Source organism: Calypte anna, chromosome 6 (assembly GCF_003957555.1).
Source record: "Calypte anna isolate BGI_N300 chromosome 6, bCalAnn1_v1.p, whole genome shotgun sequence".
In the NCBI taxonomy this organism is placed as follows: Eukaryota; Metazoa; Chordata; class Aves; order Apodiformes; family Trochilidae; genus Calypte; species Calypte anna.
The window spans coordinates 20,129,160-20,201,248 of NC_044252.1; the positions used below are offsets into that span (position 1 = coordinate 20,129,160).

A 72,089-nucleotide genomic window follows, 5' to 3' on the forward strand; every position below is an offset into this window, starting at 1 on the left:
ACCACTTTGCTGATATTAAATCTTTGAGGAAGGAATATTCCAATTTAGTATTTGATAATATTATACTCCAATATAACTGGAATATTCCAATTTAGGTTGGTTTGGGGAGATTTTTTCTATTTTAATGGTCCAAAGGAGTCAGAAAGTCTGAAGAGGATAGTGTGAAGAGATGTCTAATGCAAAAGCACATTAAATAGCAAAACATGAATAAAACTGGCAGACTGTGCAGCAGAAAGATGCCTTTTACATTGTGAACAGTAATGGAGGTCTTCTGTACTTGACAGGACTACTGACTGTGAGTCTGGCCTGGCTGTGAGGTATAATTCATGTGTGAGATTCTTGGACAAAACCAATCAGGAATGGAAACTTCATTAAAATGACAGCTTTTTTAAATCAATCCCCTTCACAGCTGCCTTATTCAAAGGATACAAAAATGATAGCTGACCTTCTGGATATAAAAATGACATTTAGAAATATGAATAGAGTACAAATTAATCCAATTATAAAAGGAAAATATATAATTTCTTTGTCTTTGATATTACTGTTTTGCAGTGATAACCTGTTCTAGTTGAAATCTGTGGAAATTCACAATTGATTTTAACTCCTGTGCCATGTCCTGACTTCAGAAAGCGACTGAAGAGCTTAAGGTGTCTACTATATGATTTTGGTTTTAGAAACCATGCAGATAGAGTTCCTATTTTATTCTAAGACAAAGCTAACATATTACTGAGACAGATTTGCAGGATAGCTACAAGTAGTCTTCCCACAGTCTGGTGGCTAGGATGTGCCCTTGGGAAGTGGGTGGCATAGAACTGAACTTACACAGGAACAAAACCAGAGGTTTTATACTTTTGAACAGACTAGACTAACTGGTGAATCATTTTGTAAAGGGCATCATCAGCCAGCAAAGTTCAAAAAAAATTGAGTACCAGCTCATTAAGTGCCTGTCTTCAAAAAATTGCTCCAGTCAGTAAAGCTGGCATGCATGAAGGTCCGGAATACACCGCAGTATAGGGTGTAGATGTCTTGGGGTTTTAGGCTCATTGATATCCTAACATTGGTTGGAAATGGATACCCCCATCACCACTTATGGAAGGGTTTTTGTGGTTCCTTGTCTGTCTTAACATACTACTGAGGGGAACCCAGATACCTAACTGTGACTCCCCAGATCATCCTCTTTCAATCAGCCACCTAAGTTTTTGTTGCTGCCTGAGCTGGACATACTTTATCCTGCTCTTTTCATCCTAAATTAATAGCCTTGTTTAAGGAAGCTGCTCAGAAACTTTTTGGAGTCATTTTATCAGTGGTCTAGGACAAGAGATCCACACATTTAACCTAAAGGCCATATTGAATAGTAAGTGGCCATGGAACTGTGCAACAGAATTCTCACCTAAAATCTTTCAAAATTGATATATTCCAACTTCTGGAATATGAATTCTATATTCCAACGAAGAAAATTGTGGGAGGGGTCGATTTTTTCCGATATTCTTTAAGGTAGAGAAAAGACCATTGAGATTTTGTTTCCTTTCTTATGGTTAGACTTTTGACAGAGAAATGTGCTGTCTCAGTTATCTTAATGGAATTTTATAACTCTCCCTCATGCTGTCCTTGATAATTACAATCATCACCATCAGTTTTGTGAGCTTGTAAATGTGCAGAGATTTTTGCTGTATCTCCTCCCACCAATTGTGTCTGACAGTATCTTTAAAAAGGCATTGGAGAAAGGATGTGGTAGCAATCTCATTAAACAGATATCTGTATTTTGATAGAATATGCTTTAACAAATTTTAAAAAGCATTAACTTTTCCTCTCCTTCTTGCTTCTGTAACTGAGTCTTTTGATAAGCTGATGCTTAGTATGAAAACTGCAGTATAAATATACTGCTTAGTATAAAAGCTGCAGTATCTGTCAGAGGAAAGGGAAGTTCCTGATATTTTTAAGCACTTTGTGTTAATGACAAATACATCACTTCTTGCTACCAAAGTTTTCATTTCAGTAGTTAAATCAGCGGATAAACTATAGAAATTTATCTTTTTTTAATCTGAGTAGAATTATAAGCAATACCTATGAGCTGCTACGTTGAGAAAACAGGGGAGAAGGGCAGAATGTAAACCTACAAATCATCAAATTGTAGTTCCATCACCACCTATTTATAACAAGTTTTGGTGCAGTGAAAGCCAGCACATGCAATGGAAATTATTCCTGTGTGAAAATACTGATCATGTTTTTTTCATTTCCTCATTTCTCATCAGAATCATTCTACCAGTGCAGAATGTAATTACAACATTTTAGTGCTTAGTGTTATAACAACTTAGTATTGATTTGAGTTTCTCTGCTACCCAATCAGCCATAAGCCAGAAGTGTGTTGTAATGACAGCAGGTAAGAGCATCATTTATCCATTTTTTCTAACACTGTTTCTGCTAAAAGAAGACTCATTTATGAAGACAGCAAAAGATTCACTCATTTTTGCCAGTTCCCCTGTGTTGCTGAATTTGCATTTTTTAAACCCCTTACTGACAAAACCTCTGGAGCATCATTTAAGACTAGGTCAAATTTCAGAAAAAACTTTTACCTTTTTCCTGATTTAGGATTTCATTTTTTTTTTCTGATAAAGTGCAAGAGATAATTAGAGAATCATACATGTAGTGAGTACTGACTATAGGTTGCTAAATTTCTTAATAAAGTTTACTTCACTGTGAGGCATTTGCAAATCAAATGCAGATCATTTAAACTATTCTAGGTCTAGCTTTACATTTAAAAAAAAATAAAAAAAAAGGAGCAATGAAGTAGTTTATACTCAAAATGTGGCTTGCCAGAGAACTAGCATTATAGTTTTGGATTCCTAATACTTTCCCTCTTCAAAATCTACCTATTCACTGCAATGAAACAATTGACCCTATATATGTATATATATATATATATATATATGTATGTATATATAGTTAAAATTTATATATATATGTATATATTAACATATTATTTTATATATATAAATGTTTCATTTTGTTAGCTTGATGTTTTTCAAATTAACAAAGCCTTGCTCTGTACACATAATTTTTCTACACAGTCCCCATTTTGCATAACTGCATAGTAATTATTGCCCTATAACCAAACCATGGCAGTTATCTTCATTGCATCAGAGATGACAGAGTTGTGTTGCTGTGTTTGGCCTTTTAGCTTAAAAATAGTTAATGGAATTTCATTTTTCACCCTGGTATTTAAGCTATGATAAATTTCCCCATTAATGATCCCTGACATTCTTGCATGGGAGTAGATTGAACCGAGTGACATAAGCCTCTGCCCTCTTGTGGCAGATCAGGTTGGTGAAGTAAGCTAAGATGGAGAATATTTTCTTGAACTTCAACAGTGTTTCTACAAAGTGATAAAATATTTAAGGGTTCAGTTCTGCAGGCACTGAAATCTTCGCCCAGCTCTCACACTTTCCTAATGGAGCAAAGCCCATGGGGAAAAAATGACTGGCCTTTCTGATTCAGCTCTGCCATTCAAACTCTGCTTTGAACACAGGTATTTTTAAATAAAATAGAAAAAAAACCCCTATGTCCTTGTGCTACAGTAATGGGTAAAGTTCTGCTTGCAAAATGTTGCTCAGACATTTTGCAACTTGTTTACTGAACTATGCAAGCTGGTTTGTCAATATTAAATATCCTGGCATACTCAGGATACAGTAGATAAATCATTGAATACAGGAATAAGCTGTAACAGTTCAGTTCCATCTTCTAGAGTTACCAGAGATTTAACTGAAGGAATATTTAATTGTGTTGTACTTAAATAATAAAAATTATACCGGAGAAAACTGGTGCAGTAATTTACTCATATTACAAGGAGCCTGAGTGTAAGTTGCACATTTGAGCAAGGATGAAACTTCTTCCTCCTTAGTTGCCCTAGAAGAAATGTATTTTTCAATATTTTTCAAGGCATTTGCTGGTTCAGCAATTCTATTTCTTATTTTGAGCTTCTTACATAGTTTGTGGGTAGTTAACCATGAAACCAAAAGTTACAATAATAGAAAGAGGGGAGAAGCCCAACTGTGAACAGAAGTAAAGGGTTGTGAGAAATTTGTGGAGACAAGCTAAGAAGCTCTGGGTATATCAAACACCACAGGGTGTTACAATAAATGAGTGATAATGTTAAAATGTAGAAATACAGAAAAATGTAGCTATGGATGTCATGTTTTGCTTGTCTGTGCAGAGCTGCTCCCCTAATTGACTCTTGGAATCAGATCAGAAGGGTCTTTTTAGCTCAAATTCAGTGTTACAAAAGGCCGAGAGAGTTTTTGAGGGAAAAGAGATGGATAAGGAATCATCTATAAAAGAAAATAAAAAACAATCTAAAAAGCCACTCCAGGTTCAACAAGTAGAAAAATAAGCTCAGGCTAAGTATAATGTTGTAGTAATATATTTATTACCTTAAAACTTTGTGATATAAATTAATAGTATATTCAAATATAGCAATTAGTTCTGTTTCAATCTTGTGTTATAGGCTTCAAAATCAGGAATCTCATTAATTTAATTTCATTACAAAAATGTGACACTCATTTAGCAGTTGATTTTTTTTGCTGGTAAAATGTACAGGTGTAAGGGTCTGTCTGGTACCTAGGTTTTGAGCTTGGCAGTGCAGACATCTCTCCCTCAGATGCCTTAATGACAAAGTACTATGATATGCTATGTATTTTAATACTAGCAAACCACCATAAATATTCAGATGTCAGATTGTCAAAGAAAAAGGGCTGTAAACAAGATAGCACAAAGAAATCTAGAAGAATAAAAAGTAAAAACCACAATTTCTTAAAATTTGCAAGGACATTACTAACAATGTAAAAACATATCTGTCCCTTTGTAATGTGCAGTGTCTGCTGAATGTCCTAGCCAGTAAATACCAGGGAATATTTTAGGAATCAATCAAGAGTATGCTGTTGATTTGGGGACATATCAAGAAAAACAACAAAAGACATAAGAGTGGACAATGAAGCTTTTGCCACATGCTTGGCAGAATCGCAGCTTTAGTATTTCTGCAGTTGTGTCTAATGAATGGTACCACTAATGCCTTGCTGCTCTGTCTTATAAAGTTTAAAATATCTTGACACCAAAATTGTTATCTCCCAAACAAATAATATCAGAAAGAGAAAATAAATTTTAAAAAAAGAAAAAAAAAGAGGGTGTGTGCAAAAAGTGTGAAAATACAGAAACCTTTAGCTGCCAGAAGATGGGATCTGAATAGTGTTGGGATTGACTGGGCCTTGCACAGGCATGAGAGAGCAGGTAGGAAAGCCAAAGACAGAACTGAGTGGGAGAACAGAGGAAAGCTAGGAATTACTTGTGTTTGCAGTAAAATTTGCCTTACAAAAATATTAGGATTATTGCTGCCTTGTACATTTAATTGAACATAAAAAACCCACTGTGGATTAGCATCCATGTAGTTGTGAGCATATTTATTATTAAATCTTGCTTTTTCATGTCCTTTGTGTACCATGAGCAGACATGCTCTTTGTTTACGGTAGCACATATTTAACATTTAAGCACTTTCAGCAACTCTTTGAAACAATTAGCTCATAATGAGCAGCTTCCATCCTAGCAAATTGTACTAAAATGACTACTAAATTCTTTAAAATGTCAAGACTGTGATTTTAACCAGAAAAATGCTACACAATCATCAGCTCATTCTTTGGAAGTCTTTTTGAGGTGTTGTTTCTACAAAGCAGAAAATAATTTCTGCAAGGAAGTTCTCCCTCACTGAAAGCTTGTCTGAAGGCACACCAAAGCCTACAGAGGCTGAGTGCTCTGTGACAGATTCCTGAATTATCATGTGAGCAGAGCTTTGACATGACACATCTTAAAAGTTATTTGGGATTTTCTTGGGCTTCTTTGTGAACCTTTATCTCACTTCCTGCATCATCATCAAGGCCAAGATGCTACCTTGCCAACCTAACCGTAAAAACTAGAGTATGACAAGATACTCAAGCCAGGAAAAAAGGAAAGACAGTTAAATCCTTTCCTGACACCAGCTGCTCCAGAGAAGGAGGCTGACAAGGAGGTCTTGCTAGGGGAGTAGATCATCTAAAATAAGGATTTGGCTTTTAAGTAGGGCTTCCCTTGTGTTTCTTGTGGTCAATATTTTAGAACTTTGACTTCTTCCATCTATCCTTGAAGAATCATTTAGGTTTCTTTGTGGAGATCCCTCCCAATGATACCAAGAGTCTTAAAAAAACCCAAACAAACAAACAAAAAACAAAAACAACCCCAAATAACAGCCATAAACAAAACAGAAAAATTTTATTAAAGTTCAGACTTGAATTGGTGATTTAGTTAAGTGGTTTAGTTAGGTGAACCACAAAGACAGAACTTAAAATAAAGAGATTTTTAAATGACTCCTTTTCCCTAAATTTTAGGATTACTTTTGCCTTGAGATGTAAACTCTTCTCATCTAAATGAACATAATATGTAGTTCGTAACTTCTGGTCACTTTACAATCTGGAAAAAGGCCTGAAAGGGATTCATCACAGTTCATTGCAACTATCCTATCAGAGGTATTGTTTCACATCAAATATGCATAAGAGGGAGTTATTTTAAGGTTATTACAAATTTAGAAAGCAGCAATGCTATGAAAACCATATGGAGTACACGTGCATAACTATTTAAAGCCTACATTTTAATTTTTTTTTCAATCCAAATATCTGCATGCTTAAACCAGAATGTAAATTTTCAGGACCTCAGTGTCTGGGAGGCCTGTCTAACACTGCTTTGGTTGTGCTAGAAATCGTGCAATTGCATAGTACTGGATGTTGCATGCCATGAAGAGCTGATACTTCAGGTAAACAAGATCGATGAAGAAAACACAGTTTGGGGATTATGGATGAAGAAGTTAGGGCCTGATAGCAGTAATTTTCTTTTGTAAGGCCACATGGTTTTCTAGACAAAATAAGAAATAAACCTTGTTCAGATTTGTTAACTTCTATAAATGCTGAGTCACTTCAGTTGCTTACTCAATTAAAATCACTTAAAGACTTAACAACAGGTATGAAGTGTCCCTATTCTTTAGCAGAATGTACAATTTGGTCCTTGTACCCAGTGCTTCCTGGTATAGTCAAGGGGAGTTTTATCATTATCTGAAATGAGAATAGTATTTCACCCACTGCAAGGGTTAGTAGTGTGTTAATCTTTGAAAAGAAATGGAAGGTTTTCCAGCACAAAACTTTGATAGTAGTTCAGGGTTTGAGATACATCCCTGTTAGTTATGTATCTCCTCTAATACCTTTGATCCAAACATCTCCATGCCCACACAGAAATTCTGCCCAGAATCAGATCCTGTTTTCTTGGAAATTCAAGCAGCTATATAATATAGTATAATACAATACAGCTGCTAATAGGATATGGAAAATCAAAAACATTAATCTATTCTTGATAGGCTACTTGGTCCAGAAGTAGCCACTGTGCCCTCAGTAACAAGAAGCAATTTTTGTCATGACTTCAGTAGTTGTGTGCATGTAGCTGAATTGCTGCACTCAAGAGTTCTTGGTTCCCTGTGTCTTATGTGAGTTGCGGTTTCATGGCTCACATTCTGTGCTGTTGAAAGATACTGCACTTATGAGCAAAAAGTGAAAACTTAGACTCATTCATTTAGAAAAAAGACCTGGAGTCCAGATATTTGAAGGTAGCTCTCTTTTTCCTTCATGCTCAAACACATTTGAAATTCTACTATAAAACACGCAGTGAGAATCTCAGTGATAAAATGGTTTTTTGCATCTTCTATACAAAAAAGAGTTCTTGCAAATTATGCAGATTTTAAAGACATAAATCAAATAAACAGTGCATTTTCAGTATACCTTGTTCTCTGTGATTATCTGTGATTATTCAAGTTCAAGATGCAAAAGCGTAGGTTTAGACTGGGCATTAGGAAAAAAATTGCACAGAAAGTGTGGTCAGACATTGGAACAGGCTGCCCATGGAGATGGTTGGGTCACCATCCCATCCCTGGATGTGTTTAATGGTTGTTTAGATGTTGTGCTGGGGGATATGGTTTAGGGGAGAATGTTGTAGAGTAGGGATGATGGTTGGACTTGATGATCCCAAGGGTCTTTTCCAACCTGAAATATTCTATGATTTACATAATTACCGTAATTGCCCACTGTATCCAATGTATTTTAGTAGTATTTTAATTGCTATTATGTTCCTGAAAATGTGATATTTCTAGTCACTGCCAACTGTCAACAGATGGCACATGTGCTTGGCATCATAAATTATATATCGTATCAAAGAAAAATATCACTTTATATCTTGCTAAGTTGGCTAATTTGAGGGATAAGTTTCATCCACTTCTAAAAAATGTATATTTTAAGTATCTAAGTATTGTATTAGATCATGGTTTTGCATATATAGTGAAATTACCATCTGTCAATAAACTGAGAAAAATTACCCAAATTAGAACCTGACCAAAATACTGTGTGAATATATTTACTTTCAACTTTGAATGCCTGCTTCCACAGCAGGTAGAAAAACAGGGTAGGTAATAATAATTTAAAAAAACATAATAATAAAAATAAACTTTAGCCATTTTCAACAAAAATTCTGAGGTTAGCTCTTCTTCCACTGGTAGATATATATATAAAGTGCTTTTAAATGCAAAAGTTATTTCTGCCTGCCCACTCTCTGAAGCAACATGAGCCAGTTGTCACTACATGTGAGCCATCCAGCAGCAACACAGCTTCACTAGCACAACACTAAGCATTGCTACAACACCCCATATCACATCAATCCATGGATTATCTCCTCTACTACGCTCAAAATGTAGGCAGGTTAAAGTTACATCTGGTGGTAAAATACAGTGCAGATACATCCTCTATTAACATTATTAGTTTTAGCATGTCATTCACTAGTCCAGGTCTCAGTCTTTTAGTTAGTTCTAATCAGAAGACTTCTACTTCCCTAACTGGACATTTTTCATATGCTCTGGACAAACCTGCTTATCCAATATTCTCAGTAATCCAGAGACAAAAAAATCCACCTAAAATTCACTTTAATTCTTATATTTGTGTTTTTAAAGTCTGTTTAATATAGTTAAAACATCTATATTAAAAATAGTTAACAAATTATGTCCACGCAAAGCTATCATTGCCATCAGTAGCAGATCTGATGGATAAATGATACAGTGCAGAATACTTGAAGATTTTCATTGGCTTGCTTTGAAATTATTTTAGAACTGTTACTATTTAAAAGAATGCCATGACATAAGCATGCACTAAAGTTACAGAGAATGTCCCACCATTCTGCTCCTCACATCAGCTTTGATCCCCAGGGGCAATCTTGGATGCCCAGTGACAACAGACTGTACTTACATTTTGGAACATTCAGAATGCTTTCTATGCTTTCTTTTCTGAGCAGGAGTATGGAACCCATTTCTTCTTGTGCTTGTTATATCTTCCTTGTATAGTGGCACCACAAGAGCCAGATAATGTAAAGAGAGTTCACGAAAAGAGGTTTGGTACACCAACCAATATTTTGGAAATATATCTCTGATTTCGATGTCTCAAATACTGGATACTAAGTATAAGAATGTTATATTTAGTTGCTGTATTTATAGTTAGGCTATACTCATATCTAGTCTAAGACTGGTTTTAGGTGCTGAGTACATACAACAGCATAATCATGGGATTTGAAAGCACAAACCACTCTGAAAAATTTGGCCCTAGTTTTGCATGGGTCGAATTTAGATTTGCAAAATCGAAGACATATTTTTAGATCTTTGTAATTATCTCCACCTGTAGAGTTAATAAGCAATTGAGTCTATATACAAGAAATTCTGAGACAAACCGATCCATTACTTTATGTGCAAACCTGAATTGTAGCCTTTTCCTATGAAGCTGTATGTCTTAATAGACATAAAGTTTTTCATACCTAAACACAAAGGTCTTATTTCACTCATATGACTTTTGGTTTGTTTTTAGACCATTATGTAGTACCTAAAACCCAAGAATACAATTTTTGTTTGTTTCTTTAGGAAGGAGGTCTAATTAAGCATGTTTCCACTGTTACAGGCACAGCTGTGAAAGAATTATGACATGAGTTATGTATCTGAAACTGAGGGCAAGGGTTTTCAATAGAAGATTAAAACAATAAAACACAACAAAAGAGGTAAGTAACATTAGAATACAGATACCATTATTTCCTGGGTTTAGGCAATTTTGTTATTTAACAAGTATGGCAAGCTGTTCATTGAATGTCAACCTGTTCTTCTAAAGACAAAAATCATTACTAAATAAGCTTCTTTGATGGGTTAGAGTCCAAGAGAAGTGGTGGATTCTTTTTTAGTTAAATATCCCAGAGTTCTCTAATGTATTAAAATGACTAATGTATATATTTAACAAGAAAAAAATCTGATATCCAAAAACTATCACAAAGAGACCAAATATCAAAATCTAAATTTAGTCAAGGGCCACTCTTTTTTGATTTAATTACTCTTGTTTCTTCCATTCCCCACCATAGAAAGTGTGAGTTTCCTTGTTCACCTCTTCTCTGATACTTTGTAGTTAAACTCCTTCAGGCAAGGACAGCTCAAAGAAATTTCAGTCTTGATTTTGTGATGAAAATCTTGAACTCTTCAAATGTTTTCAGCTTCCTCTGTCATGAATCAGTGGCAAAGTTCAATGGACTTCTACAAATGTAGGTACAGATATGAGAGGTCCATTTCATCGTATGTGTGTAAAAACTGAAAATATTTTCAATGGCAAAGCAAGCCTTCAAGGAGCTGAGAACTCTTAACTTTAAAATATGCAATGTATTAAGGAACTTGTAGCAGATTCAGTGCCCAGGCTGCTATAAAATGGAGTGAGCTGAATAAAGTTTAACCAGCTCACTTAGAAGTATTACAAGTTTGGGTTTTCTTCATAGCTTTATGCTTGTAACATTCCACATTTCCTCACATTCATTTAACCCAGAATGATAATAGCCAAATATGTGAAAATAAAGGCCAAAGGATATTTTTTGATGTTGAATTTGGTAATTAGCATTTTAGATATATTTCTCTATTTTTTCCCCTTGAGACTTATCTGCTACCAAGTCTCTTGTCTTTTTTTTTTTTTTTTTTCAGCCGAGGACTTCAATGTTTGAGGCCCTGTATCAAAACTGCTGATTTTTTAAAATTTAATGAAATAACTGTCAACCCAGACATATGTGTTTGGGAATTTTGAATGATCGAAACATTACAGGCATGAGGAAACAAGCAGAAGGAAATACATAAGAGATGTAGTGAAAAAAATAAAGATATGAGGTAAGATTATTGCTTACATACTCATCTGTTAGTCTCTGTTTCACCTGGTTGATTGTTAAGACTTCACATTTTCCTTTGAAAATTGTGGATTTACCCTGTTCTTTTCTGTATCTTTTACTGTGATCACTGAAAATAATGAGTTTTTATCCTGATTAGAAGATAACGACCATTCTGTAATGTCTGGATTAATAAAATCCTTACCTAATATTTTCTGAGCACATCCATGAACAAAGCTAAGTTTAAAAGCAAATTTCAGGAAAACAAAAAAACTGGTAAGGAATTTCTTAACAGACTACTTTGTTCTCATTTTCCTGCTTATGAAAAAGAGACACAATCATTTGCCAAAAAGAGCCTAAGCTGAAATTCTGCTCTCTTCAGTTAAGTTGCAAAGTTCATCTTACAGTCCTTATAAAGAGCCAAGAACGGTCCTTCAGCCATGATCCTGTAAGTTCATGGTTCATCCATCACCATTCCCTGCAATCTGAGCTTCTGACCCAGGCAGATACACGAGTAGCTATGAGCTTGTATCTTCTGATATGCCACTCAAAAAACTACCTGATTAATGGTGTTGATTCCCCATTGTAAAAGTGTGTGCATCTGCCATGGGTTCTTTAGGAGCACTGAGAAGACATTTCCTTTCCTTCAAGGAAATAATGTCACACAGTGCTTACAAAATGGGCTGCTGATGTGAAGGCAAAGGTTTCCCTGGAACTTATTTTGACATGGATATACTTTGTACTTGCTGTAAGAAACTTTACCTGAATTATATTCTGGAACAATAGTGGCAAGGATAGTAACTTTCTAGCATTTTATCTGAAGATTTTTCAGAAAAGATCTAAGAGTAAATGACAAAATTGTAAGAGTCTAATGATTTATCTATATGATTATTATCAGTTTGGGCAAAAAAACCCAGAAAAACTAAAAATTCTATCAGAGACAGATTTAATGAGCTGGCTAAGGCTATGCAGCGTCACCACAGCAATCAGACTGACTGTGTATAAAATACTTTTCCATGAATATTTTTTCAGCCTGAAGAATAATCAGTTATGCATCAATGTAGACTGACTAACCATTCCATTGATCTTGCATTACAGACTAAAAATATTGTTTTAAATCCTTACCTTTGAAATTATTATTGCATCTGGAGTTCACCAGTGCAGTAGATTACAACAAATCCCAGGAATCAGGGGGGTGAAACTTTATACCAGTTGCTTCAAAATACAGGAATTTAATATATGATGAATGGTTTTGGTTTGTATAATACCAGCTGTGTGAATAGCAATTTATGCCATAAAAACTGAGGGGTTTCTATCTTGATTTTACAGTCTAGTGCTGAAAACAGTAGTGAGAGTCAGTTTCCTTCTTGACTTCACAGTATTTGTAGAATTACTGCAGAATGATGAACCACAATGAAATAAGATGAAATAAATACAGTGAGGAATTGTGTTGACACACTGTAGTACATTAGTGTAAATCTATTGATGCAGAGTAAAAGATATATTTCCCTGAAGTGAACAGGAATTTTGCTCCTGGGTTTCATTTGCAAGTATTTCACTGTCACTACACAGCTTGCCTATTTTTACCTTGAATTAAAGTACAGTTCATCTGATTTCCTATCCCTCCCTATTAATTTTCTCCTCTTCCTCCTCTCCCTCCTTACCTCTCTTTGGTTCTGATCTGTATCTGCTCATATGTCAGGCAGTTAAATTTTAAAATAGCTTTTCCGTTTGAAGTGCTAATGCCAGCACTGCTATTTCTATAGCAAGTAACTTTACTGACTGCTGTGGTTTGCTTTCACACTTTGTTTTATATATGTGCATATGCAAGGTGTTATGTGATTTTAACATTGAAGAGCTGGAAAAAAATGGAAATAAATAATAAAAATCCATAACCGAGCTTTATAAAATAAAAGTTAAACCCTAGCTGCTCTACCTCAGCCTGTGATTTTGTCATATCTCACAAGCTAAGCAGGCCAGACTTGGTGAGTAAATTAGATAGGAGAGCTCTGAGGAAAACCCAGGGTGCTGTATATGACAGCACTAAAGATTCAGTAGCTGCTGCTGTTGCTTTTCAGTAACTGTTAAATTATTACTTATGTTGTTCTTTCTTCATTCAGTCCATCAATGGCTATTAAACATGACAAATCTGTATGGAACTTCTGCTTCAGAAAATATTTACACTTTTTTTTTTTGTTGCTACAAAACAGGTGTATGTTCTTCTGAAAGGACTGCTTTGTACACACACTCTTTTTATAGTCTTTAACCATCTGCTAGTGGCCAAGGAAAGGAAAGCAGATGAGCTATACATTGGAGATGGATCACCAGACCTTTGATCAGTTCCAGCATGGATTTCATGCTTTTTAATAGCCAGAATTTTCTTGTGTATTGAGCACTAGAGAAATAACTGTTGTCTTCTTCAAGATGGTTCTTTATGCTGTTGAATAGAATATGTGTGTGTTTATTGTAAACATCTAAACTTACCTTATTTACAGTAATGACCAACTGACCTAATGTGACCACTATAGAACATGCAGCACATGTATGTAGAAAAGTTTTAGAAAAAACTTGGGTGTTAGCCTTCAAAAGGGAGCCTTACTGATACTGTGAGATTTAGAAAGCTCAGAAGGGTCTATTTTAAATATTTATTTGTTCTTTCACATTGGAAATGTTTCATTCATTATTGTCTCGCATCTTCCATGTGTGTCATTTATTTACAGGTATGGAAAAAAAACACTGATTAGTTATGGAGTCCATGTGACATGCACTAAGAAAATCATTTGCACTCCCAGGATTATCCTCAAGTTTTGGGAAAGATAATTTGAGACAACTGTTTCCTGACCTGTGTTAAATCAGGAATGTACTCATACTTCAGTGAGTTGAACACTGGGTCAAAGCTTAAAGGGTTCTTATACAACCTCCTGTATGGCTGTTTATTTGAGGTGATGCTATTTGTTTACAAGAAAGTAAAAAAATCCTATTCCCCTGAACAGGTTGATGGAGTATTCTTTCACTGCTTGCACCAAGCTATTGTCAGCCCACTGTATGCCAACAGCTCTCTCTTTTTCTAAGCTTTTTCTCAAACCCTGAGGGAGAATTCAAAAAATATCTGCCCACATTTTTTTCTTATTTTTTTCTTAGACTTGCTGGAAAGTGGATGTAAGTGTGTTGGAGAGGTTACAGACACTTGTCTTCTTGATTTAGTAGGTCTTTGGGGTGTTTGTGATACCTAGATAAACTAGTTTCAGCTCTCAAAGCATAAATAATCCTTATGAGCACCTTAAAGAAAGGTATACCTCTGAAAATGTGAGGTGGGAATTCTGTAAAATAACAGTGTGTATATTTATATCTGAGATTTATCACTTTAATAACAGTATGTATATTTACATCTTAGACTTACTGCTGTCACATAGCTTTGTTATTGTGCCCAATGGCAGGTCAGAATTTAGGGGTTTGTAGACTATTCCGACTAGGAGGTACTATTAATAGAGATTGATCCTTTTCAGCACAGACCCATTTCTAAAAGGCAACATTAAAAAAATATTGTTTCCTTAGGCATAGCAAAAATTATAAGTATTGAAAAAGCTTTTTTCATGGATTCAGACCATGCCAGTCTGTGCCAGCAGTCCTAAACCTGTCTATGTTTTCTCTCTGGTACCTGCTCTTTGGCAGTAATTCAACATAAGCTCCTTCAACACATTAGCTGTTCCTGCCTGTTTACATATTTCCTACATACATAGTCCCTGTTTTACTTCCTGCTTAAAACATTTTGCAAAACCACTCCACTCAATTCATTCACATTCTGAGCTGGCTCTTTCAAGCTTTTGTTTTGTAAAGAGACATGTAATGGTGTTTGGGGTTTAGAGACTACAGCCATTCTAGTGCAAAAGCACATAATGGCTTCTTACACCCATCTTAAATGAAGAGGGACAGCTATACCCAAGAGCTGCAATGAGGGTTACCTGACCTATAATTTTATAGCATTATAAACCACATTTCTGCTGAAACTTCAGAGCTAGCAAAGCAAGAAAGGTCATGGTTCAGCACTGTGGTGTAGTGAGCTTTCCTTCAAGTGATCTCATGTCTGTTCCTCCAGAAGCAGAAAATGCATTGAGGTTCGGAAGGGCAAGTCTGCACCACCCTTTATTTCATGCTAATTGCACAGCTTGAGGAGGATGTTTAGAGGTGGTGTACTGTATACAACAGCCCTGTCTGCATCTTGCCCATAGTGCATATAGATAATTTTGGACTGTTTTCAGGGTAAGTAGAATACAAAAGCAATTTTAGTTTTAGCTACAGTTCACTCCGTGTCTGCAGAAGGTACAACTCAGCTGGGCTAGCAATTTGGAGTAATGTCATCTCATTCCTTGCTGTGACTGTTCACTCACCCTTCCTGTTTTCTCTTCTTTCCTCACTTCACTGCCTCTGGTGACACAATTTAGAGCAGTGCGATGGACATACGAGTAATATTTAAAATCAAGGGTAATTATAAAAATTGGAGATAGAGTATGTGGCCAAGTGTTTCAGCTTCAAATTTTTTCTACACTTGTTTGGAATGTCTTCAATCATCCTTCAGGAATGACAGAATTGCCCCACTTTCAGAAAATAAACATCTTTCAACACCACTGATGTCCTTTCAGTGTCTTGTATCTATTGCTTTGCTGTTTATAAGAATTTCTAACAGTCTTTATAGTGAGAATAAGTCATTTAATGATAATTAAGATGTCAAGATTTACAATACTCGATTACTAAATAAACATGAGAGAAGATTAATTTCTGTGGAGTATTTCAAAGGTTGGTACCATATTGAATACCAGATACTGCCTATGTCAAGCCCTGAAAGAAAGGAAGGCCAATCCCATCTTTATCAATGTTTAAATAAGAGATAAGAGACAATTCTATTATGCTTGTTATTAGGAGTTTACCGGACTGCTATGTATAAAACTGTCCATCAGTGTTTAAGAGAGACTGAAACTGTAAAAATGTCATAGATGACATCAGGTAAATACAGAACAAAGGTGAAGAAAATACAAATATTTTGAAAGAGAGAGCATTTGAGATTTTTCTCAGAAGAATGCAAATATTATTTTAAAAAGAAAAATTAGCTGTAGTTCTTAAAAGTTATTATGACAAATGTGTAGTGTAAATGCGAGCACTCAAGTAGAGTGCACATAGAGATTTTAGTCCTTCTGTAAGTGTAAACTCAGCTGTGGAGTTACAAGTAATTACTCTTTTGTATACAACTAGCAAAATCTACAACATATTGGGAAAGGAAAAATAATGGTAATGTGTCATGTAGATGAAATTTTCATACAAAGCAGTCTACCTTTTCATTTTAGTTTCTTCTTGCCCACCTTTAATCTTCATTGTCTATGATTATCTAACTAAGGTGAAAATTTGTGAAAATTCAGGGGGTTTCTTTTGTAAAGCTTATGAATCCTATTTCTTACTTGGTAATCTTTAGCTGTGTCAGTCTGAAAATTCTTTGCTAATCTAAAATTCACAAGAGGTGACAGGAGAAATTTTTGTTCCTGGTAGATAATCAATAAAGAATTGCTAAACCTTGAAAAAGTCCCATTCAAATACATGCTTCAAATAAATGTTTCCCTTGAGGCATGCTGACGCTACCAAGTAAGCAGACCTGGTTTTATGGATTGAGGTGAGGAGGTAATGAATAGGTGATAAATCTGTTCTACACATCACCTGTTGAGGGAGCTACCTAAGAAGAGGGACGTAAGAGCAACTGTTCTTGGTGTTGAAGACTTCACCTAGGGGAAAGTGCTGGAGGGGAATGCTGGAGTTGCAGGACTTCTACTTGTATTCAGAGTGGAACATAAAGGCTGAGAAATACAAAACGACTCCTGCCTTTAACAGCTGGTCTGAAACCATTAAAACCTTAGCAGCTGATTAGCCCTGCTGTGAAGAAGCCTTAAGTCCAGAATGCTGCAAATTTATACAAATGGTATTTGAAGAAATCAGCGCAGGCCGTCGGAAGAGAAGGCAGTAAAGGCCCCGTGCCAAGACAGGAGCTGCAGGGCTGAGGAAGCAAGTCGGAGGTGCTGCTTCAGCAGGGGAAAGCCCGCTGCCGTGCCCCCCCGCGCTGTGTTGCATGGAAAAACCTGGCTCTAGAAACTGGCAAGTGACCGGACAGTTTTGTTTTTTTACCAAGGCCGAGAAGGGGTTGGATGTTTTTGTGAAATGAGCCCTGTCCTTCTAATGCGCCAACAGCCCCACGGATGCTCAGTGGCCTTTCTGCCAGCAGAGCTTCTTGCACGCCGCGCTTGGCAGCGGGCAACTCCGGGGCTCCTTCTTCACGGACAAGTCACCTGGCGGGCCGCTGGCCGCGAGAATACAAACGCGGAGTGCTCCTCTTGACCGAGGACAATGTCCCCACGTTAAGCATAGTGATGACTGAAACCCGCTTCGTGGCGTGGAGCCCTTGCAGCCCTCTCGGGTCCCCGAGGCCTTTCCCGCCCGGCTCTCGGGCGAGGTATCCGCCGCCGCCAGGGGGGCTGTGGGCGCGCGTGCCGCGCCCGTTGAGCTCGAACGGTTCCCCACGCGGGACGCGCGTGGGGAGGCTCGCGCCGGGCGAGAAGCCAGGGACGCCGGTGAGGGTGGGGAGATCGCGCGGGCATCTGCCCAGCGGGTGCCTCCTCCCTCCCTCAGACCTGGCGCGACCTCCCCCGCCTTCCCTCCGCCCCGACGGAGCCCTGCGCCGAGGGGATGAGCTCCAGCGAGGGGGGCGCTCCCGTGCGCCTTGTCTCCCCGCAGCCCCAGCTCCCCATCGCGTGCCTCCTCCTCTGGTCACCGGGAGTGATGAATTCATCATGATGTGGCTGCTGTTAATGCATTTATGTGGAGCGGGCTGTGCCACCGGCCCGAGGTGTAATTCGGCGGGGTGAAGGGCTGAGGAGAACGCTGGCCCCGTCGCTCCTCTCCGCTTCGGCGCGGAGCCGTCGCCTCCGGCAACGCCGAGATGGGGCCGCGGGCGCACCGCACCGCTCTCCATGACTCCGGAGGAGGTAAGGAGAGTCGGGACTGCCCTTTCCCCGGCAGCCAGGGAAGGGGACAGGGCTGGGGGTGGGAGAGCACTGTGTCAGGGCAGTTTTAACTTGGCGAGTGGGGGGGGAGTGAAGTGCTAATGCTGTCGACCAGGGTGGGTGTGTAGGGAGGGTCCCCGAGGTTCTTCCAAATTCCTGTCCGTGGTTTAAGAATTGCTCTCTTAAAATAACTGTGCGGGAACTGGGCTCACTTTTATCACCACTGAGACTGTCAAAATAGCTGTGGCTTCAGCAGTAACACCAGCGAGCCCCCTCCCTCCGCCCGGCTGCCGGGTCACCCCTCCGCGGGAGAAACTAAACGCTGGTAATTCATTAGCTTCATCTTCCCCCTTACGCGAGAGTGATGAGGACTTGCTTAATTAATTTACATACGAGGGAATAATCTCGGAAGGAAGGAAAAAATATCCCGTTGCACCTGCTCCGCCGAGACTTGTCATCTGAATCTGGAGCAGAGCTATAAATCATGTGAAGTGTTCGCGGTGGAGTCGGCTTTCAAGAGCTTGTAGGATTATGTATCCAAATGCTGAATTTATATTTCCCACTAGGAAAAGACTGAAACCCAGGTCAGATATAAACTACATCATTTCACTTTAAACTGTTGGTTTTTATTGGAATTCTAGAGGGGATTTTTGCTCTCTCCTGATTAAATAGAAAGTACTATTAAGAGTGTGTAGTAGTGATTTACACATTATAGCCTGAAATCTCTTGCAGAGTTGGTATCGATGACAGTATAAGGATGGTGCCTTTGGACATATGTCCTATCATTTTTGCTACACATAGGAAGTCTGAGAATAGCCAGGCTGTTAAAATTTACTTTCAGTTTTTATTCTGTACAAAACCATATTTTCTGAGATACATATTGGAGAAAACTTGAACTCAGGAGATCACAGCTACAGTGCCTAAAAACTGTGTGCTGTCTGCTTTGTTTGTTTTCATCTGTTGAAAAAAAAAAAAGCTTTAAAAATGTGGTAAGCTACTTTGAAGAATTTCGCTTACTGCCTCTAAGGCAACACTGCAATAGTTCTTGACACTTGCCTTTTAAATGAACTGAACTCAGGAGAACTCCTGTTGAGTTAGATGTTTGTGTACAGGGATATTTATTCCTGTGGCATGTATTGCTTCATAAAGTAGAAAAGGAGAGTTATAAGGTCATGTTTTTGTACTGTAGAAATTATTACTAATTTAGTTGTACTGAATTTTCTTATATTTGACTAAAGTGTTTTTTGCCACCAGCTGGCAAAACTAGACTGAGGCTTTCGCCTTTCAGATGGAACTGAGTTAGACTGGGGTTAATTGCTTTAATAGCCTAATGTATTTGATAATACTGTAAATGGTAAATATTGTTAAGTTCTCTCATTCCTGTTACATAAAAAATCCACTTTCTTATTAAAAAGATGAATTTTATCAATGTATCCTGTACACTGTATTAAGTCAAGTCATTTGTGTTCTTCAGCAGCACAAGTTATTTGGAAGTCTCAGAAGTTATGAGCTTATTGTAAAAGTTTGTGTATATGTGTGGCAAAAGAGGACTATATTAGTTAAAAAACTGCTAGTAAGAAAACCTAATAATAACCCAGAAATCTGTGAGGTCAGCAAGAACATATGAGCTAGGCTAACCACTCAATATGCTTACTTTAAAAGCAAGGCATGTATGTACCAGTTTTTATATTACTGTTTTACAGCAACAAAATTAGGAAGCCAAAAATAAGCACAAGCTGGAAATAAAAAGGCAAGCATTTATAAGGAGACTAGCAGAGAGAAAGAAATCTTTAAATTGTCTTTTTGTTGAATCAAACACTGCATGTCATTGTTGAACAAAATCATGCTCTCGTATACAGCAGTTAATGACAGTTAAGGTGGAAGTCCTGGCCTATAGTCCAGAGTATATATTCTATAACAAAACAATTAAAAGAGCTGTTGTTGTTGACAATTTGGTTTATCACAGAAAAAGAGATGGTAAAAGTCAAATGACAGTCAATAAAGGTGGAATTCAAACTTTAACTTGGAACAGGAGAGCGATTTGTTTTCTTCTCTCATTCTTCTGTCTCCAAACGGAAATGCTGTCATAAACAACAGGCCCCAGGGTGCCTGAAGTATACTGTGGTGAACATTTTTATGTCTGAGACAGCACTATAATAGAAATACTTCTTCTGTGTAACTGGCATTGTTCTGGATAGTGCTTTGGCTAAGTATCTCATATACAAGTAATACAAAAGTTCTGAAAAATTAGAGGTTTGAACAGTTTCTTTCACTGCTTAGGTTTTTGTCCAGTGTAATTTTTAAGTGAAATTTATGTTTGAGTGCCTAAGTGTCAATCAACTTAGACTGTAAAAACATTTTCAATCCAAAATGAAAAACAAAGCATTTGTCAGCCAGAGGGGTGCAGGGAAATGTGTTTACAGTCACCAGACCTTGTTGTGTATATAATAACTTAACTGTGTTTGATACTGTAGACGTAGGCTTGGTGACTTCAGTGAGTGATGGACCCACCTGGATTGTCAACATTTGCAAAATGATGAGAATGTCTTTTGTATCATGTAACCATAGTGCTGAATGTTTCTTGGTGGATATAGCTTTGAAAGAAGCTGAATGGAGATGAGTTAGCTGCCTGCAAATTTGCTTAATGTTCTTCTAATGGTATACAAATAGCTATGTGGTGCCCAAATCTGTAGTCACATGAACATTCCTTATTTTCTGTGGCTGGTTTTGAGTTACACACTGCCATAGGGAAACTTTTGAACAGGTTGTTCATCGACGAACAAGAACATAGTATGTTATGAGGGGTGTCAGGTAGCTATATGTCCTACCAGAAGCTTATGTGAAGTTTTTGGGTAGCCACATCAACATTGAAAAGTACAGTGCTAGCATTTGAGATGTATAAGCAGAAAGCACAACCACATTCCTTTTTGGGGTGTTTATATAGTAAGTAGTTATCCCTTAAACTGGCAAGGAGGACAAATATTTAATGAAGACCTACAGAGGCAATATAATAGCTGTATGTTTGCAATGCATTGCTCTTTTTAGTTGCTGATTAAATCTTTCAGTCTCAAGGAGAGCTTCCAGTTATCTGTTTTGATGCAATATTTTATAGATAGAGGGGTAGAGGTTTAAGACTGTTTTCAAGTTAAAAAATTGCATGTTGTCATCTCATAGCCCCAGTTGAATTTTGGTGGGAATTTTGGGAACAAAAAGACTAGAAAGGAGGGGAGAGAAAACGGAGCAGTTCTTCACCAAAGTTATTCAGCACTGAAGAAAAGGCCTTTCTGATTTAGGCAACAAATCCTGCCTAATCCCAGTCATAAAGTCACCATAGTCTACTTTAAAGCCAGTTAAGTACTTTGCCCTGTTGCTCTTTCTGGAAAGATGTTTCAAAACCGCTTTCCTAATGCTTAGAACTTCTTTGGAATTTGCAGCCTAAATATATTCTTATTTTTAATATCTCAGTATCATTATATAAAAAACAACTCCTTCCTTAGTGTGTACCCCTTGGTAAATTATAAACCTTGATTATGCACCTTCCTCAGCTTTTATGTGCTAGGATCAACACAAACAAGTAGAGCACATGCCTCCCAGTCTGTCCAGTAAAACAATAAATAGGAAGATACAGAGCCTAGTAACATGATTCTGAATGAAACACTTTGTACCTGAAGTTTTTCCTCAAGGTCTTGAATAATGGTGCCAGTGCTCCACGTGGTCTACTGAACATACTTTATCACATATTTGTGAAAATCAAGTTTGTTTTACAGGTATGCCAGTTGGCTTAATCTTCATGTTGTAAAGTAGAGGCAGGTGTGCAATTTCTTTTTCCCGTTGCTCTCAAGTTACAACACACCATGTAATCACAGAAATGCTGTGGTGATTTGAATCAAATGGTGTTTTCTTGAGTCTTAACAAAAAAGACAAGGTAGATGTGGAATACAGTGGGATTTTTAAGGATGACATGGAAAACAGTTGAAAATTGCATCATTGAATTACTACTGAAAAGAAAATATTGAAGTGAAAAGTAGCAATTGTGACTGCATAATTTAAAAATTGCTTAGGTTATTCTATTAAATAACAGGCTGACCTATGTTTCTGATGAGTAAATTTGTTGAAATGAGTGAAAGTTATTGTAATTCTCTACATGCTACTTCAGGACAACAGCTAATTCATATGGGTTCACAGAAGAAAATTATTCTTACTCCTGAAGTTTACGTCCAAGTTTCCTTGTACTCAAAAGACAAGAATCTCTCCTGGATTGTGTTCTTTTGCTGGGAATGTGTTTCTTTCTTTTGTAGACCTTTCTTATCTGATAAAGCAGCTGTGTATTTTCAATCCAGTCCTTATTTCTACTGGTATCTGTGAAACAGGCGACAGCTACCAGAGCTGTATCAGTCTTACTGCTTCCTACAGTTTTGAATAGAAACTGTGGAACTGACCAGAATCTTCTGCCAATGTTGCTGCAGGACTGCACCTCCACCTGTATCCTTAAAAAGTCATTACCTTTTCATGCATATTTAGAAGTTTAGCTTTTCTCACGATTAATATGTAGTAGTCATTCTGTTCAAATATTGAAGACATTTGTACAGAGGAAAAAAATGCACTTACATCCCCTTGGCTAAAACTAACAAATAGTCTAGGAAGTTTTTAAGGCTAAGAAGAAAGTTTTTTAAGGCTTTTAAGAAGAAAGTTAACCTCTCCATATTAAACAAACAGATGTTTCTAACTGAAATGTAAAGCAGAAAAGATAGTAAAGGAACTTATGTGCTGCAATGGTTTGAATTACTTGAGTGAGCTGTAATACAAATATGGATAGATTTCATTAATTATGTTAAAGGGTAGTCTTAAAGCAACTATTTTTTAAATGTTTCATTTGAAAAAATATAAATAGTATTTGCATGAGTCTTACTTTTCTTGCATTCTGACCTTGCAACTGTGTTTTTAAACCCTTTACTAGTGTTGATTTTGCTTAATGCCCAAAGTGTAACAGGATTTTAATGGAAATGCATGTAGTATTACTCTAACTTCATACTTAATATTTTTAATTGTAGATAAGAAAGCAGAGTGTGTCATGTAATTTATACATTTAAAAGTCAGGATAGGACATTAGCATTATTGTGCTAAATAGCAATGGCCTGCCTTTATGTATGTAATGAAGCTGGTTACACAAAAAATCAACTGGATATGTAACAAACAGAATAACAGAACCGAAGAAGATGGAGTGGACCTCTGGAGATCATCCAGTTCAATCTTCCTGTTCAAAACTAGATTATGTAGAGTATGTTGCCAAGGGCTATCTCCAGTTGGGTTTTGAGTATCTCCAAGGATTGATGCTTCACAGCCTCAACAGGCAAGCTGTTTCAGTATTGGACAGTCCTCACATGAAAAAATGTTTTTTCTTGTGTTCAAATGGAATTTCTTTTGTTTCTGTTTATGACGTCTGCCTCTAATACTTTCACTGGCTGCTACTGAGAAGAATCTGTTTGTCTTCTGTTCTCCCTCCCATCAGGTATTTATTGGTAAGATCCCTGAGCCTTCTGCAGGCTTTTAAACAACCCCAGTTCTCCCAGCCTCTCTTTGTATGACAGGTACTCCAGTGCCCATTCATCTGTGTCCATTTAAGGGATGCACACTGCCATGTTCATGTCCTTCATAAGAAAAAGCTTTTTCAATGTGAGGGTGACAAAAAACTGGAACAGGCTGCCAAGTGAGGTTGTGAAGTCTCCTCTGGAGATGCTCAAAACTCACCTGGACATCTTCCTGTGGGCCCTACACAGGGTGGTCCTACCTAGGTGGTCCTGCTCTGGCAGAGTGGTTGTACTCCATGATCTCTCAAGGTGCCTTCCAACTCCTAACACTCCATGATTTGTGATTTTATCTATTGGGGAGTGCAGGACTGGACTCACTACACCATGTGTGTCCTTGCTGTTGCTGAGGAGAAGGATCATCTCTCTAAGCCTGCTGGCACTGTGTTTCCTAGTGCAGCTCAGGAGGATGTCAGCCTTCATTACCACAAAGGCACATTGCTGGTCCATGTTCAACTTCTTGTCCTCCAGAAGTGCCTCCTTTCCTTGCTCCTCTCCCATCCTTTTCTGCCTGTTTGCTTACTTAGAGTGTTTGCAGTCTCATTATTCGAGTTATTAATGAAGATGTTAATTAGCATTGCCCCCATATCAACCCTCTGGGGCACACCATTAGTAACTGGCCATCTAGATGAATTTTGTGGCACTGATCACAATCCTCTGAGCGCACAGTTTCACCAGTTTTCATTTTACCTCACTTACATACTTAATCAGTAATAATTTAGACTACTAGTGCCCTGGCCAGTCTAATTAACAGAAAAAAATGTCTTTTCAACATCCTTCCTTGTCCTGATTTAATAGCCACTGGCACATGGGTACACACACACTAACTGACAATTGTCCTTTCGTTTATATCTTAGAGTATGAGTGCGAATTGCCCCATACCATGTGTTTGACACAGTGAAGATAATATCTTGATAATTCAAGATAATATCTTGAATATCACAGAGCACTGTGTGGGGTTTTTGCATTAAATTTATTTCCTCCTCATTTTTAAAGGAGAAGGACCCTCTGGGCTTAGGTATAGTTATAAAAATTTTGAAATGTGTAATCTTGAAATTGATTGTGAAATGGGGGTGAATTAATCAGGCTAATTAATCAGCTGAATCAATTGTGTATCTTATGTTAGAAAAATTAAAGGACTTTAAATATATCCTTCCCTCAGATGGCAAAAAAACCCTTGAAGAATTGTATCTGTATTCCTCATTTTCTTTTTCTATTCCACACTAATCTGCTTTCCCAGCTTAAGGCAACAGAAGAGACACTGGACTATCCTCACTGTAAGCACAGGTTCTAGTGTGATGCTCAGTGCTCTATTTAAGCTTGGTCTAGGATTAAGGTATTTTGTCTGAGAAAAATTTATTCAATATTGCTTGAATAGAAGGAGTTTTTGGTGGGCTTGTCAAGCCATTGATCCTTTTTTTTTTTTTTTTTTTTTTTGTGGGGAAACTTTTCATCAAATGAAGATTTTCCATTGCCAGAGGCAGTACTTAAAAATACTGAAACTGCTGACTCTCTTTTTTTCTCCTCCTTAAAATGAAGATAATGTCCCAGGGATACAGTTATGAGCTAACTATACTTTCAACTTAATACTTTGACACTGATTTTGAGAAGAAATCTAGTCTTTGCAGTTTGACTCTGAATTATTGTCTTGAAGAAACTCCATTAGGAAAACTGAAGGATTTTATTTCTCTGTGATGCTGAAGCATCTCTGGATGGCTTCAGAATTGGAAAGAAATGGCTCTTGGCATCTAAGCTGCAGTGAGCAGGTGGGAATCAAAAAAGTGCTAATGGGGACCTGTGCAAGTATGCAGCTCTAGCCTTTACCTTTATTTTCAAAATCAATATAGGTGCATCATCTGAATTTCAGAATAATAATTGCTTTTGGATTTTCTTCTTTTTGTTATTGTCTAAAAATTCCCGTTAATGCTGTATGTTTGTTTAACTTTGAAAGGCAAAGCAAATCCTTTTCAACTGGTGCCATAAAAGGTGCAGATATAGTTATTAGGTAAAATGTTACACATTACCTGCAGAACAATGGAGAAAATTATTTATTTTTTTGCCGTACTATATTTCTTCAGAGTGCTAATCAGCCATTTTGTGTATTACATTTAAGTCTCTGCAGGTCTTGCCTTTTTGTTGTCTAAAAATGGTTTAAAGGGAAAAAAAAATGCCTAATTAAACTTTGTATAAGCTGCAAACAAGAGAGGTTTTTTTTTTCCCAAGGATCAACCATAGCAAATGTGTTCTAAAGTCCTTATTTGTAATGTTAGCTTGATTGATAAAAAACATTGATAAATGTTTTCATTGATAAAAAACAATGAAAGCCCAAGAGCAAGATAATAAAGAGATAGTTTGTACTTATAAATGGAAAAATTTCAGTCAGTAGAAATACTGTTTTATAGACATGAATGAATAAAGTAATCCAGTGTAACTTCTTAGTTTCTGAATAAATAGACTGAGCTACTTCTGTCCTTGTCATAATTTAGTATTTATATAGTGCTTACGTGGTAGAAACCTCTTGATAGATACTAATAATCTTCATTACACCCTCTGAAGCAGGTAAGTAAGCTGCTACAAATGAACAGTATAGGGTCCATGTATTTTAGACCTAGAAATTGGATAGGATTTTTAATTTTGATTTAAATTTGTTTGAAATATATAATGGGCAGACCATATCCTTCAATATCTAAAATCATCTCTTGCAAGGAATAATTTCATTTTTAAGGAACAAAGATACATGATTTCATTCTGAACATTTGAATAACATTATGTCTCTTTGCTAACAGCCTAGTCAGATGTAAGTTTTCCTGAATTAATATGTTGGGTAGCATACAGAACAATTTTTTAAAAGGTTGATACAGAATAGAGCTTTAATTTGCAAAGATTGTCAGATTTATCTTTTTTTTTTCTTTTTTTTTTTTCCATGGAAGTTTGGTAACACATGGCAAGAGGGAGATTGTCTTTCCTGTCTCCACCATCCTTGGTTGACAGACTTTCCCTCCAGCAATCTGTTGACAGCAATCAGTTTGAGGATTATTTCTGGCAGGAAAAGGTTTACAGCTTTACTTCAACAGTAAGATTAAAAAGAAAGTAGTTGTCATCTGTTTTCTTGGCTTAACTAGTCAAAATCATACACCTAAAAATACTGTATTACTCAACTAAGCTATTCTGTGCATTTTATACAGTAAGCAGATCTTAGGAAATTAAAGTCGGGAAAGCCCTGCAAATAGCTGTTTAGACACAAAAAAAAATTACTAGAACTTCAGAGTTTGTTATTTATTGTTTCTAGATAATTTAATTTTTTTAAATAGTTTACAGATATTGTAAGGAAATATTGTATCTTGTGACCTCTTCATATATGAAGTAAACACTTCAGGATAAAAAAGTTCTTATCTTATAACATCCAGATTCTTGAGCATCCTTATGGCTTGCTTCACTTTAATTCCCACACATCTGCATTTCCCATTGTACAATTTATAAAGGAAAGCACTGTCAAGTTTAAGATGGAAAATCATTTGCAGTTGTCAAGTTTAACACTTTCTAGAGGTAGATTCCTGAGATTAACTATGAAAATAAACATTTACAGTATTTTTTCTAGGTTGCAAGAGGTGAGCTTCTTTTAGGCATAATCTCCATGCATTAAATTCTGATAGTTTCAGAAGGCTCTGACTGTTTCCTTTGTACCACATGTGACCTTGAGATTATTCTGTGAATAGCTCAATTTAGTTAAATTTTTTTGGTCTAGTTGTGTGGGGTTTTTTTTTAATCTGTTTGCTTAACTTACAGAATTTATTATGTTATTAATTAGTTAATAAGTTAATTAATAATTTAATTAATTATTAAGTGTGGAGTCTTCCAGCAGTTTTAGTAACCTGTGCACTGCTGATTTTATGGCTATGATATTTTTCTCTCCCCTCCTGTAGTAGAATAAAGAAATATCCTTACAATGTGTAGACTTTTTTGTGCTGCTAGGGTTTTCTGACATGTGCACTGAAGAATGAAGAAAAAGAAAAGGCTTGTTATTTTCATACTCTATTGCATTCTTACATTAGCTCTAACTTTCTGGATCCTAAAGTAAGATCCATGCTTGTTTGCTGCAAAAAATCCTGAGAGATTAAGCCTTTAGCAGGTTAGAGGGCTGAATTTTTTTTCACCCTTTATTTTAACCTTCTTGGAGCAAAATTATGGAAGTTTAGGACTTTAATTTAAACATTTTATGGCTGCCTCTTTATGCTTGCACTTTGTCTACAGTATTCTGATAGCATAAATAGTGCCAGTGATAGAAAACAAGAATTTTAAAACTAAATCTGTGTTGAAAAGGGTACTCTTGTGATAACTACGTATGGAATTTTAGAAAATGGAAATATTATAAATCTTCACTAAGAAGTCAGTCCCCAAAGTCACATATTCAGGTATTTAGAAAAGAGCATTGTATAGCTTTTGTTTTGAATCCCTATGTGTTCATATGCACTGAATATTGTGCTTTAATGCTCCAAGGAATTGTTTGACTTGGCTTCTATAATGAAGCATTTTCCTTTATTCAAACAGAAGCCAATAGAAATATACAGCATTGAACATAGCTCTATATTGCCCAGTGGGGGATATTTAAATTTGTACTAGCTTGCACTAGAAGGAAATGCTGTTAAAGCATTTTGTTTTGTTATGTATTGTTTCTTTGAATATTCTAATATTGAGCGTGTAAAATTTCTATTAAAAAAATACCATATAAACTAATTAAGGCAATTAACTTTTCAGCCAATTGTAGAATAACATTATACATGTTTTAGTATGTTAGTCCTGTTCAAGCTGATTATATTACTTTACATAAAGAAATATGGGCTGCACTGCTGTTTCTAATTTGCTTTTTGTGATCCTAGGGTATTCTCATTTATTAGATGGAAATTATCACTGGTATATACAAGTGTGAAGCAGGAAAAAACTGTGTCTCAGATTGCAAGTATTAGTTTTGACAGAGATGATTTTCCATTAATCTCTTAAAGGTTCCTTGAAAAATAGAATCACAGATTTTTTCAGGTTGGAAAAGACCTGTAAGGTCATCCAGTCCAACCTCTCACGTAGCTCTACTAATCTAGCTCTACCAGCCCACTGTTAGCAATGTCCCTAGGCACTATATCTGTATGATTTTTAAACACATTCACTGTTGGTGGTTCAACCACTTCCCTGGACAGCCCATTCCAGTGTTTAATAACCCTTTACATAAAGAAGTTTTTTCCTAATGTCCAACCTAAACTTTAAAGCCGTTTCCCCTTGTTATATTGCTTGTTACTAGCAAGAAAATAGCCCTTGCTACCACCTCCTTTCAGGTAGTTGTAGAGAGCAATAATGTCTACCCTCAGCCTTTTCTTCAGGCTTAACAACCCCAGTTCCCTCATTTGCTCCTTAAAAGACTTGTGCTCCAGACCCTTCACCAGCCCCATTGTTCTTCTCTGCACACACTCCAGCAGCTCCATGGCTTTCCTGTAGTGAAGGGCCCAAAACTGAACACAGTACTCAAGGTGTGGCCTCACCAGTGCTGAGTACAGGAGGACCAGAGCTGAGTACAGTGGGAAAAGTACTTGCTAGAGTTCTTGTTGAAAAGGTTTAGATAAAGAAGTTTAGGATTTTGAGTAATTTTTTAAAATTGTGAATCTGAAAATACCAATTGCCTCTGCATGCAGCTTATTATATGTGCATTTGTCTCTGCCTTGTACAGTCCTGTGCTGTTGGTCCTGGTCCCATGAAATGTGAATATTGTTTACTGTTAAAAATAGCAACAGCTACTTTATAAACTTTTCATGTATAGATTTTAATGATGATAAAATTATGTTTATTTGTGCAGTCTTATTATGGTTTTATTTTAACAGATGACGCAACCAAAGCATACACAATGAGTAGCTATATAGGAAGATTTGGGTAAGACTCAGAATTAAATTTAAGTTTTATAGCTATTGAAGGAGAAATATTCAACATGGGTCCTCATGGAATAACATGCCTCATGTACAGTGGTTTAAGTCTACTGCAGTGTGTAATTGAAATGAGCTTGTTTTTACCAGTTAAAAATGTACTTGCATAAGGTTTAAAGGAATTCCAGGTATCAGTTTAGAGCTGGACAGAAACTTTTGGAGGGAATCTCTCTGTTGAGAGATTACTTCAGCTTAGTATTTAATGAGAAAACATTATTCTGAATAATAGAATTACTGTCTTTCCTACTCCTAATTGACTTGAAGGGAACTACAGGTCCCAGGAATCCCAGCTCTAAGGCAGATCTTACCATTCTGACATGTGTAGGAAATGTGTATAGCTAGAGGAGTTTGTTTCACCCAGCTTAATGGAAACAAAAAAATGGGGAAATCTTCTTGCCCCTTCTCCAAATTATCTAAGAACTTTTGCTTCTTAAGTGGAAAAAATTTGTTGTGCTTCGGAAGCTTCATAATTTTTCAGAACATTAATTCTACCTTCCAGTTACCTAAGTATACAAGTATAAAATATCTTCATCTTGACTTCTTAATGTCTAACTTACTCAATTACTTAATTTTCATGTTGGGTAAATGCCTACTTAGCTTTAATACGTACCTGTATAATGTGAAATAGCTCTGAAAAGTGAGTATTACATATTGCATTCTAATTTGTAAAATCATAAGGAAAACATTTTGCTTATTTGAAGTTTTATAAATTGGTCACTTTTTATTTGATACTAAGCGAATGAATTTAGGATTCACAGAACTGTCATGGTTGGAAAGGATCTCTAAGATCACAGAGTCCAACTGTCAACAGCTCCTCCCCAATAAAATATACATCAATATCTGTATCAGCCACTACAGCATGTCCTGAAGTGCTTCATCTCCATGGTTTTTAAATACTCAGGGATGGTGATTCCACCACTTCCCTGGGCAGCCCATTCCAACACCTAACTACTCTCTCTATAAAGAAATTCTTCCTCATCTCTAGTCTAGACCTCCCCTGGTGCAACTCCTTTCAGGTAGTTGTAGAGAGCAACAAGGTCTCCTCTGAGCCTTCTCTAAAGTAAATATTCCCAGTTCCCACAGCCCCTCCTCACAGGGCTTGTTCTCCAGACCCTCCACCAGCTTGGTCACCCTTCTCTGAACTCACTCCAGCAGCTCAGTGTCCTTCTTGTAGTGAGGGGCCCAGAACTGAACACAGGACTCAAGGTGTGGCCTCACCAGTGGCAAGTACAGGGGCACAATCACTTCTCTTCTCCTGCTGGCCAAATTATTCCTGATACAAGCCAGGATGCTGTTGGCAAACCTGACACACTGCTGGCTTATATTCAGCCAGCTGTCCCAGCTCTTTTTCTGCCTGGCAGCTTTTCCAGCCATTCCTCCCCAAATCTCTTGCTTTGCATAGGCTGGGTGTCAACAAAGTGTACATAAGGAAGACTGAATGAGATAGGAAGGGCAATGATTAGTTTTCCCTCAAAATAAGTAGATAATCCTTTCTAAGTCCCATTCAGTGTTATTCAGACATACACTGCAGAAGAAGGTCCCACTCTTCTCTTTACTGGTAATAATGTTTTTCTTCCTTAATTTAATATATAATGCAACTACTATTTTTTTTAGGCAATTATTTATTGCTGAAAAGAAAAGAACATAAAGTGTAATTTTAGTAATGTTTCCTTTTTAGTTACAGTTTTCAATTTCTTATGAGTTCTCATTTCTTGTTCATTTGTCTGTTTCCTGTTGTCTGTTGTTAAGTGTAATCAATATCTAGTGCAGACTTCTTTTTATGTTGTCTGTTTTTTCATATCTTTTTCCTTTAAGTGTGTGGTTCCCTTGACACATATTTATGCTTTGTATTTCTAGCTTTTGTGAATTTTTTTGTGATGTGGTTTTAGTTTAGACTTTTTTGTGGCTTGTTTGGGTTTTTTTATTTTACTTATTTTCCTCACACTTGCTTTCCAGTTCTGTTTTTATTCTCTTATTGCCATTCTTTACCATCTTTAAGTCTCCCAGATCTGGTTTTATGAGTTCTGAAGTGAAACCTCAAATGCAGTTGAAGTGCAAGTTTTGATTAGCGATTGTGATGGAATTTTGTACTGAAATGTTTCTCAGTAGGTGATACCAGTTTGTCACAGCTCTTACCTGTTCCCCTCTATTTTGACAAAATCAGTAATTCAGTGGCTTGGTTGCTCCAAAGCTGGTGTTGATTGCAGTATATTGGGCAGAATCAGGGCTTTGCTTGCCACATTTAATTTATAAGTTGCACTAGGTAAATTTATTTATTTGTTTATTTTTTCATTGAATGCTGGGAAACTTGTCTTGATTATGATGCAGAGAAACTGTTTGGAGAGTATAGTACAGTATTTCTTGGTGAGCTCATCTTTGGCTGATCAGCTTTAGATGCAAATGAACTCTGGAGCAGGGAAATTTTGTTGCACCTTAAAGTAAAAAATTTTGGAAATAACTGGATGCCAAAACTGTGGATGCCTGTAGACCATTTTTTTTCTGAAGGGATCTTCAGAAATCATCCACTTCTGTGTAGTAGCTACTGGCTATGGCAGTGAGTATATAATTTAGTACCACAGCATACGTGAACATAAGACTCATTCAGATAGATTTACTGATAGAAGTAACGAAGCAGAGATTTAAACGTCAAATAGTGCTACAACCAGCATAGTCTCAGAAGTGGCTGGAGAGTCTGAGTTCTCTTAACTTTGTTACCAAATGGTATATTTTTAAAAAAATGTTTACAGAGAACTCATTTAATGTTTATAAAAGTTAGAATGATCTTAAAGGAGTTGATTTTTCAAATCCTGTCTTCATGCTTTATTATATATTAATTCTTATTGCTAATTTGGTCCTATATATTAATGTATTTTAATATAAAGCTATGCTTTTTCATAGGCTTGCTTACAAGAAAATAGAAGGAGCTACTCTTCTTGAATGATGTTTTTCTCATGGTTTTTACTGAGGGCAGGTTATAGACCTTTGCATTAGTAATTGAAACACAGTGCTTTTAATTGTCAGATTTCACCAGACACTTTAAGATGAGGACTTGCAAATATAACATTAGTTCTGCTGAAATCTGTAGAGGTTGATGCGACTGAAATTACAGTTGCTTAAATTGAGCTTGCGTTTAGTTATTTTGAGAGGTCTTTTTGTCAATATTGGAATATATTCTGTATATTCAGTTAATAATTATACAAGTCAAATAATTTTTTTTAAAAGCCCATGGCATATCCAGTTTTGAAAAGGACCTCAACAGAAGAAAAGCAATATATTGAAATGAATTTTTTTTCCAGATGAGGGAATTTTTAAGGAGCTGGCATAGGGAAAACTTTTAATTACATATCTTGTATAGATGAACTTGGATTAGTTAAGTATTCAGGCTAATATCAGATGTAGTTGATTGCAGATATATAATATTATTCTGAGGCAAGATTAAAATGCAGGGTATCTACTGAATGAGAAAGTCTTGGAGTGTGCTGACGAGCTGAGAGAATGCCCTGTTTGAAGAATGCCTGGTGTATCTCAGTACAGCTATACTGCAGCTGGGGGGAAAAAAAATTAAATTGTATTAAGTCATTAGATAAATAACATTTCATCCTTGTCTCTGAATGGCCATTTAATTTCTTAAGAAATACGTGTACACACAGATCAATACATTTTAGATTCAATTTGGCTTAATATTCCTGAATTTTCTTGTACTGATGTGACCTCAGATCCTATCTGGCAAATTAAGGTGTTCTGTTTGCCTTTGTCTGGGAGTAGTTACCTCATATGCTTGAGTCACAGATTCACACTATCTCCCAGTGAAAACACAGGTTAAAATCATTGTTGTACCTTCTTGCCAAATAGCAGGCTTAACCTGCTGCACGTGAAACTAATATTTTGAAGATGAGAGTAAAGATTAGATAGAATACAATTAAAAAATTTATCTACTGTTATTCCAGGGGGGAACAAGGTTTATGAAATACATTGAACAATAGGGTGGAAAGATAGATGTCCATGTTTTAATGGAGTCCAGACAAAAAGGAATGTCTGGGATTAACCTGGTAATAAATTAGCTTCTATCCTATTCTCATAGTCTGTGCTCATTGGACTGGTTATTGTGTGGTAATCCAGTTTCTCCAAAAGACACTAGTATGAAAGAGGACTGTCTTTGTTTGCACAGTCCAGTCCAGTCTTCCCAGTCCAAAATGTAACCGTACATCGTGCTTAATTTCTAAGTATGGCATATTTTTTGCCCTTCACCAAATTCTGCCTTTGGCACAGAAAATGCAAGAACTGAAAGCCTGGTTTGCATCTACTAGGCTTGACTGTACTGATGAATCAAAAAGATAGGGCTCAGATTAGCTGTCAGTGAAAATGCTGAGCTTTCTGCTGTGAATAATCAACAACTGGCCAGCAAATGTGTGTGGAAGGGCTCAACTGTAGAGCCTTGCTGTGGAAAGCTGACATTATATTGTCCATATAATTGGTGTCTGAGATCCATCTGCAGCCATGTGTCAACAGATAGCTGAGGTTAGAAATTAAGTCTCTAGCAGTGATAGCCAATTCCTGGAGAAAAAACAGAAGATGCTGTAAAAAAACTGATAATGCTATAGTGCTGATGTTGAACCAGTATTAGAAGTCAGGGGAAGGACAGAACTTAAACCAAAGTTTTAGTTCCAGAACTAAATGTAGTTAGTTTAGTTCCAGCTTTAATATATGCTGTCTGCTTACCCTGTCTCTCTTACTTTGAGAATGGTGTAAGATGAAGAAATTCTAAGATGTCTGTTGTACAAAGGTGCAATTCTAATTCTGGCATTATAGAATCTGAGACACTCAAAATAAACCTTGTGAAATTGATATTGCATGCTCCCCACACTCAGTTTTTTTAAAAGTAGGGGGTTTGGGCTGCCACAGGTGATGCACTCTTTCCTTGCTCTTCATGGTCACCTTAAACGAATTTGGTGTCGTCATTTCTGAGGCTACTGAAAAGAAATGACATGTGCTCAGCTTGAAATTCTTGCTATTTGCTTTTAAGTGAAGTAGGCATTTCTTTTTTATCTCTTTCTCTTTTTGTTTTTTGGGTGTTTTGAGGTTTTGGTTTGTTGTTTGAGGTTGGTTTGGTTTTTTGCTTTCACAAGCCTGGTGAATGTGTTTTTGAAGAAGACAGTCTGCATACCCTGAACATTACCCTGCCACTCTAATTCTAAAACTGAAACCTTTATCTTTAGGTTTTTATACATCATCTCATCATATATACTGGTTTTGTCTGCTATTTGTCAGAAAGAGTAAACTGTTAGCATAGCACAACACAGGATTATATTAGCTAGTTCTTGTCTCTCTAGAAAGGAACTCTATTCCTTTTTTTGTATTTCTTCGATTTTGTTGACAGTAAGAGAAGAATCCTATTAAAGGAAAAAAAAATCTCTTCGGAAAGCTAACAAAGGAAAAATTCCATGTGGCAGAAGTCTCACAGAAGAGTGGTCATAGTTTTCATTGCTTGCACCTTTAGAGTAAAAAGCAGACACAGATCCAGTCACTTAGTGTGATTCTTGGATACAGTAACAGTAGTTGACAGTAATTGTGTAAGTGGAAAAAGAGGGCTATAGTAAAAGCACTTTAGTATTTAAGAGTATATACTATGTGAATTCTCCCTGAAGAAGCATGGGGTCACTATTTTTCACACTTAGGTAGGATGTCAGAATAATTTAAACTCCATTTGTAATGATGTTAACTGAGGCTGGTGAGCCACTGGTTTTTATTTAAGCAGTATCAAAACAAATATAGCCACTCACTAAATAACAGTATGTGTAGCTGAAGTGTTTTGCTTAATAATTCTTAGGCGAAATGAGGAAATGACACAAAGGTGCAAATGAGCCAAATGCTCATGTTTAAGTGCCTACTTGAAATGTGAATTCAGACACAGCTTTGTGAGAGCTCTTTAGGTGGTATGGTAGATGAAAATGAGTAGCAAGGAAGAGAAAACAATTGTCTGCTTGTGTTTTGTTGTGCTAAGAAAAGTGGAACTTAAACACTCTCTTCAAAACAAGCAAGACTGCATCAGACACAAAGTTCCAAAATCTGTTTCCTTCTCTAATCAGAAGGAACCTTGAGAACATTGTAATTTTGTGTAGCTGTTTAGGTCAGAGGTAGTCAAGCTGATCCCACCTTTAGCAAGAACCAAATCCACCTGCTAAAATAATCAATATAAGAACAGAAAAAAACAAGTTCATCATGCTTTGAAGTATTCCATGTCTGATCTGAGTAATTGTCCCAAGGTATCTCCAGAACACTTCAGTTTTTCTCATTTATTTTTTTAGAACGCCAGGAGTACTTTGGGGAAGCAGTTAATAAATCTGCACAGTGCACTCTAAGTCACTTCTAAAAGACTTGCACCTGCTTCCATGGAAATGTCAGAGAAGCTGGAGTAGGTATTGGATGAGGAAAGGACTTAACATGCTTCTGGCATCTGACTTATTACACAGGTGCTCAGTAAAAAGAACTCTTACTGTTCAAAAAAGCCCTCATCATTTTGAAACTGGGAAGAGATTAATTATTCCATAATGGGATGTTGGGGTTTGTGTTTTACAGTTATCTGTGAATGCAGTAGGTCTAATTGCTTCAGTAATGTTATCTATTACTGTAAAGCTTGTGGGTTACTTCTCCAATCAGTTTCTATTTTTCAATAGGAAAATGGTAAAGTATTCTGAGTAACCAGAAGTTATTCTTGGCTTTTTTATTATTGTCCTGGTTTGAGTAGACCAGGATAAAAATTGCTTTTGGCTATACTGACCTGGGATGTTGGTGGTGGTGCTGCTGCTCTGCTGCTATGGGGATGCAGTGGGGAAGCAGCTATGCCTGGGTGAGGAGAGGATGGATCAGGTGTCCCCAGTGAACCAATCACAGTGCTCCTGCCCATGGTGCTCAGCATAAAAACGGCTCCCAAGAGAGCCCTTTTCTGCCCTTTCTGGCTGCTGTACTGGTTGGGCTGTTCCTGTTTGTCATTGCTCCCTCTGCTGCTGCATGATGTTTTCTTGGTAGGAAAGAATGTCATTCATTGGTACAGGTTGCTTTCTCCTGCCTCTCTGAATAGGGCTGTCTTGGCTGCTCCAAGGCTTTTCTGGACTTGGACTTTTCTGGTCCTGGTCACCACGACCCTGAACTCAGGCACCCCCATCTGCTACTGAGTTCAGCTGGGGAGTTCTCTGGTTGGAATGCAATTATCAAAGGAAGGCTCTGGGTTCCATATTTACACATATTTGTAATTTACCATCACTTTAATTGTTACTACTTTGAGTTTTTTCCCAACCTTCAAGTGTCTCTCCATTATTCCCCTTTTTATCTTCCTCTGAGAGAGTAGTGGGAAGGTAACGGTGAGCTAGTTTTTAGCTAAAACTGTGGCAATTATGTATCTCAGATTTTATAAAGCCAGTAAGCCAAATACAAGTTTATTATGTTAGATTCACAGACCAAAACAGGGCCCTTATAATTATTCAATTTGAAAATGCAGAGCTTTTAGAAGTGTTTTTAAGGTTTGTGGCTTGGAACTAAAGGTATTCAGAATGATAGATTAATCTTAATTGCAAAAATTGTGTATATTGAAGTATTAAAAAACATTTCTAAGATGATACTTAAGTTCTTTATTTCCAGAAAAGCAAGTAGCTGTTAGACTAATGCACAACGCAAAGCATGATATGTAAAATAAGTCAGCTACAGTGTAAAAGTAAGGATCAGAATTGCAGCTTTTGATGACAAGGAAGATGTTTGTAGTGTTTTGCTGTATATGAAAGCAGTAGGTGCCAGCAGAGGGCAAAGTGTACAGAATTTAGTCTTTTTTCCAAAAAAAGTTATTTCTACTGAATCTGATGATTTTAGTTGTTTCTTGGTTCAGTTTATTATCAGAATGAATTGTGGACATCTTACAGAAATTGAATCAACTTTGTACCTGTCTCCTCTCTACAAAGGAACTGTCCGGCTTCACAGAACCTGGAAGGGGATGCAGTTTTCAACAGATTGTGCTTCTGGTTTGTTGTGGAGTTTATTAATGTAATTTTTTTTCCCCTCAGAGACTTGAAGACAGGTTAAGTGGTTCTGCCTCTTATAGTAGATAGAACTTCTGAGTATGAAACTGAAATTTTTTCAACCCTCTGCCACCAAGAGAGGTCATCTTAGCTATTATCATCTAACAAGTCTAAAACATTTAAACTGGCCAAAATGGAAAGAGAGAATCAGTGTGAATACACTTTTTTTTTCCCCCTTTTTTTCCCCCCCACCTGCAGCCATTTTATGTTACTATTATCTGGCTACTTGGTATATTTAAAAATATATGTTACACTGCATGTCATGAGTGATGTGTCCTAAGGCAGAGCTCTGTGTAAGAAATACTCATAGACAAGCCTTTCTCTGCCTGGAGTTCACTTTCCCACCTGTGCAGTAATCCTACAGAAATTTTTAAAATTACTATAAATGCAGAGACAGCAGAGAGAAAACCTTACACTGAGATTTTCCTTTCATAAGGAAAATTGCCTGCTATGCTATGAAAGTCTCCACACAAAGATTGTCAATCTTCTGCTTTTAAATTAGGAAATAATTTCCAGTGGATTGGGTAGTGGGGTTTTAGAAGGACTTTATTTTGTGGGAACAGTGAAAACTAGTAACAAAAACCTTCTGTCACAAGCTAACCCGCTAATCCTCGATTACTTGGCTAGAAAAGTGATAGTTAATCCACTGGTACCATTAAGAATCATATCTCTCTTCTGGTTTTCATTTTCTTCTTGGGTAACAAAACCCAAATAATTTAATATGCTTGTCATATATCCTTCCCCTGCCCAAGTAGTAATGTTAAAACAGTTCCCATGGGAGTAGTCTGGTTTTGCCAGATCTTTTACATATAAACAAGATCTCTGTAACCATAGTATTCTTTTTGTATGGTTTGTTTGGGGGTTTTTTGAGGTCAGCTTTTGTTTGTTTTGCATTCAAGGATATCTGGGTGGGCATCATATTGTCTCAGTTTTTTTTTCCTTTTTTAAGCCAACTGCTTAGAGAAAATAAAATAATATTTTCAGGTTTTTTTCAGTTTTATTTGAATTTCTGAAAATGAGATAACAGCCTAGATGATATTCCAGGTATGAAAATCATGGTTATAAGAGTCGAATTTTGAGGAACTGGTGACTTAAAGAAGAATCAGTATTGGTAGTGGAGTGATTCGATGCTGTTTAAAGCAGACTTTTTACATTACTGTTTTAGTTTGTCCCCTTCTTCCTCCGATTCCTTTTGGGATACTGGATATGACTTCAGACAGCACCTTTTTCGCATTTGCTAATTGGGAATACAGCAATGAAAATGAACGTGCATTTCTTAAAATGGAAGCCAGGAAAGACAGCATAGGACACAGACACAAAATATTGCAGCATTATTGTGCACCTGTGAGTTGCTGATGTTTATGTGCTTAAGCAGTTTGTGGTACTTAAAACTGACGTGACATTGAGATTCATCAGTCTGATAGGAAGGAGTGCCGGGGTCCATGCTGTGGGCGACCAGCAACACTGGTGAAGTCTAATCAGGAATGAAGTGCTGTGGCTGTAATTGTGATGGACAGTGATGGTCACCAGTTCTGCAAGTAAATAAGTACATGAACTTCCTGTCATGCACCTTTTAACGCCCTGAAGGTAATGATATTGGGGTCGTTTTTTCCTTGACTGATAGCATAGTTTTAAATTTTTATCTATGTTTTTGAAATTTTGCTTTTTCTTTCTTAGTCTGTTCTTCAGAGACATGAGCAGCACTGACGGTGTTACAAGCACATCAGAGCAATCCGGGCTGCTTCTGTTTCGAAACATGGTACATACACAAAGGCAACAGTGTACAGCTTTATTGATTTTGTATAGAAACTTTACTGCTAAAGAGATACAGAAGTATCAGCATTGGTAAAGAACAGTGCTATTGTTTCAATGAACAATGCTATTCTCTAGATACTCCACAATACTTTTAAATTCATGTTTATATATAGACCTTCACTTACCAACTTTAAAATTTAAAATATAGTTGATGAATCTCAATGCATATACCATTCTACTACAGTCTGAAATATTTTCGACGTCTCTGTGCAGAACTAGATAGAAGATTACATATTTCAGGCAGCTACAATTTGATCCACAGTTTAAGCACATTTTTCAATTCCTGTGTTTAAATTTATTTATTTATTTATTTAAGTTTTCTTCCATCTGTGTGATCTCTACAGATACTACTGTGGCACAACAGTGCTCTTAAGATTGTGTAGCTGTGGTGCATAGGGACACAGTTTTGTAGTGAACATGGCAGTGTGCTAAGTGCCAGGTAATTGGTTGAATTTCTGATTTTAAAAGTTTTTTCCAACTGAAAAAAATATATGAGTATAGATTCCATAAATTAACAGGAGCCAATGTTTTAATAGCATCCTAACTCACACTTGTAACTCTAGTTTGGAGTTTTGAAGCCCTCAAAATGTGCCATGGAATCAATTAGGTATTATAGTAATTGTTATTTGGAGTTATCCATATTGCACATTGTTAGAATTATAGATTACTCGAACAGTCAGATGTAAAGGTTTTACAAGAGCTCTGCAAAACTTAGGATGTTTTTACCATCTCTCGTAACTTTGTTCTCTGATTAGAATAAGATAACATTAAAAGCTGTTTTCTGAAATGTTTGCTGCTTTGTAATTGCTCCTAAGAGCATCAAAGACTAGAATGCAATTGATATTCTTAAAACTCAATTAAAATGGTGTTTTAATGTAAATACTAAGCACAACCTTCATGATCAGACTGTGCATATGAAACAACTCCTTATTAAGTTGAAAAAAAGAATTTATGCACATTTAATTACAAATAAAATATTCTTAACTTCATACTTGAATTTACCACTTGTTTCTCAAACTTATCTGTTTGCTCAAGTGTTTTGGCATTTGATGACTTTTCCATGATATATTCACAAATGGATCATTTTTCATGAGAAATATTCACAGTAGACAGACAGGGAAAGTAATACCTCCTCCTGAAATAGCACTTTCTGAAAGCCATATGAAAACACCTCTTGAATAACTGAAAGTGAACACTTTAGTATTTAAAAAATAAAAATTGCCCTTTATCCACATTATTAATACATCTAGTTGGTTGGGTTTTGGGGGGTTTTTGGTTTTGTTTTTGTTTTGCTTTGGTTTGGTTTTGGCTTTTTTGTTTGGTTTTGTTTGGTTAGTTGGGTTTTTTTATGTTGTGGAAATGTTCAATAGGTAAACAAATAGCAGCAATGCCATGTCTTCAGGGCAGGTGAAGAACAAGGTAAGACTCACAGACAAACTGTTTGATTAATTCTATGTTAACTTAAACTTTATTCTTAAAAGTAGTCCTCCTCCAGAAGGCCTCTTAAGAGATCATTTACTCTCTGACAGTTTATTTGAATTTTATTACTTTAACCTAAAAGGCAATTTCTGCATCTCCTCCTCACAAATCCCCAGCATTTATTTCTTGCTCATGTTGCCATATGAAAGGGCAAATATTTAGATAACAGGAGTAGCAAAGTAACTCTGTGAATGTTCCAAATAATTTTATTTGCAGGCAGGTGAAAGCTTGAAGATTGACTCTCAGCATGGGTGATTATTTAGAGCATGCTGCAAGTGGTTCACTGTAGAAAATATTTCACTGTAAGCACATCCAAAATCACAGACGAGGTGTATTTTAAAGAATAAATAATATTTAAGTGACAAGAAACTAAAAAAAAAATGAAAAAGTTTACAGTGGAAAGGTGAAATAAAATTATCAGAATCAGGGGGAGCTCTTTTTCAGTTTAACTTCACAAAGATTAAATTTAAAGGCTTTCCAACTCTCTGGAGGACTTCAATTAAATTTTTTTGATAGATTTATTTTTTAATGTATCTTTAACAGTGTCTGGATTTTCATTATTTAACTCTAGAGTGTGTTCTCTCCAGACAGCTTAGTAGCTCAACCTCATTTACTATTAAGAAAGTAAAAGTAATGGCTGAAGGTCAGAAAAGAATTCTGGTCTTTAAAATCACAGAATCATAGAATTGGCTGGGTTGGAAGGGACCTCAGAGATCATCAAGTCCAACCCTTGAACCACCATTGCGGTTGCTGGACTATGGCACTGAGTGAAGTGAAATCTTAAATATTTTTTCCTGAAATCTCTCTATTCTATTACCCATCCAAGAGGATCTCAACTTGGTCACTAATGAGGAAAAAAAAATATTCAGGCTTCAAAGTAAACTGTATGTAGTTTTTAAATTATAATTTTCTTCAAAAGCAGATTTACAATAACACTATCAGATACTTTTCCTGGCAGAAGTATGTTACAGAAGTTATGCTGAGTAGGGTAGACATTAATAGTACTAACCAGTGCTCTCTAAGCAGGAGAGCTACCTCACCACCTGCAATATCCAAACTAAAATCCAGACTATTTATAGTGGGAAGGAGTGTGCACAATTACTTCTTGGAAAGAGTCTGCTTTGGTGGAAGCAATCTGCTCCTGTTTCCAATAGGAGCTGTGAATCTTTTTATTACCTTACATAAGGTACGCAAGGCAATTCAGGAACCGGTGTAAGCTTATAATTTAAATTCTACTCTTGTATTACCAAATATGTAGGAAAGCACTCCACTTTTCAGATTTTAGAATACTAGACTTTCTGAGCTTTTTAATGTTAATTGCCTTCCCAACAAGCACCTATTGTATTCTTGTCCTAAAAAATTGCAAAAGATACTTTTTTTTTTTTTTTACAACTATGTCAGAAGTCCATTTTTTAGAGAGAATTACTGTAATACATAGACAAGGATTTAAAGGTTCCATCCACAAACCATCCATCGATCCATAAATTACATTTTATTTAAGAATTTTGTCAATGATCAAAACATGCTTGAATGTGATACCTTTCCTTGTGGAGTTAATTTTCGCTCTGAGTGGCAAGAGGACTTATAGTCATTTTTGGTAGTTCTACTAATGCCTTTGCAATCTGAATATTTATCTCAAAAGTATTCACTTTTACTGATGTACTCATTACTTACTCGGATTAAACAGACTATTCTTAATTAGTAGCAAGATTTGATTACCAGCCACTCCAGGTTTGTCCTCACTTCACACAAGGGGATTAATAAAATAGCAAAATCTCAACTGTGTGTGAAAACTGATGTGATTTTTTTTTAATTATTATTATTTACTGTTTTACAGTGTGTTTTGTAATTCAAATTCAGGACCACTGGCTGAGGCTGTACAAATGCAAAAACTTCTTCCTACAGGAGTTTATAATCTAAGCATGAGCTAAGAGACAACATGATACCAGCCAGGAAAGTGGAGTAATATGAGTTTAAAAATGAGATGTTAGAAGGTAGTCATTCAGCAGAAGATCAGCTGGTTTTTGAAAGGCCAAGAAAGAAAAAAATTTAAAATAGAGCAATGAGGTAGCTTTGCTGATAATTTCTAGGATGTTTGTTTAGAAGAGCACCAAACAGAAAAATCGGCAAACCTCATGCAAGAAAAAGGAAAACAGAAATAAGGTACAGTTGGATGATAGTAAATGAAAGATGGCAATAGACATGGATAGATCATGAAGCACTGAAGAAAATGAAAAGCATAAGACAATACAGATTTTTTTTTTGGCTGATGTGATAGATTCAAATAATTTAAACTTTTCTTTTAAAGAATTATGTTGTGAAACATTAGGATTAAACATCCATCCTATATGCAGTATGCTGAAGTCTGTCAGAAAAGTTACAAGGTAATCTGGCACACTATTTTCTGTTATCTTTAGGTTGCAGTAATTACAGAATCCAAATGATTTAAAGATTTAGGTCTTCTGAGAGTTTATCTAATTCCTTTTGTGTGTCATGTTGTTGAAAATTTCACTCTGAATGGCTACTGCCACACTTAATTAGCAAGCAGATCATAAGAGAAACAGCTTCTTCACCAACTGTGACCAGCAGGTATTGACAACAAAGCCATGTAAACTCTACAAATGACTGCTGGTGTGCTTAAACAGCAGAAAAATATTTTTACTTCAATGTCCCTGGGGCTTTTAGCTTTGTACATTAGACAGCAGCTTTTAGTGGAAATACGAGCACAGGTCTTGTGAACCTGTGGAAATCTATAGATAATGTTCCAGCCTTTTTGAAAAAGCCCACACATGCTTATTGGTAGAATGTTGTCAATATTTAACTCAATGAGTTCAAAACCATTTTCTAGAGGATACAAAAAGAAAAAATGTTTAATAGTTTTTGGTCTATCTTTTATACACTTTCTTCTGGGAATCAGGACTAAAACTTTAAATCAGTCCTTTTCCCTTAAGAGGAAGAAAGGCCTTCCTCTCTCTGTCACCATGAAGGTTTTGTCAAGAAAATTGTTCCAATAAAGATGGGGGGGAAAAAAAAGCCAATATGTATTAAATTATTTGGAAAAAATGTCTTTGCAAATAAAATCCTCCTTTTTGCTATGTTGTTAGAAGAGAATTAATCCTACATCCTGATTACAAGATACTGGGATTCCCAAATCCCATATTATCCTTGTGAATAATCTGTTATATTGACCCTTGGTGCATGGCAGGATGCGGACAAGTGTTAAGACCCAGCTGGCTTGACCACAGGATCCTCATTTTGGCTTCAACAAACTTTCTAGACCCCCGGGCATGCTTTGCATTATAAATTTGCATTAAATCACAGCCCACCTATGGACAATGTGGTGTATACATATATGCATGTACATGAAAGCATCTCAACTCTTCTGTATAAAGGCAATACGAAAGCAGGATGCATAAATTTTTGTAGCACAGAAACCACACGGTACTGGAGAATGCAGTGTATTTGTACCTTGGTTCATTATGAAGTCCTCTCTAACCGATTTAAGTGCAATAATGATCATTAGGCCGAATTTCTCTTTTTCTAAATTTGAAAACCATACAATTTGTATGCCTCATCAAGTGTGCATTTTTATTATAATATAGATGCGAGTGATGTATTGTACATTTAAAAAAAAAGGTAAAGAATTAATCTTGCCAGTGTCAGTAAGAACTTTTTGAATACTTCCATTGAACTTAGATTGAATAGCAGGTGCAGCTTGTAACAGCATTTTTGTAGATTGCCTAAGGAAGGTCTCGAATTACCATTGCATGAATCTTTGTTAAGATCAGGTTGTACAAACATCTGTCAAGAATGGTTTCAGTATCGTTGATTCTGCCTTGGGGCAGAGAGGCAGACTAAGTGACCTCTTGAGGTTTCTTCCATCTCAGTTTTCTGTGATTCTACGGCACTGTGATACCACATATTGTAAATATGTATGTAAAAGTTAGTTATAAAAGTTTATTCGTACTACTTTATCCCACTCTTGTTTCTTAAGCTTTAGGGATTCGTATGTGTAAATAAGAAGGAAAGTAGAATGGTTCCTAATTAATTATGGAAACTTGAAATACATTTAATTGGGTGCTGCATTTTAAGATCTACCTTGAGACTGATAAAGAACTGAGTGCAAGGCGGGGATAAAAGCGAAGCAGCATTCGTGATCAAGGCTTGGAAGTTTACTAAATCAATCTTTCTTATTAAAATATGTTTTAAATTGAATGCATCCTGAAACACAGGACAAAATATTCTTAGGACAAATTTATGAGGGGGAAAGACTGGCACTGCCTGAAAAGAGACTTGAATATTAGAACTAACAGTCTAAAGGTGAGTTTAGTGTGAAGTCCAACCATGCAGGGTGCTGAGGATTCACAAATTCCTGTTACGTTCAGAATGATCTCAGAGTGGGAAAACATGCAGTGACCAGTACTGCTTTACACAGTCTTGTGCCACAGATTTTCCATTTGTGCCTCTGTAACTGTGGATGAAAGAGCTAGAATGCAAAAGGTAGATTGCTTCAAGAAAATCATATTTATTGAAGAAATAAATTCTATTTAATCGGCTTCTATTTCTTCAAGACAATGATGGTATATTGACTAGAGTTATTAGCTTTCACCAGTTGGTGATACAAATAACATGCTTGCTCAGACTGTTCTTCTGTGAAGTTCATTGAAATTTATGTTTCCAGCCTCTTATTGTACTGCTGATGGAACGAGTTGCTCTCAGGTCTCTTCACAACTATATATGGCACCAGGTTGCAGCAGACATGTTCATGCCTATGCAGCTGTGCCCGCAATCTATTATCAACTTCCCAAGCTCAGAAGCTGAAAAACCAAGGGAGGTGATAATTATTTGAGTTTTAAAAGTATACTATTCTCTAAGATACTTCTTTTTTTGAGAAAAGGATGGAAACTCTGGCAGATGAGGAGAATACACAAACATTATTCCTGAAGTCGTGTGGTCTCATAATGGAAAATCAGTTCTCAGACAAATCAGGTACCTAACTGTTCTCCCAGAGCCCAGATCAGTGTCCTAGCAAGGGCCCATTATGCATATTTTAATGAAATACCCTTCTTGTTAAACACTGAAATGTTTAATTTTTAGGTTTTTGCAGAAAGAACAAAATTTGAAAACTTTGGAATTCATATGGCTTTGCAGTTGTGAGCTCCAGTACGTTGTAACTCCTCTTAGTGTAACAGTTGGTTTGAGCAACAGAGTGTGGCTTCTTTCATCCAAACTTGGCTAAACTTGCTTGAATTAAATAAAATTAACCCTCTTATGGAAGTACATTAGTAGTTCTACTGATGGAACAGAATTTTGGTGTCTTGACTCTTGAAGCAGTCTTAACCATGCATTCTTTAAAGCATAGTTAACAATTTGTATCTGTGCAAATGCTGTCATGTAGTTCTTCCAGTAATTCTTGTTTTTTTGTCACTTGAAGACATCTATTATTTTGCATGATGGGATTTCCCATTAATATTACTGAGGTCTGATTTTTAAATTTTTTTTTTATATTATTCAACATTTCTCTATTAAAATACATGCCTACTGTTAGTTCTTGAGAATCCTTTTTAAATAATGCTTTATAAAAATTGACTGAAATTATTCAGGTTTTTGGAATCGGTCCATTTTTAAAACTTTGATGTGGATGGTGAGGTCTTATCTGAGGAAAGAGACCTTGGATTCAGTATTATGATTGGCATAGGTATGAATCAACCAAGTCTAGGGATCAGTGAGAATGGCCAGAAGTCTAGAAAACAAGACTCACAAGCCAAAATTAAATTACAGTGACAGTTATCATGTACCTCCTGAAGTTCTTTGTATAGTATAAAGTTTTAAAATTCATCAAAAGCTGTTGCTAAACATTTGTTCAGGATTCATCACTAAATTGTGTTACTTTGTCTCTTGACATCTATGCATAGAAGGATCTGTGCTCTGAACTATCCCTGTTGGCTTGCTTCATTTTTTATATTTACAGACTCTTCTCCTCTGACATGTGACTTTAGTCTGTCATGCTGCTGTTCTTTTTCTTGTCTTCTGTAAGTCATTCAACTTTTCTTATGCTTTCAATAGTAATATCAAATGGATGCTCTAATTTTATAGTTCCTGGCCTCCATGAAAGCTTGTGAAACACAAAAAGTTGTGCTTTGAGCTATGACAGTGGAAACTAAGGTCATTCAGTCAGAAAGGAGTATTTTTTTCTGCTCGTCTTTCCATAGAACTCAGTTATGTAAACAAATAATCCAAACCTGTTAAAAATTATTTAGTCTGTTTATATGAAATTTATTTGGAAAATATATTAAAATAAGTAGCTTCCTACATATTTTATATGACCTACCCTCTAATTATTATGATCCCAGAAGTGGAGATATCTCAAATTGAATTCTGTCTCCCCTTGAGCTCTTTTAAAACCTGTTTTATATTAGCTTGCTTATTTAAGACATTAAATACCATGTATTGAAATACAGCTTAAAATGTCCCTTTTCTTCATTGGCTATTCTTTTTCTTTTTTATTTGCATTACATAAGCTCTTCAATAATATTTAGTGGCAATGACACTCCTAGATTAACTGTGCATTATTCAGAGCATATAACTTTGTTAGTTTTAATTTTGTTGCCTTTTTGTTCCATGTTTTTCCTGGACTTGCAAAGGGATGAGTATGGGTTATCCTAGTTCATCTATGTAATGAAGCAGCCAAAGTATGCTTTTGACTATGTCTTTTTTACTATGTCTTTTTATTCAAAAATTATTTATGCTTGCAATCATCTGTTGACAGCCACCTCGGAACTCCCTCTCTCTTTTGAGAGAAATTGACAAGAATTAAATGCTGAACCATTAGTTTACTGAAATACATTAAAATTGCACAGGCATTTTCCTCACTGCTTTTGCATACTAATGGTGTGCTTGCCTTTTTTCACTACAGTGCATCAAGCTGAAGTTTTCATGGAGATTTTTGAGTGTTTCACAAAGAATCCCAAGGGGCAGCATTTTCAGACTGTGAATGAAAATTAAAATAAAATGTATTTTTTTAAATGTCAGGGAACAAAGTTTCATTTTATGAGTGCTTTTGGTAGTATAGAAATTAAGACTTTCACATTTAATAATTGAACCTCTTATTTCTTACAGACTAACACTTCAATGTTTGCTTGTAACATCTTGATTCTGAGCTCAAAAATTTGCTCAGAACTGTTCATTATCTATAAACTCAGAGTAACTGACTTTTTCTTTTGGCTTTAATTCCCTTTAAGGCATCAGTAGGTGTGACAGCCTTATAAGTACATCCATGTCAGACTTACCCCTTTGGACAGAAAGGTTCCGGAAGAAATTTAACCTGCTCTTAATATTGTGTTCTTTTGGGCTGAAGTGTATTTAAATTGATAGATGCCATAAAGAATAACTGAGACATGAGTGTGAAAATATTTTAGCTAAGAACTGTCAAACCACAAATTTAAGCATTAAAAGTGTAAAAAAAGTATGCAATTTATAGGTTCTAGAAAAAATACTGCCCACCCTTGAAAGGAAAAGCTATTACCATTGCTATAAAACGGAGCTGGCATCAGTAACTGGTAGCTTATACTGCTTACTTGCTTTACCTTTTTTTAGCATTCTGTAAACAGAAATAACTATTCTGTCACTTATAGTTGCAAATTAAATTTAAAATCCAGATTTATTTTTCCCTATGGGCACCAACTTAAGGTAAGAGGAATAAGCATTCATAATAAAAATGAATAAAGAAAAATTTTATTGCCACAAAATTAAATGTGATGATTGTGACAATGATCATTAAATATGATTAAATAGAAGCATACATTTTTCACAAACTGGAGTGGGGGGAAATCATATTATAACTATGATCTCCAAACTACTTTATGTATTAATGACCAAACAGTGAGATACTAAAAACTGAGAGTAGAAGAATGTGTAAGTTGTGATGGGTAATTCAGCAGAAATCTTTTCCTACTAAATTTCTTGTTAAACTTCTGGAATTACTGCATGTTTGTGATACTAATTTTTTTAAATTAAAGTTCTTCTGAAATTCACTGCAAACAGGTAGTCTGCAAATGTTTGACAGAGCATCATTACATGATTTGGATATATTTCTTCCATCTTTCTTGGTTGGAAAATGGTTGCATCAGCATTAGAGTACTTCAGATTGAAGACTGTGATCTTCAAGGGAGTTTTTAGCCGTCACAGAGAGCTTCAGGTGCTCAACATCTTTGAATAATACAACACCATTTGTGTAAGAAATTCAAATTCTTTAGTCTTACATGCAGCGCTATCAAACTCTGTTTTACTGGTGGATTAAAGTACCATTCATTGTGAGTAATGGCAGAAAAATGTTTTGATTTTATGTGCTTTTTGACAGTCTGATTTGAAAGTTTTGGTTCTTTCTGTTTTTCTATGAGTCCCACTGACTTGCAAATTAACTCATAGATGCTGGCATTCAGACTTCAGAAGGTTTAAATCAAATGCTTAGCTACTAATGAAGGACGTCATAGAAAACCAGCTCAAAATGATTTTGTTAACACTGGAAAAACTCAAAATATATTGGAAAATAACGTACTTTTAAATTGCATCATACATAGGAGCTTCTGAGTGTGCTTATGGGGCAAGAGAAACAAGGATCAGGATGCACAAGATGTGTATTTCACGTTTAAAACCATCGCATATGAACACCTATGTCCTTGCTTTATAAAACAGTGCCTTAGTGGTAATGGTGAGCAGATAAAATAGCAATGATAGATCACAAAATCAATCACCTCCTCAGCTCCTCAGTGTAGAACTGAAATAACAACATTTTGTGCTTTGCTTTTGTTTTGTCGTGGGGTTTTTTTTCTCTTTTATTTGTGAGGGAAGTAGAGAGGGGGAAGATATGCAAGGTAACAGAAGTACTTTTTGCCCTGGGGAAATGTCCAGTTGTGGAAACACAAGACCCATCTCCTGCCATACTGTATCTTTTTGTAGTAGCTGAAATCAAGGGCTTTACAATCAATTAAAGTGTATGTGTTGTATAGAGAATGACTTTGAACATTCTAATGCATTATTGCTCTAATTAATATGCAGTTAATTATGAAAATATATCGGAACCTCTCCCTATCTCTGCCTCTTTCTTCTCAGTTACAGAAACTTCTAGCACCTTACCAACTATTGGAATATTAATAGCACCATTCAGACTTGGAGAGATATCTAGGTGCAACAGATATTCTCCAAATTGATGCTACACTTTCAGATAAAAAGTACTAATCATAGCCAGCAAACACAATATTTGAATCTGGAAAGTTGTTCTTACCAAGATCTGATGCAGTTTCTGGCCACATCTATAGTGGCTTCTGCTTGTCAGAGTTTCTAAAGTGACAAACCCTTACCATTAGTCACAAGTCTCTCAAATTTGAAGTCCTGTGGTCCGGATCCTGAATGCATGTGATGGCTCTTAAATATAATTTTACCTTAAAGACCAAGGTGAAAATTGACAGACAGAGCTTAAAGGCTCCAAAGAATTGCTGTGAGCACTCTTGGCCTTTCTGAGAAGTTGTAACAGATTTGAAGTGAAGCATCATTAAATGAATAGAGCAAAAGGCTTGTTTGGGTGCAAAGTAGCACTGAGCTATGGGGGAGAAGTGATGCTGCATGTCAGGGAACATGTTCTGCTTGAATTAACCATGCTATTTGATGCAGTGGTACTGCAGGTATTTTTCCTCTGGCTTTTCAGGTTTAGAGCACAACCTCAGAAAGTGTTTTTGTGGAGAGACCTTAAACTTGGAGATACAGAGACTATTTTTGCTCAAGGAAGTTGTCATCATAACTCACTGGACTAGGAGAGGGAAGGAGTTGGGTTTTTTTCCACTGAAGTTTAAGAGGTTTTGACATATGTTTGTGTATCTTCCATACTTTGACTTTGGTTGGACTATTGACATACCTATAGGTTTACACTATACGAGAAGCTTTGAAAGATCAGGACTGCAGAGAAGCTTTTCAAAGGTCTGTCTTTCCTAACTAAGCATTGCAAAGAACAGCCAGACAGGATCCCTACTAAATATCAGAAATTCTGGAGATAAGCAAAACAGGTGTTTGGTATTAGCTATCTGCTCTCAGACTTTTCAGAGTGGTGAGTATTCTTTCACTGTATTTTAACCTATTGCTTCAGCAGTGGTAACAGGTTTGGTAAATGAGCAAAGGATCTGATCTCTCATCCAGAAAATTAACTCTCTTACACTTATTCTGTTTTTTCAGGCTTTGATTTTCTTATCTTAGACTCCGTTTTAGCCTGAGGAATAATGCACAAGAGGCATGAATTTGGCACAGTTTGTATTTTTTGTGTGGTATTTAAATGTTTCCTCACTTGCTTTCATTCCTCTGTCTCTGCAGCTGCCTGCTGGGTTGAACATACATGTAACTCAATAATCAGTGTGTGTTGAAGGCATCAACTGAGCAGTGTTACCTAATTGTTTCTTTTCTAATGTATTTGCCTGTTCTGTATTATGGTATTATGTTTACCTTCTGTATTAGCAAAGATTTGCTTACCAGTGTAAGACAGGTTTGCTTTTTTTACTACTTTTTGTATTTATGATTTTTAAGAACTGTGAAATAGTTGCTTAGTGTGGTCTCTGACTTCCAGTTCTATATATTTATTTGAGAAAAGGTAGACTGTGAGGGGTTTTGACTTGGTTTTGGTTTTTGATTTTTTTTATAATTTTGATTCTTTGATGTCTAAAGCCTCCCAGCATACCTCAATTCATTTTGGACTGGGTATGTTTCTTAGTTTTGCAAATACTATTACTTTATTATCCATTCTTACTCACTCAGACCCTCTGTCTCTAATTCTTATCTTAATGTTGTTTCTTATCAGGGCCTATGCAAGTACCCAAAATTTCAAATAAAATTTTCAGTCTTAAATCAGTTGTCTAGATGACTTATGTTCTCAGCTTCTTTATGTTCCCTCATATCCTCTGTCTTACAATCACTCCTTTTAAGAAAAAAATATAAGAAAAAAGATTGCTCCTGTGCCAGTTTTATTTTTCTCTGCAGTATTTTACACAATCCTGTGTTAACTAAAAAAAATTGAAAACATCAAGTATTTAAGAAGAAGCTGTTGTTAGAAAAAGAAATGTGTCTTTTTTGGTTGCATGCAGTAATTAAATACTTTTTAGACTTTGTTCAGTCATCCTTTGCAAGGCCAGAATATTTCAACTTTGATGAGCTTTTCAGCTGTGTTGGGTTTGGTTTTTGTTATTTTGGTTGGGGTTTTTTTGTGGGTGAATTTTTCCACCTGTACTGTTTTTTTACTGTACCTTTTGCACCTGAGCTTTTCAGTATATTCTTGAGACAAGAAATTGAGTCCTTCACTTGGCGTCTGAGTTTGACATTAGAAGGTCTCCAATCTGCTGATTGTTGGATGGTGGGACTTATTACCAGGGAAAGGATCAGTTTATTTCATGCCTTGTATAATGGGGATATGCAGCACCTATACAGCAATTCTTATGACTCAGCATCATATAACCACTTCCCAGAGACTAGTACCAGAGCCTTGAAAAAGTTGTCCAAAAAGATATTATAAATAGAGGGTAAGACACTGACCTTGGCTCAGCAGACTTGTCAGATGTGTTTAACTACGGGAGAGCATTCAAGGTGGGGACAAAGGAGCTTCCTTGTCTGGAAGAATGATGATTCTATGATTCTGCCCAGAAAAACTCTCCTGCAAGACAGTCTTCCTTTTCTGGAGTCCCTGAAGTTTTAATGTTTTTGAATCATCTCCACCCTTCTCCCTCTTCTTATTGGCAGGAGTTTATTGGCCCTCTTCAGATTGGCCCTCTTCAGATTGGCAGGAGTTTATGGTTTTGTTTGGTTGGGGTTTTTTAATGCCAGGAAGCTGTGCTCTTTACGAAACAGCATAACAGGTTCTGAGGTCACCTATTTGACATAGATGTCCTGTTGGAATTTGCTTTTTTGTACAACAGGGAGCTAATCTATCCTGGCCTCCATTGAACGGTTCTGTTACCATATCTGACCCTCTGGGGAATCTTTTTGTTTGAAGAAGGTGGTCTGATAGATCTTCTGCTACAAATTCTAATTTTAATTCTTAAACGTCATTGAGCGTCAAGGATTTCTTTGTGACAATGAGTGTGAGCAAAGGAATAATATTCAATTAATTATGTAAGAGGTAGAGAAACTGAAGTCTTACCTTAGTAAGATCTGTAGAAATAAACACAAAACCTAATTTTCAGTCACATATTGTTACTTATTGCACCTATATAATTACATGGTTCCTGCTTATTTGTCTGAAGACCTGGAATCTTTGTTACTCCAATTTACATTAGTCCTGACTCATAATTAACAATTAGAAATTTAAGTTTAGTTCAACAAAACAATAATGCAATTCCATCTTGAAATGAAGTGATTAGACATACAAAATTGGTCTCCTCATCTGTATTAATTTATGGTTTACATCTTAATTGGAACAGAATTTTTTTAATGTCTATTTAGAGGTATGCTTAGAATGTACTTGGGTTTATAGACTAAACATATTAAGGGCCTTTAAGAAATTGTAATTCAGTACTTATTATGTAATGGTTTCGTTATTACATTTTTCAAAGATACCACAAAATATAAATGTGTAGGCTACAGCTGTAGGTTTATTTAACTCAGAAATACATTACTGCATTTATACTGTAAATATTATCTTACATAAGGTGTTGCTATATATTTGCAGTCATATTATCATGCAGAAATTTTCTATCTTGAGTTGTCAGGAAAGGGAATTAGAAGATATAATTCTAGCCTTTGGGAAGCAAAATTATTTCAGAACTACTATCTACTCATATCACCTGCCAGTAATTTAATGTGTTTATATTTTATGCTAACCTTTCTTAGCTTTCCTTTTTATCCATTATAGTCTGCTTACCTGGTAGAAGGGAAGCCTGCAGCAAATTGTCATTACTTTGCAGCTCCTATCTTTACTTACCAAATAGCTATTTTCTTTTTTATTCCTTTTTATTCCTTTAAGTTAGTAAGTGTTGACTGTTATAAAGCAGCAATCTCATTAGAAAAGGTTCATCCAAATAAATTCACTGCTGCTATTAGGACTTTAAAATGGTAATGTCTCTGGTGTTTAAACATATGTTTTTATATGAATGTTTACAGAGACACCTTTAGACTCTCATTTACAAAAGTTATGACAAGACAGCATTATGAGACACTCTGTGGGATTATGATTTTTTAGGTTGTGCTTCATTTGAGAATTCTTAGTACATCTTCCTATTAAAAATTGGTCCACAGTTTGAGTAAAATGAAAGTGAACAAAATGCTTAAGGGCATGCAAGAGTGTTAGCATTCTTTATCAGCAATGTGATCAGCAATGTCAAACTAGTTTGTTTGACTCTGAAATCTGTGATACTTAAGTTTCTTAGTCCTCAACTTGTATGCCCAGTAATGACATCATGAGAATGTTATTTAGTTTTTACACTTAATCTGGCTGTGGAGTATAGAGTAAATGTATAACAGAATATTTTATGCCCTGTGTGAAGAGAAAGGGTTATCGTGCTTGGATAACTGTGCTTTCACATATAATTTTTAGTTTCATGGAACAGGTAATCTGGAATTCTTCTGAATCAGATCTCACTGAATCTTTTAGGACACATCTCTAAACATAATCAATTGCATCTATTTTTATTTGATGTCATTCTAACATAAACATGAAGTACTTGCACTGCTTGTAATAAAATTAAGATATAGTCACAATTGTTTCTCTGAGAAACAATATCTATCTTTTTTCAAAATTTTAAATATTTTTCACATTCAGAAACATGCTCTTGGTGTCTCCTGACCTCAGTCTGGGCATATCTGACCTATGTGGACAGAAGTAGCTGGTTTTTTTTTCCTTCACTTCCTAATAAGGAGAGGAATTAAAAAGTAAAAGTTAGATGCACTTTTTTGTTCAACCATTGTGCCTATGCCAAGTATTTTAAAATGTACTTTATTTCACAGAAGATTCTATAAAGCAGAATTAAGATATTATGAAGAAGGCTTCTAATGGTTGTAATACTACTAACATTTAATGCTTAGAATTAATAGAATTTGTTCATTGCCTTATTGGATTTGAATAAATTGATACTGTATTGTATTAAGCAATGTATCACATATGCACTGGATTATTCATTTGCCTGTTTTTCAAAAATGTATAAACCATACTGAGAGCAGATTTACAATTATTATGCTAACTAGCCCTACTTTAACCAAAGGAAAAGAGCCACACTAATTTCAGATATGTAAATGCTTTTAGAATTGTATTATTGCTGTTGTTATTTAGAATTATTTATTACAAAAAGCCAATCTGTACATGGACATTTTACAGGGGCATAAGTGTAAACACAATACGATTTTCTTTAAAAAAAAAAAATCCCGATATTATTCACCTTTTATGACCTTTTGTTGTGAATGCAGTTAGGCTGCTATAAGCTTTTTTAATATTTTCACTGTTACAGTTGTTCTTAACAATAGAGATATAATTGAGTTGTTTAAATTTGTGTGCTGGCTATCCTTAAAATGTTTTAATTTTACTCTTTGCAGTATCTGATTCTCTGTCGGGATGAACTGATACCTAATAGGAACAATCAGAAAAAGCAGTACACTTTTAAAAACCCAAATATTTTTGTTGTTGTTGTGATTACAGATTAGACTTGTGAATTGAATTGTGATTTGAATTTCCAACTGTTGATGGCTTTAGAAATACTGACTTGTCTTATTTTATTTTGTAGATGCTTCAAAAACTTGCTGTGTGTTTACCACGAGTTCCTCCAAGCAGCTCAAGAGGGAACTTACCTATTCTTTCTTTAGTGAAGTATAACTTTATCTTGAATTAATTATTCCTCTCCACATGGCCTTCCTACTAGTGTCAGCATATCTTCTGCTGGCTCATGCTCAGGGTGCTCCTAATAAAAATGGAGTGCTGTTGGAAACACTGAAGTCACAAGTAGGATTATTCAGCAATAAAAGTGAACACTATTCGGCACAGGTGAGACCTCCTGGAACAAGCCGACAGATACCTCAGACAATCATCATAGGAGTTCGTAAAGGAGGAACAAGGGCTTTGCTGGAAATGTTGGATATTCATCCTAATATTGTGGTAGCAGCTACAGAAGTCCACTTCTTTGACTGGGAGGAAAATTATGTGAAAGGAATAGACTGGTATAGAAGTCTGATGCCATTTTCTTATGGAAATCAAATTACAATTGAGAAAACACCAGGGTATTTTACATCACCAGAGGCTCCAGAAAGAATTCATGACATGAATAGCTCCATTAAACTGCTGCTCATTTTAAGAGATCCCACTGAGAGAGTTATATCTGACTATACCCAAGTATATTACAACAGAGTAGAAAGCCACAAACCTGTTCAGCTTTTTGAAGATATTGTTATTAAGAACGGAGCACTTAATACCAAATACAAAGCTATTCAGAGAAGTCTGTATGATGTTCACATGGAAAGGTGGCTTAAGCATTTCAGTTTGGATCAGATTCACATAGTAGATGGCAATACTTTGATCAAGGACCCTCTTCCTGAATTACAAAAAGTTGAAAGATTTCTGAATCTTCCTTCCCGAATTATGGCTTCGAATTTTTATTTTAACCAAACCAAGGGATTCTACTGCATTAGAAGTGATGGAAGGGAGAGATGTTTACATGAATCCAAAGGGCGTCCCCATCCCCTTGTTAACAACACTGTTTTAGAGGAGCTATATTCTTACTTCAGAGAGCACAATGCAAAATTTTACAAAATGGTTAATCATTCCTTTGACTGGCATTAATGTATTTGGAATCAATGTTTCTCTAAAAGGGCCTGAAGCAAACTCTTTTAAAGGTATCTTTCTAAACTGTAGAGATTCATATCATGAGAATTCAATATACTGGTTATATGGTTCATTGGAATAACACTTTTAACTGTTAACTCACTGAAATTATATCCTTTATGCTGGGAAAAAGAAGTTTCACAATTTTTGTATAATTACTCTGAGTCATATTCCAATCTTTCTCTCATCATGCAAATGCATTAACGTCACTAATTTCAGATATGTAACTATTATAGGACTTGTGCTCTTTTGGAAAAGTGACTGCTTCTAACAGTATAAAAAAATGTAAATATTTGAAATTGTATTATTCTAACTGGGGTTTTTTTTGTTGTTGTTAATATTTTTTTATATCACACACAATGATAGTGGCATTGATTTCTGTAATTTTTCATACAACAAGTTCAATTGTTTGTTAAAACAGGGGCATACATATTGGGTCCAATAAGTAATTAATCCTCTGTTAGTAAGCCAAAGTTCCTAGTCAATTAAAAATAAATGCAATCTATTTCACCTATGATTTTCAGTAGGTGAACTAGAAGCTCATTGTCTGTATATCATTAGTATTAAATGACACCTTTACTACCTTGGGTTTGAAAAAAAAAACCCAAAATCTCCAAACAAAGTAAGAATATGAAAAGCTTGAAGAAACTTTAAGTGAGAGTTGTGAATGTAAAGAAATCAAAATATCCCAGGAGATGTCAATTTAAACTATTAGTCTATACACAAAAAAAAAGAAAAAAATTAAAATTAGTGCAAATAATTATAAATATAATATTTGTACAGTTGCTGATATAATTTATATCACTTTGCTCTTGAATGGAAAAGCTCTTCCTCAGAACTACCATATTAATCATGTTTGTATTCTGGGAGTAGTTATTCTAGTGCTCTTCTGGCATTAGCTTTCCTATCTCCATCTGCACATTGATTCTTGTTAAAAGGAAAAGAAACCCCCACCAAAACATTTGCTTGCCTTTCAAACACAGAGTATCTTTGTTTTGTCATTTCTAATGCACACTATGGGATGTTCTCAAAGTTACAATAACCTCTTGTTATACCTTAATATCTCAGACACACTGTTCAATATGCCAAGTGTGATGTACTCAGATTATATATAAACCACCCATGTATTACAAACTTTTTGTTGCTGTTGTTTGCTAGAATTGTGCTAGTCTGTTCTCTTTTTTCATGTAAACATTTTACAATATAACAACCAAAGGAGAAAATCAACTTGAAATGTTAAATACAGTGCCAGATAGTACAGATGCAGGTGTGCTTGCTTGGCATTGTACCCTGCAAACCAGACACTCTGGTGCACCCTGTAGTAGAAGCATTCATTAGATGCATTCTTCTCTAAGCCCCTCAGGACTCTGTTGAGCTGTAATTGTGTGGTCCCACTCTAAGCCCTCTAAGCAGAATCAAACTCCACCTAACCCTGGAAAGAATCCTGAGTTTGCGTCCTGTCTAAGTCACTATGTAGCCTTCAGAAGTGTATGAACCTAACATGGGATTCAGTCTTCACAGACTGAAACATATCTATAGATGTGCTAATTTTTAGGTTTCTAGTATTTTATGAAGGAGCTACTTAGATGTTAGGCAGGTAGCAGTATTTCACTAAAGCTGGTCAGAATTATATTCAGCCAGATTATGTGGAAATAACTTCACCAAATATTTCCTCAGTAAATGTAAATTCTTTATCTCTTCTGCTACTTATATGTGTATAAAAGAGAAAAATACATTGGTCATCAGCATATAATTAATTTCTGAAATTATCTTTCTGAAGTATGACTACTAAATCTTTGATTTCTACAGATGGCCCAAGTTGTTATTTATTTCTTGTACCTTTTTTGAGATTGTGGTTTCATAGTCATTGATATTGAGCAGATTTGGGCACTACTCAGAGGAACAAAGTTGATTTGAAACTGGTACAAAAATATGAATGTACTGAAGCCCCAAATCCAGATTCCCTGTAGTGTTTAAGATAGCCTGTTCTTTCTGACCAATGCGGTTTCAGTGATAAACAAAATTCATTCTAATCCATTAATTTCAGAAATACACTATTGAAAGTACCAGCATGCAAGCAGTTTAAATCATAGATTGTAGTTTTTCTTTCAGCATTGCTTTTTGTTTCTTCCATATTCTTGGTTTGCTCTTTTCAATTATTATTCCATTTAATAGTGTTGTATAAGGTTGGCTGTGTTGTTGGGGTTTTCTTTGAAGATAATTTGAAAACAGTATATGCTTTAACAAAGGTTTCAGGTAACTGACAGTAATTGAAGATTTCACATGCCTGTGTCACATTCAATTTCACAGGATTCCAAGGAGGAAAAGAAAAAAAGAAAAAAAAAGTTCTAATGTCTGTTTTTATTTATGCTTGCAGGCATCAAGTCTCTCTCTTTCTTCTCTGAAGTTTACAGCTAATCTTTAAATGAGTTGAATGCAGGAACATCAGTTGGCAGAAGCTGCATTCATCTTTGGAAATGCAGGTCCCTTTCTGGAATTTACGTTTCAAGGAGAACAGATATGGATTAGTGATGCATAAATCGACTTGATTTGTTAGCACTCTTCATCCATGCTCAGCATTTTTTAAGAGGAAAGAGCTGATGGAATGAATTCAGTAATTCTAGAGTTTACTAATACCAGAAGAGATAAATTCTGCATAGTATAATTTCTGTGAGAAGTTGGTTGTTTTGACTTGGGTTTACATAAATCAAGATTCTCATCTGAATTTTGTTTTGGTAAATGGTCTACATAGATGCAACTTAATCTCTGCATAACAGAACTCAATAAATATAGCAGACCATAATTTAATATTACAAACTGTTTCAATCAGTTTCTCAATTTGTGGTATGAAAAAAATATATTAAATTCTGACCGTCTCCTTTTTTACTGTCTTCAAAAGATAAACCTTCCCCAGTCATCAGAAGGGAGATCAGATCAACTTAACAGAAGATGCACTGTAACATACTTTAGAAGTGCAGAAATAAAAAGTACTCAGGTTTTGGCACTTGAAATTCAAAACTAGTCAAATTATTGAAAGAACTGAAGACTCACAATTAGTTGAAAGATATTACCAGCAAGACAGTTTTCAATTGAAGAAATTACAAAAATCTCTTATGAGTTTCCACAATTGTTAGTGAACCATAAACTGTTCTTTTCCAAACTCGTCATCAAAGGACTTTAGTCCAATATTCAAGAGGTGTTTGCAGAAATAAATTTAATGAAGAAATGAAGAATGTTTCTTTATTAAAGAGATCACACAGTTATTTCCAAGGTTGTTGGGAGCATCCAAAACAGTTGATATAGCCACATGTGTAAGACTACTGCAGAATTTATGATGATTTGAGTAGCTCTTTGGTGTTGTATTCCACAGATATTAAGCTTTCACTTTAAATACTGTTCCTTTCCTTTTTTTTAGTTAAAACACCATAATTAGAGTTGCATTGATCTAATATCAAAATAATGTCCATTTAGATTCCATGTTTTAATGTGAATCACTAAGTTATTTTCCTATTCTATAATACACATTCTGTGATTACAGAGAAATTGTCATGGTTTTAAGGTTAATTAACAATGAAAGTGAGATTACCACAATTCCTGAAAAACATTTGAAAGCCAAGATACTAATGTAATTGCAAAGTATAAATTAGTACTTGAAGCTGAATCTGCTATGTAGGAAAAATACAACATAAATCATACTTTTCTGGCAAAATAGATATAATCTAAAATATATAATAGCTAATGTATTATCCCATATTATAAGTATTATGAACTCTACTTTCTAATGCAAAATTGTTTTACATTTTTATGTTGTATGATCTTTTAGTTCCATTACAAAAATCTCCCGGTGTTTAAAGAAAAACATCTTAATGGAAAGTACTAGTGGTACAGTTTCTCTCTCAAAGAATATTTCTCTGGTTTTGTATTGTTACTTCTGGGAAAAAAAGGTGTAGTTTGAGTCACATTGCAGAGTTATCATACCAGAATTAAGAATATTATTTTTGTTTATTACCGTTCTCAGTGAAGAATATGTTTATATAAGGACTGATAATAGTTTAACCATCTTTTTGTATTTTTTCTCTCTTCATTATATACTATAACTATGTCACAATTTTTCTTATTCCAAAGAATGTTATTCTAACTCTTACATTGTTGCTCTAAAGCACTGACTTACAGATCTAAGACAGATGTCAGTAATAAAAAGGAAGCCCAGGTGATTAAAAGTCCATTCCTTTTGCCACTGGGACTGGATAGAATTTTCTTATTTTTTAACACTTTTGATGTAAACATTTGGTCCATTGTAAACTTTCTATTAGGAATATTTTAGGCTAACTCACAATAAGAAAAAATAAGGCAAGAGCAACTAGAATGCAATAAGACCTGAGTTGAAGGCCCTCTTCTGCTAAGTACTTCTTGACATAATATTGCACAGTTACAAAGGAGAGTTATGAATGGCCCAACAGGACAATGCACAGACTAAGTAACATGCTATTCCAGGGATTTATCTACTTATTGTACATGCCTGCATTAATTTCACAATCATTAGGCTATTAGGGACACACATGAGTGTACATTTTCAAAACACTGTACTTCATCTTGTTAGAGACAACTACAATACTGTAGACAGGCTGAATATATTATGTCTATCCTTAGGTGAAATGCTGCAGCTCTACTAAGGCAAATTGGATGGGAAATAACAATTCCCCACAGTAATTGTCACATTTTTAAAACTTCTTAAGGAATATTAGCAGCACTAAGCACAGTGCTTTTTTACTTGATTTGACAAAGACTGTAAGCCTAAAAAAGTGCTATGCAACTGTCAGGAGAAGATGGACGATACCTTTTCTATAATCTGCAAAGATGCAAATCTACAACTCAAGACAAATGAGATAGATGAAAAACTGTAACTGCACAGGGTGCACTGCTGCCTTGGGTGAAGAAAGATTAAAGGCTCATGAACAACATATGCTGTAGTTAAACATAGATGCATACAGAATACTCAGCCTCATGCAGTCTAAACCAAAGCCACGCAGGTTCTACAGCTGTGCACTACAGTGATCCTGTCGAAGGCACACTGAACCAGGGACAACAGTTCCAGCATGAGCTAACTTATTATTTCTTCTGTTAATAAACTGAAGTCTGCTTAGGCCATGTGCTAGGCGTCTGCTGTGAGCTAGCACCACATACTGCTCTTAATATTTTTGCCTTGCAGACAATGGGTATTGTATTCTCAGATTGATCCATTATGTGTCTGCCAGATTACACAAGATGATGTGATTGAAGTTGTCAAATGTACATACAACAAAATGAAGAAAATAAATTAAGAGATTCTTGGGGGAAAAATTAATGGGTCATACACTTAGAGCCAGTTTATGTACAGTAAGCATAACAGAACCACCTTTCATACTTTTCACAAATAAACTTTCTGTGAGCTTTCATTTTCTTTAACTGTAGTAAAACTACACTAGTTTGTAGCTAAGTATCCAGGCAAAACATATATATGTAGAGAATGCTACTTTAGTCTTAGATGGCTGATAAGCCAAATAAAATAACTGTGCTTTCTGAAACATAAATACTCTTATTGCTTAATAAACAAATCATAGGTTTTATAGTAATGCTAATATAAAAGCTACCTGTCTCTTAATTCGATTTTTCTGTAGAAATTCTAGTCAGTGAATTGGTCAAAGACAAGTAATAAACTGCAAGGGGGGGCAGGGTGGAAATCCTTTATTTGCATCACTGGCCTCATTCTGTCAACATATCACCCAGATTGCTGGATACACACAGAGATGCATTCTGGCAATGCTAGGAAGGGACCAGCATTTCCTGCTGTCTATTTCAAATTATTGGTAATAGGATGGTGCTTCTGGCACTTCTAAAATAAATTAGAATTGGATTAATTAAATTCAAAAAGGTATCAGGAAAACACATTGAAGATTCATGGATCACAAACTTGAGAACAGTATGTATAAAAAAAATATAACATAGTGACTATTTTTACATGTATAATTGCCTAAAGCTGAGCCAAACGACACTGTGTATTCTAACACTTTCCAACATGCCTTCAGTACTTATTAAGCAAGGGGTTTGTACAATAAATATATATAGTATTTCCAACAGTAAAACAAATAAATTATTTTAAATAGCTTTGTTTTATTTTAGAAAGCATTTTAATTAAAATTTTAATTTTAATTTAATTTAATTAAATAATTTAATTTAATTTTAATTGGGAAGATGAATTTGGATTTATTCATCTTGTAGATATGACATGCAGATGAAATACAGACAGTAAAAAACCTACACCTTTAGTAAAAATCTCAACATGTTTAGTAGCTTGCCCTTTGTACATTTCACAAGTGAAGAATATAAAAATCTTATTTGTCTGGAGACTTCATTACCTTATTTAAATCAAGCAAGTATAACAGCCCCTCAAAGATACTCAAAACCATAGGGAAATAAGATGAAAACAACAAATTAATAATTTTCCATAAGCAACATCCAAGGCGAAGTGATGACTCTTTAAAAAGATTAGAATATTTTCACAGGCTTTCTTCTTAGTCTGCTACTTTAAATCATAACTACTAAGAGTGAAATAATTAAAACTAAACCATTGTTGCAAAAAGCTTTCCAGTTATCAATGGAAAGTATGTTTTTAAATATACTAACTTTGTGATATGGTTGAGCTCTCAAGAGAAAACATTCCACACACCCATTACTCCAGAGGAAAAGATACTGTACACTCTCAGCTTATTCTGTTTCAGAAAGCCCTCAGGCCCAAAATCTCTCCTAACCATCAAGACTGAAGTGGAACACAGGGCATTAGAAGCTCCAAAATGCACTTGAGATGCAATCCTTTTGGGATTTTAAATATTAACGTGAAAAATCTTAAACCTTGGGCTGTCAGGCAGCTGAGACAGCAAAACATTATGAAATGGAGTCAAACTCCCTTCTGCTCTTCCCTCCTTACAACAATAACACATCACCACATAGTGAACCAGCTGCAGGCACTAGATCCTTTATGCAAGTTGCCCCATACACCGGATATATTTCTTTAGTCTGCCATTTCACAAAGATATGTATCATAATTAGCCATCAGGGAATTAAAACACAACTTCATCTCATCTTCATCACAGTAAAGGTCAGGTCATTCACCTGCAGTCACTGGCCAATAAGAGCACACAGACTGCACAGCCCGGTAACCTGCAATACATCATTACAATTCAATAGGCCTAGGGAAACAAGGCTTTCTTCAGACCTCCTGCATGAACTATTCATGCTAGGTTAAATGTGCAGGGACTGTGTTTTAGCTAATCTTATCTTCCTATCACATACTTCAGTCATATACAGGGAAAACAACTGCATGTGTTCTTCAGTTGCAACTGTACATAGATTATGCTAGTGATAATCGAGGCCATCTTGCTCTCAGACTCTCAGTAAATCAGACTGGTTCTTACATGAAAGTTTAGAAACCAAACTAGACCCTTGTGAGATACAATACTTGGTGAAAACAGACAAGAAAATAACTAGGTTCAAAAATACACTGGCACCATCTGCCAACCCAGGTGGCTTAGAAAAATGAGCCAGTCCCAAAGAAATGCAAGACTGAAAGAAAATCGCAGGTTTCTTTATAACTTTCAGTTTGATTTACCTTCCCATTTTAAGCCTTCAGTGTATTTTAATATCACATACGCATGTTTTTCTTTCTCTACAACAAGAAAACATAGGCATTTTCTTTAATGAAATGTAACAGGCCAAGATACTTACATTAATATATTGCCAAATCTCCAGTAGCTGAAACTTCTGGGGTACAAAGAGCAAATACCTCAACAACTGAACTTGAAACATGGAAGCTTGCAAAGCTGGAGATTCATCACGTTTCCTCCTTCTAGTTAATTAACTGAAGACTATCCAGAAAAAAAAGTGGTAAGCAGCCATAAATCAGAGGGCCCAACCTCTACTCATCGCATCCTCATTTAATTTTATGCTAAGTGGTGTAATTCAAAGCCAAATTCTTGTGCTGATTTAATCTGAATTTGGCTCAAGGTAGATTAAAGCCTATGAGCACCCATTTTTTTAATCTAGGGTATCTATTCTTTTGTTCATAATAATTACTGATCCGTAGTCTTTACATTTCTTTTTTCTTTGTAATGAGACATGCTATTCTTTAAAAAGTTTTGTGCTACATGCTTTAAAGAGAAACTCCAAATTTTCAATCAGTGCCCTATAGTGTTCTTTAGATTATTTAGATTATCCACATTTCATGTGGGTTTTGCTATTACTCAGTCATGAAGTTTTCCTATGTACATGCAAGAAAGAAGTGAAAGCAGGTTAGAGCTGTATTTGTGCTCTAATACTGTCAGGCATTCTGCCTAAGAGACTGAAGTATAAAGTATATGATTTATTAAATGTCTGATTTGATAGTTAGAGTACTAGTGTTTTCTTCATTAATTATACCTAGAAGTTAGCAACTGTAACGGATAGGAATGACATCAAGTTTGTACTTACAAGCCTATTAACAACTAAAAGATTTCAGTGCTGGGAAGTAACAATTTCACAATAATCCCTTAATTTATCCTCAACCAAATATCTGTATTCTGTTGCTTTGTAAAAAATTACAACATGGAATTTCCTTCTAGACTTTGGAAGCCAGCAGTGTATGCTGGTAGATCCTAATCACTCCTCCAAACAATTCACATCTCTTTCAGTTTATCTACACCTCAATCACTGTGACCAAATAACTGAGGAGAAACCAAATTGTTTCAAAGCTTTTTGTGCAGAGGAAAGAGATGTTTTCTTCAAAGCCCCAAGCTTGCTGGCCAGCTGTTAACTTACTGTGACTTCCTTCAAGAGTAGTCAAATAGGATGCATGTTTATCAAAGGGAAATTTTGCAAAAAGGAAAGACAAGTGATTCTGGGACAATTGCTTTACATGTTGCCATGGTATTTTAAATAAAAGGGCCAAACTCCAGACAGTGCCTCTATTGAGGCAAGCCACTGTTACCGTCATGTACATACATAATTCTGCACTTATTATTACACAGTCACAAAACCTGTTTTATTCTCTAAGCAGCTTCCTGAGCTATGCAGACAGAACACAGACATGTACTTCTGCTACAGGCAAAACATCCCTGGGGACAGGTAGCCTGTTCTCTGTAGCAGTGTGTAAGAACTGATTTATCAATCTGAATTACTAATAAGCCTCAACAAAGAAAAACAGCACAGAAAATAAATTCTTTTCCAAATTTCTTTAATCTAGTGGATCTATATCTTTCCGTAATATGGAGAAAGGATGAAACTATTTGGAACTTCTGAAAAGGGAGAGAAAAAAAGATAGGCATTTAATTACTCCAAAAGCAGACATTTAGCAAAGCTTCTTTGATAAAAGAAACTTCAAATCCCACCACAGAAGTCAGCATTAAACGCATTCTTGTCATACATGGCGAATATAAAACAGTGATCGTATTTCATGTGTGAAAAACTAAAATTTATTGTGGTAATATAAGGCCATCAGGCACACACAAACCTAAAGCAGACAGATAAGTAACCATACATATCTGACCTAATCTGATTGAAGTGTTTCTAAAAATGCTTTTGGTAGCTGGTCATCTGCCTCCATTAGAAGCCATTCATCAGCACTTAAAATCAAGTAAAATACACAGTTTCAAATTGCATCTATACCTTTCTGGGCTTCTCCTGATGGCAGAAAGATGATGGCAGAAAGCTTCTCCTGATGGCAGCAGAAAAGAGCTACTGCATAAACGAGATTCACTCTTGAGACACCAGATATTGTCTACAGGAAGAGAGGTATATATTACAAAATACAATTATAATATGCAGAGAATCATTTGATCATTGAGAACTCCACATGAATTAGCAGCAACTGCAATGTAACTACGAATTTTGTCAGTTAAAGGCATTATTGTCTGAATTTTGAAAACCACAAAAAAGCCAACCCTTGTGCACAATGGCTTTAGCAAATCTAAAATAGTCACATTTTAAACCTTTGTAATAGAAACAGGAGAGATTCCATAAATATCTTAAGAAGCCCATCAGCAAGCATAATAAAGGATACATGGTTTTGTTTTAACACATATTCAGTAGGACTGAATATGGAGAATATATGGAAAGTAGACACCAAGAAAAAGTGGAAGAGGCTGTAAACAATAAATCATAATATTTTGCAAGACTGCAACAATAAAAGATGGTTGTAAGCAACTGTGAGCAACGATCAATATGAGAGCCATCTCATTTAACTTCAGATGCTTACACTAACTATGTGCATGTAACCTTATTGTCTAGATTTGTTCAATAAGTATTGTACAGCACAAAAAGTAAATCCACTTCTAGGGCACAGTTCACCTGACTTGTTTTACACTTTTGTGCAAGATAGCAGAAACTATACCCTAAAAGTATCAGTTTTACTAAAATCTTCAAAAGAAGTAGCATTTGCAAATATTTACACTGGAAGTATTCAAGTTTTACTGATGACTCTTACCCAAATTGCTATCGGTGAGAAGAACAAAAGAAAAGTGTTTATGTATAAACCTGGATGAAATCACCCATATCGTTCTGCACTCTGGCAGTCAAAAAAGCTGTTGTGGCCATAAATAATTGTGAAAGTTCAACTAGAGGTATTCTCTTTAATTCACATTCCTCCATATTTTCATATGCCATTGTGCTCTAGACCTTTGTTTTTGAACTTGTATCCAATTTATTCAGTAGTGCTCTGCAGAGTACTCAAAGAAAAAAAAAATTCTACTAATTGCTGTTAATGGACTCTTAAGAGGTGGCTACAATCGACTCCTGACTTGTCTCAATGACCTCCAGAAAGAGTAAGCGCTAATGAATTATTGTACACCAGGGGGAAGAGGGGAAAAAAAAGTCACTTTGTCCTTCTATTTCACTTCAACCCCCCTCAGCCCCCTTACTTCATACTTCGAGACAGAGATAAAAAGAAGACAGTGGTCGTTTCTTACTAATCTTCTCACTTCAATCAAATCCCTATTATACATACTATTCAGGCTGAATTATCCTGGTTCCTTTCAGCCTCTCTTTGTTCCCATGTTAAGTACTACTACAACCTTTAATCACTTTCTTAACACCTATCCCGAATCCTTCAGGCTCAGCTTTATCTTTCCTAGGCAGCTGTCAAGAGAACGCAGGGGGATCACAAACCTACAGAAATGAGAACAGTTTCTTTGCAAGGGTTTCTCAGATTGCCAGTGGGTGTGTGCACTTACGTGTTAATTCCTTGAATTTAAAAAAACAATATGCTTCAATATCAGTGTATAAACTGTAAATGATCTTCTAGATTACACGAGGTAGAATTTGTGAAAGTTTAGGATAACAACACAAACTTGTAATCGCTTGTAAGTATAATGTGGTCGTGAAAACGAAGTGGCAGTGTGCCAAAGCAAGTATTTCACAACTCCAAGGGAGTAATGTGGGAAAATACGGTGAACTGTATGATAGAAAATACAGACTTATCAATCACAGAACCGAGAATGACCATAAAGAACAGAGTGAGTTAAGAGAAAGGATCAAGTACTATGAAAATTAAAAAGCACATTTTTCACGTGGCACTGAGTAGTTGGGCAAAATTAACATGCCTGTTGATACCAACCTAGTTACATGAGGGATAAGTGTTAATCACATTTTCTTTAACTATTTGCAGCTATTTCAAGTGAAGGAAAAGTAAATAAGCTTTCTGTCTAACGGCTTTTAAAACAGATTCTGCATGGCTGTAGGAAAAAAAAAAGTGCAAAGTTTTGCAGAAAACTGAAAAAAACTTTAGGAATATAGATGAGTCAAGTTCACTGAAAGGAGGATTTTCTTTGAATAAAAAGGTTTTAAATATTTTTAGGCAAATTTTGTAGCACCAGGATGACATCAAGTGGCAACTCAAGCCAATTACTGCATAATTGCTTGAAACAATCATTAAGCCATCTCCTTAATGAACTACTCCAAATGTGTAAACACAATTCAATTATAAATTGCCACTATGTCAATTCAGTTTTTGCTTGTCTTAATTCCAAGTTCTCCACGTTTTCTTCAAGCCTCTCTACAGAAACAACAAACTTGGAAATCTTCCACCTTATGAAATAAATCTCTTTTTCATTTCTTTTTTCATCTAATCCCTTTTGGTTCAGGAAATCAGAAATAGGTTTGTGGGTTTTTTTAACATTTTATTATTTTTATTTTATGTTGTCCGACGATTAAAATTTAATAATACACTAACAGAGTGAAAGTTCATCTGAGGCAATTCTTAATAATTGGGTACACATGAAGATATTTGAAACACTGTTTTGTCACCTGGCAAAGAGGACAGAAGATTGGGTTAGACCAAGAATGTCAACTAGATAGGAGTTATTCCATGATGAGTGTCTAGAAATAGCTGTTCCCAACGGTCTCCAACTCTATAGCCCTGTGATGTCCTAGACAAAGTAGGCAGAAAAAACAAGGTACAGCAAATTTTATAAACCCAAGTTTCCTTGAGGACTTTGCCTCTAAATCTAAAGAAATTAAGTACTGCCACAGGCAAAACAGTTTTAACACTCAGATAACTTACATGTACTTTATTTAATTTATAGCAAATAAATACGAACTTCTGAACACTGATTTAGGTGTCATGAAAAAGAAAAAATAAGTAATTAAACAAATACTCAGGGAAACATCTTTCTCCCCCCCCCCCCAGGCTCAGTTCAAGCCAAACTCCTACACTCTTCCACCTGCAAGTTTTTACTTCCTTTATTTTTACCATGGGTTATGTTCTGCCTTCCCAATTCCCGCAGTGAGGTGAAAGGCAATGCAGGAGATTGGCATCAAGTGCGTAGTGGTTTCCTTCTGCAGCCCACTTCCTGGGTCAGAAAAGATACACAAAAAAGGAATGAATATAAGGAATTTGTGCTACAGGAACATCCATTCACCAGTATTTGTAGGGAATAAGGGGGCTTTCTTCTAAGAATACTAAAGTGGCACAAGGCTTCTCAATTTATTTGGTCTTCTTTAAAGTAGCAAAAGAAAAGGTAAAATCCTTTGAAAAAAAGTTGTCAGGTAGATTTTCTGCAAGCACAATATGAGCCCTAGAAGGTAGATTTCAAGGTGACATGGGGATTAAGGACTTGACTTCAAACTTGGAAGCTATAGGAGGAGCCTGTAGGATGCTGAATTAGAGGTAAAAGGCTATCCTGTACCTAGAATGATTTAAAGACATTTCAACCTCAGAAAATTATAACATCTTTTCATAAAGGGAAGTACATTCTACATATTCCAGAAGACAACATAAAGAAACAGAATAGATCATAAATAGATAGTGTGTGTAATCATCGAAAAACAAGTTGTTATGCAGAAATACAGAAGCTTCCTGAACTATAATGGCCAAGAATTAATTTTCATTTTTGCTCACCCACAAATAAAACCTAAGACTCTGCTTTCTGCCTCTAAGCCAGCTTCAAAAGACATGCACCTGATATCACTTTGTTATTTCTCACTAACAAAATTAAATTTTCAACTAGTGACAACACCCTGACAAGCAGTGACCTCCAGAAATTTTCACTATTGATTTCTTTGTTGTCAAGATTTCACTCATTCATGGCGCAATAACATGAAAAATTTCAGTTGATATTTCTACATTGGGAAAGTCAGCCCACATGGAAGAATGCAAGGCTGTGCTGATATATCCATGCTAACTTAGGTTCTGAATGCAATAGAGTTTAATTCCTGCATTAAACTACTCTTGGACACCTACTCTATCAGAAAAGCAATTAGCCTAGGAAAACACTGACCTGGTAAAGCTATAGAGCTTTTGAGTAGTTCATTGTGCCATGTCAACAGTTTCACACAGCTGAATTTATGTGAAAATATGGAGGTCAGACTTCTAGACTGACTTCTCTAGTTTGGACTAAAATCTAAGTCAGAAATGATTGGCAGAATGCCTACCAGAACTGACTGAGAAGAAAGAAAAATAAATTGGGAGATTACGACAACTAATATATCAGTTTAATTATGGATATGTGCCTATGAATGGTTGCAGCTGAGTGGCAAAAGGTTGGGAGATTTTAGTCTCTCTGCTACTTCCTTGTCATTTGTCACAAACTGCATGCTAGACAAGACTGTGCTAAGAGAAAGACTGTACAATTCAATTTATGCAAATGAAACTTACATTTACAGTGACCATTTCTGTTTATTTGTATTCTGAGTTTGTCTTTTATGTGACTGTAAAAGATATGACAGTATCTCAGAAAACCCCCTGGAGAAAGGGGTGAGTTCTCCATTGTGAAATTCAGCACGCAGACGATTTTAAGTAGCTCATGTCTTTTGCATCCTGAAGTTCATTGCTTCAGGGTTTTGGGTCTTCAAGCAATGCCAAAAAAAAAAAAAAAAAAAAATCTATAATCAATTAATATAAAAATTAAAGTCTCAGCAAGAAAATTTTTTTCTATACATTGTCCATCTCAGGAAAACATAAATTCATCATATCAGTAGGTTATGGATTACAAGCACTCATGCAGTGTTGATAGTGAAAATATCCATTAAGATATGCCATGTCATCATCTTTCCTACTTCTCCTCTGGAATTAATGCACATCTAAACTGATAATTTTGACAGAAGAGGCAGTGTGACTGGCTTCATCTTACTAATTACAGTACCAGACCCATGCCAGTGGAGAATTCAGCAGTCAAATAAATTATGCAAAATTCTTCACATCCCTGACATCAGAAAGCAAAAGGTAGTATGTCACATAAATCAAATAAGGCTAGACATGCTACAGACACTTCATCTTTCAGTGCGAACCTTAAAATTTACAACAAAGTTGTGCTAAAGAGTAAAAGAAATTAAGACCCTGTGGTGACAGATGCAAGGCAAGCTTATAACATTTAAACATAATAAGAGTTCACAATATTAAATATTTTTAAAATTGTCTCCTTCTCAAAGGAAACACAGTGTCAATGCAAATCAGTAGAGGTTCTGGGGCTCAAAAATTTAGCTTCTTTCAAAAAAGAAAGTTATGTTTATACAAGTTATATATCAAG

At 35.8% G+C, this 72,089-nt stretch overlaps 1 protein-coding gene across 1 annotated transcript; it reads left to right on the top strand.

The window, feature by feature from the left end:
• The first annotated feature begins 18,817 nt into the window (after window positions 1-18,817).
• On the top strand, window positions 18,818-57,159 carry LOC103535887 (heparan sulfate glucosamine 3-O-sulfotransferase 1). The gene is made up of 2 exons (XM_008501993.2): window positions 18,818-18,901; window positions 55,970-57,159. Exon 2 carries the CDS (start codon window positions 56,089-56,091, stop codon window positions 57,016-57,018), a length of 930 nt encoding a protein of 309 aa, XP_008500215.1. The 5' UTR covers window positions 18,818-18,901; window positions 55,970-56,088; the 3' UTR covers window positions 57,019-57,159.
• Window positions 57,160-72,089: the final 14,930 nt, after the last annotated feature.

Coding starts and splice junctions, on each gene's coding strand:
- LOC103535887 (XM_008501993.2), top strand. CDS start 56,089: ATGGCCTTCCTACTAGTGTCAGCATATCTTCTGCTGGCTCATGCTCAG.